This window comes from Bombina bombina, chromosome 3 (assembly GCF_027579735.1).
Source record: "Bombina bombina isolate aBomBom1 chromosome 3, aBomBom1.pri, whole genome shotgun sequence".
NCBI classification, from domain to species: Eukaryota; Metazoa; Chordata; class Amphibia; order Anura; family Bombinatoridae; genus Bombina; species Bombina bombina.
The window spans coordinates 939,678,647-939,750,735 of NC_069501.1; positions in this window are offsets into that span (position 1 = coordinate 939,678,647).

The following is a 72,089-nucleotide window of genomic DNA, read 5'->3' on the forward strand; positions in this document are numbered from 1 at the left end:
TTCCTGACTCCACTTTGTCTGCTTTCAAGCTTCCTTGTACCCAAACCTTGAAACCTGTGAGTAAACCTTTACTTACTATTGTTGGTGTACTATATTTCCTCAGAAGCTGTCATGGGGTCAGGTCCTGGTTTATACTCAGTGTGCTAGTGTGTTATTTAAATTCATTCTAGCATTTGGGTCTGATTCTGGACTTAGCCTAACCTGACAGTTTATTTTAGCATATTTCGTTGTGGGGGCTTTCGGTTTAGGGGTTATTAGTTTATTTAAGTATATTTTGTTGTGTGGGGCTTGCGGTTTAAGGGTTAATAGATTTATTATAGCGGCAGATTAGGGGTTAATAATATTTCAATAATGTTTGCGATGCAGGAGGGCGGCGGTTTAGGGGTTAATAGGTTTTTTTGTTGTTGTTTTTTTTTACTTTTAAAGTAACATATAAAGCATGTTCTGTCAGACATATAAACCATGTACAAAATATTGGCTGCCATAAAGTATATCAGAAACTACCATACATCGTTAATTATCGAAGGGAATGTATCAAGAACATAGTTAGTACAGTCACAGACGTTAGTATAGAAGTAATTGCATTCAAGTGATCAATAATATAGTACTAACTTTCGTTGATTATATACGTTACTTATGCAGGTGCCCTGGTATTGTATGAAAGAACCTATAGAATTAATACCTCATGTTGATTTAAAGATTAGGGAAGGGTTTATCAATAACTACTATAGGTAAGCACACATATATAGATTTTAGGGATGTAACAAGGGACCTGTGTCCCGTAGCTTAACAGATAAACTATATTGGGAGGAAAACGGAGCCTGTGATACTAAATAAGACCTACTCCTCCCAAGGAGTTCCATGTCTTCCTGGGTATAAAAACTTTCTAGGTCCAAGATAATATCAAACTTGGAGGTAATTAAACGTCCGTATCGGTCACACACTAATAAAAATATAACTTGTAGTTAGGAAACAGTCTAGCCTCATTACAATTTTAATTGACAAAGGCTTAGTCCTGATCTGGGAAATATACTTATAAAATAGGTATACAGCTTAAAAGGGAAGGCCGGTAATATATAAAAAAAACATTTTCCAGTGTCAGTTAGTAAAGTGGCATAACTAATAAATAATTTTCAATGTGTGGCATACTTCTAGACAAGCAAAGAAGCTACAAAACAAGGAAGTGTTATCATATTATATATAGTAAATATATGAGCATCATAACCAGAATATATACACTTTAGTATTACTACACATGACTCCAAGAAACCCAAAGCTCCCCCTACCAGTGACAAAAATAGCCTCTAACCACTCAGGTCATGTAGTAAGGTGCTATAAGTGGCTATGATGGTCCTGGTGTAGCTAGAAATATTGAGCCTAACATAGTCCATATAGGTATATGAAAGTAGGTGCATGCAACTATGGATTTGTCTAATAATAGCAAATATATAAAATTTCCAAGGGCCACAATAGGAGGGACCTACTGTATATCAAGCCAGCCCATACCAATGTGATTGTTAATATTGGCGTATCTTTGCTGACATCTAGTAATGGAAGGTTTGCAATATTCTGAGCATAGCTATAGATTAATATTCTCTTTACATTTTTAGAGTATAGTGGCCTCTAATACATCAGTCATAGTTGCTCTCATATTCTGTTGCAGGATGTAAATAAGGAAAAGCATTAAACCACACAACAAAAATAAAGAGGTAAAAGGGTCAGTAAAAGAATATAGTCATGTGCATAAAAATCAGGCAATATTGGTATACACTCCTAAATATAGTATAAGGCTGCTTCATCTGTTTCAGATATCTTAAGTATATGGGGTGACATTATTTCAATAGGTTGGGTGCTTGAAACCTTAGTTATTTATATCTAGTTTGACTTCCTCGGCCGCAGGTAGTCCATTAATGCGCTTATAAGGTTACTAATATACCCTTGTGTAGAAGCTATGCATCTATACATAGATATCTGACTGACATGTAATCCCAGTCTTATGATTATATTTAGCTATATATCTGAAGGGTACTGGATTTGGGCTAATATGTCTAGAAGTGAACATAGCTCCGTATTGAGTTTTATATAGTTGCATATCAACCTATTACATATAGCTAAAAATTATATCTAGCCAAGCATAAATTGAATGTTCTAATGTTGCAAATAGAAGCAGCCCATCAAGGTAATATAAACATAAATATAGGATAAAGTCAGGTTTAAATAATGTACTCACAACAGCCTTAAAGGGCCACTGTAAGTAAATATTTTCTATGCCTGTTACTAACTAACTACCCCAATTACGCTTTTTATCAATAGCATTTCATTAACATATCTCTACCGTATATCAGAAATCTTGTCTGCAAATTTAATTGTTTTTCACACCCACTCCGTGGGTATCCTTTGCTCTGTACCAATCCGTTTACAATACCTAGGTTTCAAAATGGCGCTTTAAACACAAAGTTATTGGTTTAAGTATTTTGAGCATGCAGTGCTGAAAATAGTGGGCAGGATAACGTGACATCATCGGCGAATAAAAGATATAACTTTTAGAACGTTATGAAACTTCGTTTTGGAGAAAATATAGGTCAGTAGGTTTTAATTAATGTTTATTAACTTTAATATGTTAGTTGTTTAGCTTAACAATTATAACAGAAAGTAATCCTTTAACATTTTTTAGTTATAACAAATCTAAGAAGGCTTTCACAAATAATGAATATGTAGCCAGAATAGAGAAAAATATCAACTTTCCCTTAATCTGTCTTACTCATGTCTCATATGAGGATAACAGACATATAATTATATAGAGTTCCACGGAACAGCAGCCAAAATATGTCCAATGGAACTTTTAAAACATGCATGTCTTAACTCACTCCACATCTCTGAGGCTTATATAGATTTACAGACGTTCCTTCAGGGGAGCTGACCAGGCTATAATGTTGCGGTTTATGTGGCAATGGCAATAGTTTTCTGAGTTCTCTACAGATCGCATGAGCCAGTCCCAGGCTACACCAAGCTGGTCTTACTAACCATAACTTAACTTCTGCAAAATCATAGTATGTGGTCAGCCATAGGATATCTCTCCTGTGAGTGTTCCGAAGCTCATATAGGGCATCATCTAGGGTGCATGGACAATGCTGTTGCATGTCACTCCTCAGGTTAAGGTCCAATGTCACCTCAGAGCCGCTGCTCAGGTTTAGTGGACAAGTGTTCCTGGGAGCAGGAGACAAATAGGGTGTCTGCAGATCTGTTGTCTGTCAACTCTCCTCATCTGTCTGCCGATACCCCTTTGCGGTATGAGGTGATGTTTCCGCTCTAGCGGTGTGGGTATTAGTAGCTGTGTCCGATCTAGCTTCTGTCTTGCCATGTACCTCTTGACTTTGTATGGCTTGAGTGCTTGAGATATGGCTAGGTGTTATCCCCGCTAAGTCGCCGATCAGTTGTGACTCTAAGAGCCGAAAGGAGGTTTCGATTAGGCTAAGAGTTGTTTTATCCCAGACTTCCACGGCCGCCATTTTCCTTTTTAGGGTAATCTAAGCCACAACTGGTATAGTGTACAGAGCTGTTACGGTAGCTTAATTTGGTGGTTTGGGTGCAGGTAATAGGCAGCCGCTTAGGTATTATGAGCTTTAGTCATGCTTTAGCTGTCGCTGGTCTGCTAGTGACTACCATTACAATCTGTACCCTTGTGGCTGCGTCATAGGGCTTAAATCAGGGTTAAATTCAATATTTAAGTTACCAATTTTAATTAGCAGCATAACTTGTGTTGAAGTCTTGTGGGGATCTTCAATGAGGCTTTTAAATTATATAGTAAATTATGTTTTTATACCTAATAACAAGATTAAGAGCCGGAGCTCTTGTAATATGCATCCGATCGCTTTGATAGTTGGCTCCGCCCCCGCGTTAATAGGTTTATTATAGTGGCGACGATGTCAGGGAGTGGCAGAATAGGGTTTAATAAATTTATTATAGTGTTTGCGATGCGGGAGGGCCTCGGTTTAGGGGTTAAAAGGTAGAGTTAGTGTACTTTTTAACACTTTAGTTATGAGTTTTATGCTACAGCTTTGTAATGTAAAACTCATAACTACTGACTTTAGATGACGGTACGGATCTTGTCAGTATAGGGTGTACCGCTCACTTTTTGGCCTCCCAGGCAAACTCGTAATATGGGCCCTATGGGAGTCCCATTGAAAAAGGACTTTTTTAAAAGTGCGGTACTCACGTTCCATAACAAGCTAAAAGGTGTGTGGTACACCTATACCGACAAGACTTGTAATAGCAGCGTTAGGGAAAAAGCAGCATTATGGACCATAACGCTGCATTTTCACTCATAACGCCAAACTCGTAATCTAGCGGATTATTAGGTAAGTAGCCTTTATTTCATTTATCTAAGCTAGTCTCTACATTTTTAAGCATCATTAATCGTTGCGCCACTGCACATCTTTAGTGTTGTTTGTAAGGCTCCTACACACTCATTATCAATGGTGTTGCTAATTGAAATATTAATGATTACCATCAATTATAATTAGATTTAGTACAGAGAGGCATGCTACTGTTTTTCAACTCAGTTCCACTTTGTTCATTAAAAACAGTGGACAAAAAAAAATATCTATAATTATGTATATATAGTTAAAGGAGAAAGCTACAGATTAAACCCCTGAACCCAAATATGAAAATGAAAGAAAACAAAACTGAAAAAAAGTATTGCTTGCTTCAGATTGCCCTGCTATTCCTGCATTTTGTTTAACAGTCACTGTCCTTAAAGGGACATAAAACCCACATTTTTTCTCTTGGTTCAGATAAGCATACATTTTTAAAAAACTTTCCACTTTACTTTTATTATCAATTTAGCTTTATTCTCTTGGTAACCTCTGTTGAAGGAGCAGCAATTCAATACTGGAAGCTAGCTAAACACGTAAGTCAATCAAAAGAGGAAAATAAGTGCAGCCACCAATGAGCAGCTAGCTCCCAGCACCTGCGCCTACCTAGATATACTTTTCAGCAAAGGATACCAAGGGAACAAAGCAAAATTAGATAAAAGAAGTAAATTGGAAAGCTGCTTAAAATTGTATGCTCTATTTGAATCATGAAAGAAAAATTTGGGGTTTTATGTCCCTTTAACTGTATTAATTCAAACCTCAAGATCAGAGGAGAACTGTTAGGTCAATAAATGGTATTGCTAGTTGCTGTTGTGGACTAATCATCTGAATTCTTGTGCTCCTATCAACACACATGCCCAAAAAAATTACATAACCATTCAATGTTAAATGAAGATAAGCATTCTTCGGATATATGGTTTTTGTCAACTGACAGTTTAAGAGCAAGTATAATACAATGTTTATTTTATAGGTTCAATGTCAAACTATATTTTTAAAGTGCTTGTATCTTTGGATCGGATAAACAAATATATTTGAATTTGAACAGTTTTGGATGCACCCTTATTGACTAGAAATACTAAAAGGTTGAAGCAATTTAGTTTATGGGGTTATTTACTTTTTTAAGTAAAAAGATTGGGAAATGATTAGCATAATCTACAGCAAAAAAACACTATAACGATATTTATGAAATTTGGCATCCATATAGACTTTATATTCTAGTATGTTACTTCCCATCAGGCCCAGACTGACCATTGGGCACACTGGGCAAATTCCTAGTGGGCCGATCTGTTATCTTAGCCCATCCCACAAGCATTACAATGCAATCTTTTATTATTTTAAATTGCAGCAAAGTTCATTCTGCTACTTACAGAGCCCTGAAAATGAGAAGGTGAAGCACAATGCTGCTAAAGAGCGCAGGAATGGGAACTGTAGTTGGTGTTGGAAGCCAGTCACTGCATGGGAAATGGATTCACCTGTATGTGAACGATAACTGAGTAGCAAACTCTTGTTTGTAGAGGAGGTAGGTAAGGACAGGGCCTGATTATCCTGAGTGCCTTTAAAATTTGACTGGGCTCTTAAGTTTTCTCAACCACTTGTTTGAATTTGTAGTGGCCATCTGCTGTATTTACAACTCCCCACATACTTGTATGAAGGAAGGGAGAGAGTGCACATACTTATTACTCACATATTTGTCTTGCTGTGCAAGGTATATTTACCAAGTCCTGCAGTGTTTGTCTGCCTGGGGACCCTGTAGGTTGCTGCCTTACTGCGTGCTGGGAATTTTCCAGGACCTGCAACGTTACTCTGCATTTGGACCCAGTAGTGTGCTGCAATGCTATGTGAGTCTATATAAGTAACTTGGAGGATTTACCTCTTGAATACTATGGAAAGCTAATAGCATCTCACACCGCTCACTATCTTTACACATTTGTTTAAATGGTGTGTGCAATATCTGATCGGTAAATGCGATTGAGTTTGCACAATCTAATTTACTTTCAACGTGTAATGCGAGCGCATATTATTGCTCAATGTTGCCCATAGATAATACGGGGATCGTAAATTTTGCTGTAATTTTAGCAGCTCACACTTGTAATATGGAATTGAGCATAAAGAACACTGATCTTGCGATCGCGTTTACGCTCCTCGTGCTAATAGAGCTACACTTGTAAGCTGGCCCATACTTTATAATTAAATATTACCTTTACTTTTAAGTTACAGCTAGTAAGGATATTATACCAGGTTTGTCCACCTGGAATTTTCATTTTACAAGTGTACCTGGTTTTATTGGTTTTATTATTATATTGGTCGGCATATATTCTTTTAAAGATTTTTTTTTTTTGTTACTTAAAAAATATAATCTTCAAAACTGCCAATCAAGTTTATGGACAGCCACACGCACTGACCTTGCTAAATCAATCCTGTTACATAGATACCCAGACTTCCTGTCCCAGATTTAGGTTTCCAATTGTTAGCAGGTAAAAGCCAGATGTAAATGAGCTCCTCCAATGTTCTAAACAATCAAGGTATAGCATGTAGCAGGGTCAAGCAAAGTGCAGGATATTTAAGGAGACATTGTATTCAAAATGCTTCTATTTTCCACATAAGTGATCTAAAAAAATGTGAGGTAAAAGCTATTTTAAATTAAACTAAAGCAGAATTATCCTTTTTTTATTTTATTTTTTACTAATATTCATTGATTTGTAGGTACAAATTAGCCAATGAACATTAACAGGAAGTAACTATAAGCCAATAAGTATTACTAAGAAAAACGTATCAGTATTAGTAGAAAGTAAACAACTAAAACTGTTGTAAACAAGTAAAAGCTGTTAATATTTAATCTGAAACTAATACATTTTTCACAAGCAAACTAAAAAAAAGAAGAAAAAAATCTTTCTGTATATTCTGTCGGCATTTAACATTGCACAAGCGTTTCTGGTGAAATGCTTGTTCAATGCCGCCCCCTGCACATTCACAGCCAGTCGACTGCTAGGGGGTGTCAATCATCCCAATCGTATCTGATCGGGTTGATCGCAGTCTGGCACCTCAGAGGTGGTGGAGAAGATAAAGGACCAGTAAACACAGTAGATTTGATAGTCAACAAATGCAAGATAACAAGACAATGCAATAGCACCTTGGCCCCTATTTACGAAAGTCTGGCTGACCTGATCCGAAAGTGCGGATCAGGTCCGCCAGACCTTGCTGAATACGGCGAGCAATACGCTCGCCGTATTCAGCATTGCACCAGCAGCTCACAAGAGCTGCTGGTGCAACACCGCCCCCTGCAGACTCGCCAGCAGGGGGTGTCAATCAACCCAATCGTACTCAATCGGGTTGATTTCTGGCGATGTCTGTCCGCCTGCTCAGAGCAGGTTATGGAGCAGCGGTCTTTGTGACCGCTGCTTCATAACTGCTGTTTCTGGCGAGCCTGCAGGCTCGCCAGAAACACGGGGCATCAAGATCCATTCGGAGCTTGATAGATAGGCCCCTTAGTCTGAACTTCAAATGAGTAGTAGATTTTTTTCTAACAATTTTAAAAGTTATGTCTATTTCCACTCCCCCTGTACCATGTGACAGCCATCAGCCAATCACAAATGCATACACGTACCAAGTGACAGCCATCAGCCAATCACAAATGCATACACAGCTATTCTTGCACATGCTCCGTAGGAGCTGGTGAGTCAAAAAGTTTAGATATAAAAACACTGTGCACTTTTTTTAATGGAAGTAAATTGGAAAGTTGTTTAAAATTGCATGCTCTATCTGAATAATGAAAGTTAATTTTGACTTGAGTGTCCCTTTAAGGAGCAGCTTAATAAATCTACCCCTTAGAATGTTCAATGCCTCTTTAAGTAAGCAGTATGCACACCAGGCTATCTGGTGAATGGGCAAAGCCCAATTTCTTTCATGTAATTGGCAAGAGTCCATGAGCTAGTGACGTATGGGATATACAATCCTACCAAGAGGGGCAAAGTTTCCCAAACCTTAAAATGCCTATAAATACACCCCTCACCACACCCACAATTCAGTTTTACAAACTTTGCCTCCTATGGAGGTGGTGAAGGAAGTATATGCTAAGATTTCTATGTTGACATGCGCTTCTCAGCATTTTGAAGCCCGATTCCTCTCAGAGTACAGCGAATGTCAGAGGGATGTGAAGGGAGTATCACCTATTGAATGCAATGGTTTTCCTCACAAGAGATCTATTTCATAGGTTCTCTGTTATCGGTCGTAAAGATTCATCTCCTACCTTCCTTTTCAGATCGACGATATACTCTCATATTCCATTACCTCTACTGATAACTGTTTCAGTACTGGTTTGGCTATCTGCTATATGTGGATGGGTGTCTTTTTGGTAAGTATGTTTTTTATTACTTAAGACACCCCAGCTATGGTTTGGCACTTTATGCATTTATATAAAGTTCTAAATATATATATTGTACTTATATTTGCCATGAGTCAGGTTCATGTATTTCCTTGTGCAGACTGTCAGTTTCATATTTGGGAAAATAAACATATTAAGAAATATCCTTACACAGTCCTTACAATAGTCCTTACACAGGGTTGCGTTGTTAGTGACGCGAGTGTGTCATTCCGGATGTTGTTGGCGCCAAAAAATTTCAGTTACGTTGTGCTTCATTTTCATTTATTTAATACCCCATTGCTATTTGCCTCTTGCCTTTTTCTATGTCAGAGGGCTATGCTATTTGTATTTTTTTTTTCCATTCCTGAAATTGTCATATAAGGAAATTGATCATTTTGCTTTATATGTTGTTTTTTCTTTTACATTTTGCAAGATGTCTCAATCTGATCCTGTCTCAGAAGTATCTGTTGGAACTTTGCTGCCTGACATTGGTTCTACCAAAACTAAGTGCATTTGTTGTAAAATTGTGGAGATTATATCCCTGAATGCCATTTGTAATAATTGTCATGATAAACTTTAACATGCAGATAATGTGTCCATCAGTAATAGTACATTGCCGGTTGCAGTTCCTTCAACTTCTAATGTACATGATATACCTATGAATTTTAAAGAATTTGTTACTGATTCTATTCAGAAGGCTTTGTCTGCATTTCCGCCTTCTAATAAACGTAAAAGGTCTTTTAAAACGTCTCATAAGGTTGATGAAATTTCAAATGACTGACAACATAATGAATTATCCTCCTCTGATGAGTCTCTATCTGATTCAGAAGATCCTTCCTCAGATATTGACACTGACAAATCTACTTATTTATTTAAAATGGAGTATATTCGTTCTTTGTTAAAAGAAGTGTTAATTACTTTGGATATTGAGGAAGCTAGTCCTCTTGACATTAAAACTAGTAAACGTTTAAATTCTGTGTTTAAACCTCTTGTGGTTACACCAGAGGTTTTTCCTATTCCTGATGCTATTTCTGATATGATTTCTAAGGAATGGAATAAGCCGGGTACTTCTTTTATTCCTTCTTCAAGGTTTAAAAAATTGTATCCTTTACCAGCAATTTCAATAGAGTTTTGGGAAAAGATCCACAAAGTTGATGGGGCTATTTCTACTCTTGCTAAACGTACCACTATCCCTATGGAAGATAGTACTTCTTTTAAAGATCCTTTAGATAGGAAACTTGAATTTTATTTAAGGAAAGCCTATTTATATTCAGGTCATCTTCTCAGGCCTGCAATTTCTTTGGCTGATGTTGCAGCTGCATCAACTTTTTGGTTGGAGAATTTAGCGCAACAAGAATTGGATTCTAACTTATCTAGCATTGTTCGCTTACTACAACATGCTAATCATTTTATTTGTGATGCTATTTTTGATATTATCAAAATTGATGTTAGATCCATGTCTTTAGCTATTTTAGCTAGAAGAGCTTTGTGGCTTAAATCTTGGAATGCTGATATGACATCTAAGTATAGATTACTATATCTTTCTTTCCCAGGTAATTTTTTAATTGGTTCTCAGTTGGATTCTATTATTTAAACTGTTACTGGGGGGAAGGGAGTTTTTTTGCCTCAGGATAAAATCTAAGGCTTCTAATCGTTTTCGTTCCCTTCTTCAAAATAAGGAACAAAAACCAAATCCGAACCCCAAGGAATCTGTTTCCAATTGGAAGCCTTCCTCAAATTGGAATAAATCTAAGCCATTTAAGAAACCAAAGCCAGCCCCTAAGTCCGCATGAAGGTGCGGCCCTCATTCCAGCTCAGCTGGTAGGGGGCAGATTAAGGTTTTTCAAGGATGTTTGGATAGATTCTGTCCAAAATCAATGGATTCAGAGCATTGTCTCTCAGGGGTACTGAATAGGATTCAGAGTAAGACCTGTGAGAAGATTTTTTCTCTCACGCATCCCAGCAAATCCAGTAAAAGCTCAGGCTTTCCTGAAGTGTGTTTCAGACCTGGAGTTTTAAGGGGTAATCATGCCAGTTCCTTTTCAGGAACAAGGTCTGGGGTTTTATTCAAATCTATTCATTGTCCCAAAGAAGGAAAATTCATTCAGACCAGTTCTGGATCTGAAAATTTTGAATCGTTATGAAAGAGTACCAACTTTCAAGATGGTGACTATAAGGAATATTCTGCCTTTTGTTCAGCAAGGACATTATATGTCCACAATAGACTTGCAGGATGCATACCTTCATATTCCGATTAATCCAGAAAATTATCAGTTCCTGAGATTCTCTTTTCTAGACAAGCATTACCAATTTGTTGCTCTTCCATTTGGCCTAGCAACAGCTCCAAGAATCTTTTCAAAGGTTCTCGGTGCCCTACTCTCTGTAATCAGAGAGCAGGGTATTGCGGTGTTTCCTTATTTGGACGATATCTTGGTACTAGCTCAGTCTTTACGTTCTGCAGAATCTCACACAAATCAACTAGTGTTGTTTCTTCAAAAACATGGTTGGAGGATCAATTTACCAAAAAGTTTCTTGATTCCTCAGACAAGGGTCACCTTTTTTGGTTTCCAGATAGATTCAGTGTCCATGACTTTGTCTCTAACAGACAAGAGACGTTTGAAATTGGTTGCATTATGTCGGCACCTTCAGTGTCAGTCATTCCCTTCAGTGGCCATGTGCATGGAAGTTTTAGGCCTCATGACTGCAGCATCGGACGCGATTCCTTTTGCTCTTTTTCACATGAGACCTCTCCAGCTCTGTATGCTGAATCAATGGTGCAGGGATTATACAAAGATATCACAATTAATATCCTTAAATCCCAATGTTCGACACTCTCTGATGTGGTGGTTAAATCACCAGCATTTAGTTCATTGTTCGCCCAACCTGGACTGTGATCACTACAGATGCAAGTCTTTCAGGTTGGGGAGCTGTTTGGGGATCTCTGACAGCACAAGGGGTTGGAAATCTCAAGAGGCGAGATTACCAATCAATATTTTAGAACTCCGTGCAATTCTCAGAGCTCTTCAGTTTTGGCCTCTGTTGAAGAGAGAACCGTTTATTTGTTTTCAGACAAACAATATCACAACAGTGGCATATGTCAATCATCAGGGTGGGACTCACAGTCCCCAAGCTATGAAAGAAGTATCTCGGATACTTGTTTGGGCGGAACCAGCTCCTGTCTAATTTCTACGGTTCATAACCCAGGTGTAGACAATTGGGAAACGGATTATCTCAGCCGTCAGACTTTACATTCGGGGGAGTGGTCTCTCCACCCAGATGTGTTTTCTCAAATTGTTCAGATGTGGGGTCTTCCAGAGATAGAGCTGATGGCCTCTCATCTAAACAAGAAACTTCCCAGATACCTATCCAGGTTCATCATGGAACAATCGTTTGTGTTGCTGGTGGCTCCAGCATGGCCCCACAGGTTTTGGTATGCGGATCTTGTTCGGATGTCTAGTTGCCAACCTTGGCCACTTCCTTTAAGGCCGGACCTATTGTCTCAAGGTCCATTTTTCCATCAGGATCTCAAATCATTAAATTTGAAGGTATGGAAATTGAACGCTTAATGCTAAGTCATAGAGGTTTTTCTGACTCAGTGATTAATACTATGTTACAAGCTCGTAAAGCTGTCTCTATTTATTTATTATTGAGTTTGGAAGACTTACATTTCATGGTGTTCTTCTCATAAATTCTCTTGGCATTCTTTTAGAATTCCTAGAATTTTACAGTTTCTTCAGGATGGTTTGGATAAGGGTTTGTCTGCAAGTTCTTTGAAGGGACAAATCTCTGCTCTTTCTGTTTTATTTCACAGAAAGATTGCTAAACTTTCTGATATTCACTGCTTTGTACAGGCTTTAGTTCGTATTAAACCTGTCATTAAATCAATCTCTCCTCCTTGGAGTCTTAATTTGGTTTTGGGAGCTTTACAGGCTCATCCTTTTGAGCCTCTGCATTCTTTGGACAATAAACTACTTTCTTGGAAAGTGTTGTTCCTTTTGGCCATCTCTTCTGCTAGAAGAGTTTCTGAGCTATCTGCTCTTTCTTGTGAATCTCCTTTTCTGATTTTTCATCAGGATAAGGTGGTTTTGCGGACTTCATTTACATTTTTACCTAAGGTTGTGAATTCTAACAACATTAGTAGAGAAATTGTTGTTCCTTCCTTGTGTCCTAATCCTAAGAATTCTTTGGAAAGATCCTTACATTCTTTGGATGTGGTGAAGGCTTTGAAATATTATGTTGAAGCTACTAAAGATTTCAGGAAGACTTCTAGTCTATTTGTTATGTTTTCTGGTCCTAGGAAAGGTCAGAAGGCCTCTGCTATTTCCTTGGCTTCTTGGTTAAAACTTTTGATTCTTCAAGTTTATTCAGAGTCGGGTCAGGCCCCACCTCAGAGAATTACAGCTCATTCTACTAGATCAGTCTCCACTTCATGGCATTTTAAGAATGAAGCTTCAGTTGATCAGATTTGCAAAACGGCGACTTGGTTCTCTTTGCATACATTTACTAAATTCTACCATTTTGATGTATTTGCTTCTTCAGAAGCAGTCTTTGGTAGAAAAGTTCTTCAGGCAGCTGTTTCAATTTGATTCTTCTGCTGATGTTTTAAGTTTTTCTTTTTACTATGAGAATAACTTATATTTTGGGTTGTGGATTATTTTTTCAGCAGAAAATGGCTGTTGTTTATTTTTATCCCTCCCTCTCTAGTGACTCTTGAGTGGAGTTCCACATCTTGGGTATTGATATCCCATACGTCACTAGCTCATGAAATCTTGCCAATTACATGAAATAAAACATAATTTATGTAAGAATTTACCTGATAAATTCATTTATTTCATATTGGCAAGAGTCCATGAGGCCCACCCTTTTTTTATGGTGGTTATGATTTTTTTGTATAAAGCACAATTATTTCCAAATTCCTTTGTTGATGCTTTTTACTCCTTTTTTTATCACCCCACTACTTGGCTATTTGTTAAACTGAATTGTGGGTGTGGTGAGGGGTGTATTTATAGGCATTTTGAGGTTTGGGAAACTTTGCCTCTCCTGGTAGGATTGTATATCCCATACGTCACTAGCTCATGGACTCTTGCCAATATGAAAGAAATGAATTTATCAGGTAAATTCTTACATAAATTATGTTATTTAGATGTAAATTACAGGAGTAGCATGCAGAATAAATAATGATTTTATAATGTATATTTTTGAAAAATGCTTAAACAATTTAAGTTTGTTGTACTTAAATTAAACCAAATACATATGATCAGTCAATTGGTGTATGAGTATTTTATTAAGGAACTAAAATCATAATTTAAAAATTATCCAAACCTTTCTATATTTAATCTATATTTTACTTCTTAGTGGGGAAGGCTGGCAGTTGAAATGAATTGCTGCTAGTTTTCATGTGACATAATTGATCCATGCAACTCCTTTGCAATATGCTACTTGCCATTTATTTGCATTTATGAATTAAATTAAAATTGATCACAACTTGAACAGGTGGAGATCAGAGTCTATTAGGGACCTAACCATTAGATTAACTTACTTATATTCTAGCTCAGTATTACTGAGCTGCTATACAGTTATATTTATCAAAGCATTCATCTAATTTATTATGTACTGCATATCTTAAATATTTTTTGAGTAATCTACTTCTGTCCTCAAATGCAGATACAGATGTTAAGAAAATTATCTTAAAGAGACATATGAAACATGTCACGCTCTATTTGGTAAGAGTAGGCAATTTTTTGCATTGCAGATCCTAGCTGGCATTAATCACAGTCTTGCACTTGTTTTTGTAAATTATTATTAAGTACCCTGAATCAGTGCTAAATCACCTTAAAGGGATATTAAATATATGTCATGTACCGCCCCCTCTAATTATAGGTGATGCCATTTTAGAACGTAGGTTTCACTGCAGGTATCTGAAGAAGAACTGCTGCACATAAGCAAACACATCAGCCCTGGAATACACCGAAAGCTAGATTTCAACATGGCGGCACACATGACCAGAGGGAGGTGGAGACTTACTTCACTGCTATCCTCATAAAATGTATTCAATTTTCATTTAAGGGTAGAGATGAGGGCAGGGCTACCCCAATCTCTCCTGTTAAATACAACATTTATCAACTGGAGAGAAAGTAAAGGGATGTGGCAAAAAAAGCACAGTAAAGATATTGAAACTGAAAATAATGACCCATAAAATGTGACTGAAGTTGCTTAAGGGTTATACAACTTAAAATTGGGTGAATTCTCTCAAATGATTGTGGTTTGAACATCAATAGAGGCCACTGTAATACAAAGCTGAACGGCTGTTATTTCTCAGCGCTGAAATATCTTTTATATTGTGTGTATTTGTGTTTTTCTTCTCTTTGACATTTTCTTTCCATCAGAAAGAATTTATAGAGGTAATTTGAAATAGTTGACCCTATTCATACATGTAACACACGTTCTTCTAAACGTATATACAAATAAAAATAGGTTTAGTTCCAGACTATTTGTTTCATAACTATACTTATTATTTTTCCATTACATGATGAATTTAATTAATTTCCCTCATTGATTTTCTCTATCAATTTGTTTGAAGGCTAGGGTAAAGCAAATACCCTGCATTACTATCTTTGTATTTAAATGCCAAGCTTTGGTATGTTCTGTAGCATTGAACTGATTAAATCTCAAATGCACATTATTATAGATCTGAACTTCATTATTGGCTAGACAGATTGCATACACTATTTAATTTGTTCCTTACTCTCTGATAATTAGAAATGAATTGCAATCTGTATATTAGACAAAGGCAATGTAGCCACTTCTAATTTGAAAATCATGTACTACGTGATCAATACGAATGAGTGGGGCACATATGACTCCGAGAATACATTTTGGAATTCAAGTGACATCTGGTCTTAATCCCACAGTAGCCCCTTGGCTCTTTTCAAACAATAAGAAATGTCACATATCCAGGATTTCTAATGCCACACTCCACAACTGAAAATGTTCTTCCCTTGAGGAAAACCCTAATTTACATTTTTTGGTTCTCATGGAGAAAGACAGGACGATTAAGGAATAAAAAGTATATGTTCTTGAAATGTGGCAAGGCTCAACATGCTGTGACAAACTGTCAGAATTGTTCAGTAAATGACACTTCATAACCCACTCGAAATAAGTAATTATAGAAATAGGTAAAAATAAAGTAGTTCCAAAGGGAAAATGATCAGAATTTTAGACAAGAATATTTTAAATCTTAAAGAATATATATATTTGGCATTTGCTTAAGAAACATCCTACATATACTATGATAAACACACACCCGGCCTACTTTATTTATATGTTAATTAGGGAGACAGACAAAAATGAATGAATCTGGTGTCTTCTTTTTTCGATTCAAAAGTTGAATTTCTAATTTTGTCTTAAGCTGTGTATTAATGAAAAGGAATTATGACAGATTGTTATTAAACTTTAACTGCTGCAGGAATGTAGATAAAAGTGTATCTAACCTTTAACCACACCATAGATCAAACATTCCAGTGCTTAGATGGAAACTCTTCTAACAAATAATTATATTTTTGTGAAATTCTACTGCTTTTAAACATACAAGCCTGACATATTTTTGTTCTTAGGCAAATGCAATTATCCAGTCTTGGTCACATTCTACGTTTAAATTCATTAGCAAGCTTTACAAACTTTATCTTTCTCGTAATGTGAAAGTGTTACAATAAAAATAAAGCTTGCTTAAGCAACTGCCACATAACTGTAGATTGTAAAATGCGAGTTCAATTAAATCTATGAGGAAATCAAATAATAGAGACAACTAAACAGAGGAAGGTTGGTGCATTCGCATTTGAAATATTCACTGCCAGTATTACAGATTTTTTTTTAAAACAATTGAGATCAAAAACATTTTCAGTAATTTTCTATGTTTATGCATTGCATATCTATGTTTACTGGGGAAACTAGAATGTGTTGATTTTCTCTTCTTATGGCTATTAATTGGATAAACATGGTTGAGTATTTGGTAGTGTTTGAAAACAATTGCCATGACTTGCTAAACAAAATTCAAACATTATTACCAAATCACACAACTCTCCAAACTATCAATTAATTCTACCAGATAATTGTTCTGTATGGCCTATGATTGTGATCCTAATATATAAGTGGGGAGGTAAATGGTTTAACCCCTTAATGACCACAGCACTTTTCCATTTTCTGTCCGTTTGGGACCAAGGCTATTTTTACATTTTTGCTGTGTTTGTGTTTAGCTCTAATTTTCCTCTTACTCATTTACTCTACCCACACATATTATATACCGTTTTTCTCGCCATTAAATAGACTTTCTAAAGATACCATTATTTTCATCATATCTTATAATTTACTATAAAAAAAATGATAAAATATGAGGAAAAAAATGGAAAAAAACCACACCTTTTCTAACTTTGACCTCCAAAATCTGTTACACATCTACAACCACCAAAAAACACCCATGCTAAATAGTTTCTAAATTTTGTCCTGAGTTTAGAAATACCCAATGTTAACATGTTCTTTGCTTTTTTTGCAAGTTATAGGGCCATAAATACAAGTAGCACTTTGCTATTTCCAAACCACTTTTTTTTTCAAAATTAGCGCTAGTTACGTTGGGACACTGATATCTTTCAGGAATCCCTGAATATCCATTGACATGTGTATATTTTTTTTAGAAGACATCCCAAAGTATTGATCTAGGCCCCTTTTAGCATATTTCATGCCACCATTTCACCGCCAAATGCGATCAAATAAAAAATATTGTTCACTTTCTCACAAATTTTTTCACAAACTTAAGGTTTCTCACTGAAATTATTTACAAACAACTTATGCAATTATGAAATAAATGGTTGTAAATGCTTCTCTTGGATCCCCTTTGTTCATAAATAGCAGAGATATATGGCTTTGGCTTTGCTTTTTGGTAATTAGAAGACTGCTAAATGCCACTGCGCACCACACGTGTATTATGCCCAGCAGTGAAGGGGTTAATTAGGGAGCATGTAGGGAGCTTTAAGGGTTAATTTTAGCTTTATTGTAGTGTAGTAGAGAACCCCAAGTATTGATCTAGGCCCATTTTGGTATATTTCATGCCACCATTTCACCGGCAAATGCGATCAAATAAAAAAAAACTTAAATTTTTTCACAATTTTAGGTTTCTCACTGAAATTATTTACAAACAGCTTGTGCAATTATGGCACAAATGGTTGTAAATGCTTCTCTGGGATCCCCTTTGTTCAGAAATAGCAGACATATATGACTTTGGCGTTGCTTTTTGGTAATTAGAAGGCCGCTAAATGCTGCTGCGCATCACACATGTATTATGGCTAGCAGTGAAGGGGTTAATTAGGTAGTTTGTAGGGAGCTTGCAGGGTTAATTTTAGCTTTAGAGTAGAGATCAGCCTCCCACCTGACACATCACACCTCCTGATCCCTCCCAAACAGCTTCCTTCCCTCCCCCACCCCACAATTGTCCCCGCCATCTTAAGTACTGGCAGAAAGTCTGCCAGTACTAAAATAAAAGGTTTTTTTTTTTTCTTTTCTTTTTTTTGGGGGGCATATTTACATATGCTGCTTTGTAGAATCTCCCCATAGCCCCCAACCTCCCTGATCCCCCCCCCCAACAGTTCTCTAACCCTCCCCCTCTGCCTTACTGGGGGCCATCTTGGGTACTGGCAGCTGTCTGCCAGTACCCAGTTTGGAGAAAAAAAATGGTTTTATTTTTTTTTTCACCCGTTTTTTTTCTGTAGTGTAGCTTCCCTCCCTCCACAGAGCACCCATCATTCACTGATGACCTTTTTTTCCCTTTTTTTTACATTTTTACTTATATTGTTTTCTGTAGTGTAGCGGTTCCCTCCCGCTCCCTCCCCGTGCACGTGCCCGCCCCCGCCTCCCCGTGCACATGCGCGCGTCTGTGCGCCTGTCCGGGCATCCCCGCCCACGATCCCGCCCCCCTCCACATCATCTGGGCCATCGATGGCCGCCACCCGCCTCCCACACACGCTCCCACCCACCCACCAACGATGGAAGCCATAGATATAACTAAGGGTTATTGCAGGATGCCTCGATATCGAGGCATCACTGCAATAACCAGAAAGCAGCTGGAAGCAAGCAGGATCGTTTGCAGCTGCTTTCCACACCGAGGACGTGCAGGGTACGTCCTTGGTCGTTAAGGGTATTTTTTTAGAGGACGTACCCTGCACGTCCTCGGTTGTTAAGGGGTTAAGGGCTTGATTTATTAACCAAGGGCGGACAGGGGTGTACATATTCGCCCCGTCTGCCCATGCTCTCCTGTGGCGTCCGCTGCCCGGATTTAACATTGCACATGAGAGCTATTTTGTGCTCGCGTGCAACCCTGTCCACCCACAGCCACTCACGGCAGGAGCTGTCAATGTCCCCATTTGGACAAGACCAGGAATATTGAAATTCTCCACCTACGAGTTGTAGAAGAGTATAGGAAGCAGTAGATCTGATGACCGCTGCTTGATAAATCCTGACTGCAGGTTCTCTTCTGAAGTCAAGTATTTCAGGCTCTGGCCTCTATTTATCAAGCCATCAACCGCAAATACGCTGGAATTCCGCAGTGTATTTGTGGCGAGGCTGATTCGCCATAGTTATCAAGCCCTACAGACCGGCAAAAGTAGAATTTAGTGACGTAACATACGATCCGCCGGACTCAGTCCGACACAGATTGATGCTTACGTCACTCCAGATGTTCCAAACGCAAGTTTGGCACAATCTGAATACTTTTGGTAGTTATCAAATAACTAGCAGGTACGCTCGCCACTATTCCGGCCCAGCGTACCTGGTTCTCAATCCGCCGCCCTGGATGCGGCGGATCCCATAGGAATCAATGGGAGTCTGACAGCAGCAAAAGCTTATGTTCGCTGCTGCCCGATATCCCATTGATTCCTATGGGAAGTGTCTGCACCTAACACCGTAACATGTACCCCGAGTCTAAACACCCCTAATCTGCCCCCCCTACACCGCTGGCACCTACATTATACGTATTAACCCCTAAACCGCCGCTCCCGGACCCCGCCGCCCCCTACATTAAATTTATTAACCCCTATCCTGCCCCCCCTACACCGCTGCCACCTACATTAAAGTTATTAACTCCTATCCTGCCCCCTCTACACCGCCGCCACTATATTAAAGTTATTAACCCCTAAACCTAAGTCTAACCCTAACACCCCCCTAACTTAAATATTATTTAAATTAATCTAAATAAAATTACTATTATTAACTAAATTATTCCTATTTAAAATTAAATACTTACCTGTAAAATAAACCCTAAGATAGCTACAATATAACTAATAATTACATTGTAGCTATTTTAGGGTTTATTTTTATTTTACAGGCAACTTTGTATTTATTTTAACTAGGTACAATAGTTATTAAATAGTTATTAACTATTTAATAGCTACCTAGTTAAAATAAATTCAAATTTACCTGTAAAATAAATACTAACCTAAGTTACAATTACACCTAACACTATACTACAATTAAATAAATTAAATAAATTAAATACAATTACCTACAATTAAATAAAATTAACTAAAATTAACTAAAGTACAAAAAACCCCCACTAAATTACAGAAATTTTTTTTTTACTAGAATTTTAAACTAATTACACCTAATCTAAGCCCCCTAATAAAATAAAAAATCCCCCCAAAATAATAAAATTCCCTACCCTATACTAAATTACAAATAGCCCTTAAAAGGGCCTTTTGCTGGGCATTGCCCCAAAGTAATCAGCTCTTTTACCTGTAAAAAAAGAAATACAACCCCCCGACATTAAAACCCACCACCCAACACACCAAACCCTACTCTAAAACCCACCCTAACCCCCCTTAAAAACAACCTTACACTAACCCCCTGAAGATCACCCTACCTTGAGACGTCTTCACCCAGCCGGGCACAAGTGGACCTCCTCCAGACCGGCAGAAGTCTTCATCCTATCCAGGCAGAAGAGGACATCCAGACCGGCAGAAGTCTATAGAATTCTATCAGCCAATTGGAATTCAAGGGACGCCATCTTGGATGACGTCATTTAAAGGAACCGTCATTCGTCGTTTAGTCTTCGGGATCTATGGATGCTCCGCGTTGGATGTCTTCAAGATGGAGCTGCTCCTCGTCGGATGGAAGATGATAGAAGATGCCGTCTGGATGAAGTCTTCTGCCGGTCTGGATGTCCTCTTCTGCCCGGATAGAATGAAGACTTCTGCTGGTCTGGATGTCCTCTTCTGCCTGGATAGGATGAAGACTTCTGCCGGTCTGGAGGTCCACTTGTGCCCAGCTGGGTGAAGACGTCTCAAGGTAGGGTTATCTTCATGGGGTTAGTGTTAGGTTTTTTCAAGGGCGGTTTGGGTGGGTTTTAGAGTAGGGTTGGGTGTGTGAGTGGTGGGTTTTAATGTTGGGAGGGGGGTTGTATTTCTTTTGTTACAGGTAAAAGAGCTGATTACTTTGGGGTAATGCCCCGCAAAAGGCCCTTTTAAGGGCTATTTGTAATTTAGTACTTTTTAGTTGTAATTTATTACTTTTAGTTAATTGTAATTAGTTTTATTTAATTGTAGTTAATTTATGTAATTCATTTAAGGAGAGTGTAGTTTTAGGTGTAATTGTAACTTAGGTTAGGTTTTATTTTACAGGTAATTTTGTCTTTATTTTAGCTAGGTAGTTATTAAATAGTTAATAACTTTTTAATAACTATTGTACCTAGTTAAAATAAATACAAAGTTGCCTGTAAAATAAAAATAAATACTAAAATAGCTACAATGTAATTATTAATTATATTGTAGCTATCTTAGGGTTTATTTTATAGGTAAGTATTTAGTTTTAAATAGGAATTATTTAGTTAATAATAGGAATATTTATTTAGATTTATTTTAATTATATTTAAGTTAGGGGGTGTTAGGGTTAGACTTAGGTTTAGGGATTAATTACATTATTATAGTGGCGGCTGTGTAGGGGGGGCAGATTAGGGGTTACGGTTTAGGGGTTAATATATTTATTATAGTTGCGTCGGGGTCCAGGAGTGGCGGTTTAGGGGTTAATAACTTTCTTTAGGTGTGGGGGGCTCCAGGAGCGGCGTTATAAGGGTAAAACAGTATAGTATAGTGTGGGTGCTTAATGGCAGGCTAGCAAGAAAGCTGCGAATAAGCCGATGAGCAGCGAGATCAATGACTGTTAGTTAACGACAGTCCGCTGCTCACCGCACCGTACTTGGTGCGCAACCTTTTGACAGCTTTCTTGATAAATTTGGCGAACGTATTCAGGTCTGCGGCGGCGATGTTAGGCGAGTTTAGGCGAGCGTATTGGGGCAGTCGAATGCAGGTAAGTAGACAGCTTGATAAATAGAGGCCTTCGTATCCCCACACTATCATACTAGCATAACATGTTTGACTGTTAGTGAGATGTTAGTAATGCTGTAAATTTGTCTAAGTTCAGGACTCAGGAGAGGGGTGAGGGGTATCAGATTATTAGTTGGCACGTGGAGTTACATTGTTGCTCTCTACTTTCCAAAATGTGTTGATTGTGTAAATCTGAGAACCATTCAAAGGAGGGATTTGAAAGTAGAGTGTAAAGGATTCCTATAGCTGGAATAATTTAATTTTATTATGTAATATGTTTTTATGTTTGGATATTAGTAAAGGCCTCTTTTATAGTATATGAAAGGGATGTGGTATTATGAAAAGTTATAATGATGTTGATTTAATGTAAAATATATGGGCAATAAAACATATCAATCCAGTAGAAGGAATATACAAAGTGCATCAGACAGTGGGGTTATTAGACTCTGTTTAGGGTTGCAATATTTATGTATTAAGTGAGGACACTTATGAAAAATACATAAAGTGTATGTCAGAGTTATATTAAAGTTGTAAAATGGCAAACTGAATCCCTGGTTTACTTTCACACTGACAGCAACATTGACAGCATAAAGTGTGATTCTTTGTTGCAAAAAACAAAAATCTTTCAAAACCCAAAGAAAATCTGTTTATTATAGTTTATCACATAAACCCAGTCCATGTGTCAGCAAACAACAATCAAATAACAAATAGATATGTTCTGAAATAAAACTACCTACTGGTATAAAACTACCATAAAAATAAATATTCTGAAACTGACCTCACTTTAAAGATGGATGAGTGACCCAAGATTTGTGAATCATGAGTACTCTGGGTCTACAGCAACACAATTCTGGAATCATTATTTTTTTATGTTGGTCTGGCTTGCAAACGGTGTTCCAAGGGACATGAAACCCAAATTATTCTTTCATGATTCAGATAAAGCATGCAATTTTAAAGAACTTTTTAATTTACCAAATTAATTATCAAATTTTCTCCATTCTCTTGGTATCTTTTGTTGAAAAGCAAATAAGTAAGCTCAGGAGCGTGTACGTGTCTGGAGCACTATATGGTAGCAGTTTTGCAAGAATGTTATTCATTGGCAAGAGCAGTAGATGGCAGCACTATTTCCTGCCATGTAGTGCTCCAGAAACCTACCTAGGTATCACGTCAACAAAGAATACCACGAGAGCAAAGCAAATGTGATACTAGAAGTAAATTGAAAACATAAAGGGGGTGGGACAGTTGGATGTTCTCCTCTTGGTTCCGTGTTGTGCAATTCAACCATTATTTCAATAGTCACAAAAACAAGGCCTCATTGCTCAGGCAGAAAACGCCCTTTGAGATGCTCTGCACTGCTGTTAATACGACTAGCCACTTGGTTTCGCTCTTATACAAGCTACTGCTGGTGAGAGGTGACAACATTCTACCCTCCTATGTGGATGCGTGGCATAGAGAACTGGGCATCGAGATTGATACCAAAACATGGCTTAAAATCTTCGATAAAGCAAAAAAAACATCAGTCTCGGCACAACTCCAAGAAATGCCCTACAAATTCCTAAGTAGATGGTACCTAACCACTCAGAGATTGAGAAAAATGTACCCGCATACTGGGGGAGAGTGCTGGAGGGGTTGCAAGGAGGAGGGATCACTTCTACATATATGGTGGACTTGTCCTCACATACGACCCTTCTGGGAGAGCATACTACTTGAATGTAGCAGACTTTTGACAATTGTCCTACCGCCTAGCCCAAACTACCTGATATTCCACAACCTACCCAAAATAACAGAGGAAGCTAAACAAAGACTGTTCTCCCTGATGTTAAACTGTGCCAAGGGGCTGGTTCCAAAATATTGGAAATCATTGCAGGTACCTAGTCTGGGGGAGTGGAAGGTCGGGGTCAGAGACCTGCTTAGCCTGGAAAGATACCATTACCTCAAAACTGGGGGAAACTGGCTACACACGAGTACATGACATTACTCTGGGAGGGTAAAACTCTCTAGAAATAGACCAACACTCCTGTGAAAAAGCCTGCCTTACATCTCATGAGTTTCAACGATTACTGAACATCCTCACCCCACCACCCTGGTCTTCCACGCCATTCAATATTTATATCTCATAAAACTGCTTTTGAAATGCTGTGTAAAATTTATCTGCTTAATAACAATGAACAAATAAAGTCTGCAATGTGGAGCAATTAGCATTTATATAGAGTCAGTAGTCCAAGATACAGTTGTTGATATGTATGACTTTATTGCTGTTGTCTCTGCAAAAAATCTAACTATGTAACCATGATCAAGTTCATTCAATAAAGCTTTTCTTTAAAAAAATAAAAATGTAGGGGGTGTTTGGAATGACAAAAAACACACACTGACAGGGTATATGCTGGATAATCTTAGAACAGACAAATGCATGCTGAGATATGCTGTATGTACATAAGATATTCACATATGATGCACAGTCAGTCCCTGATGCCAACATGTACATATGTGCGCAAGCCAATAACAAATGTTAGGGCACTTACTGTATAAAGTTTTGGTAATGTGCTGAAAAGTTGGAATCTGCATTTACTCCTGTGTTGGTTGTGTTGAAATATGTCACTATTTTTATTTCAATTGTTGAAAAACAAAGGTGCCAATATCCTTATTTATTTATTCTGAGTAGTGCTTTCTGAGAAGGACTTATATGTTATGCCATCGCTGTGGTGAATTTCCTACCCATATGGACTGCAACTCTGGATTTCTGTCTGCCTTTACCAACTAACTTATTGGAACTAGGAATTATACCTACTTCACTCCACTGAAGGACCAAGGTTTGAGGACTTCTCAGCATCATTTTTTAACATATTTTAAAAAAAGCATTTTATATATTTTTTCAACATATAAGGATTACAAATACAAGGACACTCTAATAAAAGGAGTGACTCTTTGGGACTTATTTTTTTGTATTTTTTGTATTTATATCTATAAATTTCTCACAACTCATCTTTTGTTTCACATACCCTCGATTATTGGGATTACAAATATAACATTCAAACAGATACTCCAATAAAGGGAACGAAGCCCAGGAGATACACAAGTTTCACTCAATAAGTGCACCACCACCCACTCTTTTTTCATTTTTTATTACTTTTTTTCACTAGTTTGTATATACACTAGTTTGTATTTTTCATTTTAATTTTACAACCACTCACACTTTTGGAGTGATTTTTTCATTTGTGACACAAATCACTTTATGTGGATCACAATAATTGTATTTCATTTTTTTTTTAAAGTTAACTTTCTCTCTTTTTGGGACTTAATTAATACAATTGTTTATTTTTTGTGTTTTCACAAACAACAGTATCCATGACTACTTTGTATATTAGAGTTTAGATTGATAAATACATGAACTATTGTCAAATGTATTATCTTATGTATCACTTTAACTAAATCTTTGTATAATTTTTGTATAATTTTTGTATAACTATTTTTTACGATTATTGTTTATCTTTACTCAAATCTATTTTATCCAACCTATTCTAATCTGTTATTGAGAAATCCGTTACTAGTGGGATCACGCTTAACTTGTAAGTGTGATAGAACCTCTAGCACAACCCTTAACGTGCCGTTTTACACTTCTGATTTTAATGGAATGTTTTAGATAATTTTTAATAACGCCAACATGGATCCATGCATATATGTATAAATAAAATCTGTGAAATTCTGTATAAACCAATTTTTAGTCTCTCAGTGCTACACACTTATTCAGAGACCTATTCACTCAAATTGTGACACTTATATATTCCTGTTCCAGTATCACTTACTGATATACTGTGTGCTACTCTCACATATAATATAGTATTATATATTATATATCCCTGAGACCTTGCCTACCTTTGGCGCTCCTACCCAACCATCCTCTTTCTATCATCAAAATACAGTAAATAACAAAAATTCGAAAAGGATGTACAATGTAACAACAACAGTAACACGTTACAGTTCATCCAGAGAGAAAAAAGAGAACTTGACTTTGTTGCATACAAACAGCTATCAATGCTTACACAGTTCTGTTTGGAACCTAATAATTGTTAGTAAACTGAAGCAAGTAATAAAAACATGTTAGGTTACTCTGCATTTTGCTATAGGAGTCTGAATTATCTCAGCTTCTTATTGTGTACAAAGTACATGGTAAAGAGAGAGAAGAAGGAAAGTTAGAAGCAGAAGGGAAGGGAGTGGGGGGGGGGGGGAAACGGGGAAGGACTTATACCGGACTTCCACCCTTACCTCGTGGGGTTTGACTCAGTATCTGTTTGGATCTGAAATACCTTTAAATCTTTGAGGAATGGACCTATATGTAAAAGGTCTTTCACAAACCCTCTATTCTGGCTTTTGATGTATATATATATATATATATATATATATATATATATATATATATATATATAATCCAGTAGTACCAGACTTTCTGGAAGGTTTCTTGTGTATCTTGTAGTATAGCTGCCTGCGCCGACATATTATAATAGTGTCTAATCTTTAATATAACTTCTCCCCAAGATGGAGCACTCTCCTTCCAGTGGCGTGCAATACACACCCTGGTTGCTGTGCAGGTTATCTTAATGAATTGGTTTATGTATTTATTGAACTCTTTAAGTCTAATATGTAGTAGTGCTTGTTCCATTGAGAGTTTAATGGGGCTTTCCAGAATGGAGCTTAAAAAAAATGTGATAGTCTTTTCCATGTTCTGTGTGAGTACGGGCAATCCCACCACATGTGTTTGTAGGAGTCCTCCTCATCGCAGCCTCTATAACAGAGTTTGGTTCTGTGTCTAACTGTATGTGAGGTAATCAGTGGGGTGAGATACCAACGAAAGCCAGTCTTGATAATGTTTTCTCGCATGTCAGCACTAAGCAACCCCCTACCTGCATTATATAAAATTGCATGCCAGGTTTGTATATCAAAAACCTTGTCAAGGTCTGTTTCCCATTTAACTTGTAAAGGGGTTTTAATATTCCCTGAGGCGCACTGAATTGCCTGATATATTCGTGATATTGTCTTTTTAGGTCTCATTAGCGAACTACATATAGTTTCTAAGGTGGTGAGAGGTTTACACGAGCTTACTGATGTAAGGTGTTATATAGTAGGAGAGATTTGCAAATATAAGAACCAGTGAAGTTTGGTGGGATGGAGTTTTTCTTGTAATTGTGTATAGGTGAGCATTTTACCCCTCTCCAACATATCTGCTATCCTGTACAATCCCCTATTTTCCCATTTTTTAATAATTGGGGTATGTTCCTTTTTAATTATACATCCTAGTGGTGTTTTGACAGAATTATGTGGAAGTAAGCTTAAGAGTTGAAGTGAGTTTGGACCATTGTTTGATCATGAAGTCTGAAATTGGGAAAATGGTGTGATTTTTACCGGTATATCGTTTTGGGTCCCACAGGACCAATGATTGTGGCTCTAAATCTATAATGTCTGACTCTATGTTTGTCCAAATGATATCCTCTTCTAATTCACTGAGGAGGGCTGTTTGTGCAAGCCTGGCCGCCTGATAATAATGTTTAAAATTGGGTGCCCCGATTCCCCCCAGCTTTCTGTGTCTATTAAGGAAATTAGATGAGATTCGGGCTTTTTTATTTCCTCCTATGAAGCTATTAGTGTGTTTTTGAAGATCTTCCAGATCTTGTGTTGGAACATTTATAGGTAGATTTATAGGTAGGGTGCGAAACAAGCATAGAATCCGTGGGAGCACTGTCATCTTGACTGCAGACAACCTACCATACCAAGAGAATCTAAGTTTGCTCCAATTTCTAAGGTCCTGTTTAATAGATTTATATAATGGGGGGAAGTTTGCCTGATATAATTCTGATGAGCTTTTTGTTAGATTGATCCCTAAATAGCGAAGGTGATGTTTAATCCATTTAAATTCGAAGTTTAGTTCTATTAGCTTTTTAGTGTGATCGGGAATAGCTAATGGCATAGCCTCACATTTCTCTAAATTTACCTTATAACCAGAAATTGTGGAGAATGAGTCAATAGTTTTATAGAGATTTGGAAGGGAAATCAAGGGTCTGGTCAGAGATAGGAGGATGTCATCCGCAAATAAAGTGAGCTTATATTCCCTTCGTTTGATGTTTATACCCGAGATGTCTGGAGAATTTCTAATGTGTTGGGCCAGGGGTTTTATACAGAGCGCAAACAACAGGGGGGGGAAAGGGCACCCCTGCCGGGTCCCATTGAGGACATCGAATTTATCGGACTGGTGACCCATAGCCGTGACTCGTGCCGTAGGGTTGGAATATATATTCTTAATTGCTGCCAGAAATGGGCCCCCAATACCCACTCTCTCCAGGACCGCCAGCATAAAGTCCCAATCCACTCTGTCAAACGCCTTCTCTGCATCCAAAGAGAGCAACAGAGAAGGCGTTTTTGTATATTGTGCAAAATCAAGTAGGGCTATAATTCTCCTAATATTGTCCGGGGCCTCTCTATTTTTAATGAAACCCACATGGTCGGGATGAATTAACTTGGGCAAAATGTGTTTGAGGCAGTTAGCTAGGAATTTTGTGAATATTTTTAGGTCCTGGCTTATTAGGGAAATTGGTCTGTAGTTATGGTAAGACGTTTTATCTTTGCCTGGGTTGGGAATCACTACAATCTTGGCATTAAAAAGCTCAGGGGGGATAGTGTGACCCTGTAAAATATGATTACAAAATTTGACTAGGTGAGATATAAGAGATGTTTTGAATAATTTAGAATAATCACCTGGGAAGCCATCTGGACCAGCAGCCTTCCCTGGTTTTAAGTCCTGTAAGACTATAAGCACCTCCTGACTCGTGATATCTGCATTAAGGATGTCAGTATTGTGTTGGTCAATCTAAGGTAAGTTTGCCTCCTCCAAAAATTTGTCTAATAAATGTTGGGTTTGTGGTGTTTTGTTGACTTTTTGCACGTCATATAAAGACCCGTAGTATGCCGCAAAGGTATTAACTATATCTATTGGATTTGAGGTCAACTCCCCACCCAGTTTATGGAGTGAGGGAATGGTTATATCTCTGGTTTTATTTCTGATTTTGTTAGCTAGGAACCTGTCTGGCTTGTTCGTGTAGACAAAATATTTAGATTGCAGTCTTAACCCTGCTCTAATCAATTGATCAGTAAGTATTTTATCTAAGGCTAGTCTCTGACGGCTAGATTTAGAGTTTTGTCGGTAAGGACCCGCGTAGCTAACGCCGGCTTTTTTCTGGCCGCACCATAAAAATAACTCTGGTATTGAGAGTCCACATAAAGGCTGCGTTAGGCTCCAAAAAAGGAGCGTAGAGCATATTTAACGCAGCTTCAACTCTCGATACCAGAGTTGCTTACGCAAGCGGCCAGCCTCAAAAACGTGCTCGTGCACGATTCCCCCATAGGAAACAATGGGGCTGTTTGAGCTGAAAAAAAAACTAATACCTGCAAAAAAGCCACGTTCAGCTCCTAACGCAGCCCCATTGTTTGCTATGCGTAAACACTTCCTACGTCTGCACCTAACACTCTAACATGTACCCCGAGTCTAAACACCCCTAAGCTTACACTTATTAACCCCTATTCTGCTGCCCCCGCTATCGCTGACCCCTGCATATTATTATTAACCCCTAATCTGCCGCTCCGGACACCGTCACTACTTACATTATCCCTATGTACCCCTAATCTGCTGCCCTAACATCGCCGACCCCTATATTATATTTATTAACCTCTAATCTGCCCCCCACAACGTCGCCTCCACCTGCCTACACTTATTAACCCCTAATCTGCCGAGCGGACCTGAGCGATACTATAATAAAGTTATTAACCCCTAATCCGCCTCACTAACCCTATAATAAATAGTATTAACCCCTAATCTGCCCTCCCTAACATCGCCGACACCTAACTTCAATTATTAACCCCTAATCTGCCGACCGGAGCTCACCGCTATTCTAATAAATGTATTAACCCCTAAAGCTAAGTCTAACCCTAACACTAACACCCCCCTAAGTTAAATATAATTTACATCTAACGAAATTAATTAACTCTTATTAAATAAATTATTCCTATTTAAAGCTAAATACTTACCTGTAAAATAAATCCTAATATAGCTACAATATAAATTATATTTATATTATAGCTATTTTAGGATTAATATTTATTTTACAGGCAACTTTGTAATTATTTTAACCAGGTACAATAGCTATTAAATAGTTAAGAACTATTTAATAGTTACCTAGTTAAAATAATTACAAAATTACCTGTCAAATAAATCCTAACCTAAGTTACAATTAAAACTAACACTATACTATCATTAAATTAATTAAATAAAATACCTACAATTACCTACAATTAAACCTAACACTACACTATCAATACATTAATTAAATACAATACCTACAAATAACTACAATGAAATAAACTAACTAAAGTACAAAAAATAAAAAAGAACTAAGTTACAAAAAATAAAAAAATATCTACAAAGATAAGAAAAATATTACAACAATTTTAAACTAATTACACCTACTCTAAGCCCCCTAATAAAACAACAAAGCCCCCCAAAATAAAAACTGCCCTACCCTATTCTAAATTACTAAAGTTAAAAGCTCTTTTACCTTACCAGCCCTGAACAGGGCCCTTTGCGGGGCATGCCCCAAGAAGTTCAGCTCTTTTGCCTGTAAAAAAAACATACAATACCCCCCCCCACATTACAACCCACCACCCACATACCCCTAATCTAACCCAAACCCCCCTTAAATAAACCTAACACTAAGCCCCTGAAGATCTTCCTACCTTGTCTTCACCATAAGAGGTTCACCGATCGGTCCTGAAGAGCTCCTCCGATGTCCTGATCCAAGCCCAAGCGGGGGGCTGAAGATGTCCATGATCCGGTAGAAGTCTTCATCCAAGCGGGGCAGAAGAGGTCTTCCATCTGATTGAAGTCTTCATCCAAGCGGGGCAGAAGAGGTCTTCCATCCGATTGAAGTCTTCATCCAGGCGGCATCTTCTATCGACATCCATCTGGAACGGAGCGGCAGCATCCTGAAGACCTCCAACGCGGAACATCCATCCTGGCCGGCGACTGAACAACGAATGACGGTTCCTTTAAATGACGGCATCCAAGATGGCGTCCCTCGAATTCCGATTGGCTGATAGGATTCTATCAGCCAATCGGAATTAAGGTAGGAATATTCTGATTGGCTGATGGAATCAGCCAATCAGAATCAAGTTCAATCCGATTGGCTGATCCAATCAGCCAATCAAATTGAGCTCGCATTCTATTGGCTGTTTCGATCAGCCAATAGAATGCAAGCTAAATCTGATTGGCTGATTCCATCAGCCAATCAGAATATTCCTACCTTAATTCCGATTGGCTGATAGAATCCTATCAGCCAATCGGAATTCGAGGGACGCCATCTTGGATGACGTCATTTAAAGGAACCGTCATTCGTCGTTCAGTCGTCGGCCAGGATGGATGTTCCGCGTCGGAGGTCTTCAGGATGCTGCCGCTCCGTTCCAGATGGATGTCGATAGAAGATGCCGCCTGGATGAAGACTTCAATCGGATGGAAGACCTCTTCTGCCCCGCTTGGATGAAGACTTCAATCGGATGGAAGACCTCTTCTGCCCCGCTTGGATGAAGACTTCTACCGGATCATGGACATCTTCAGCCCCCCGCTTGGGATTGGATCAGGACATCGGAGAAGCTCTTCAGGACCGATCGGTGAACCTGGTATGGTGAAGACAAGGTAGGAAGATCTTCAGGGGCTTAGTGTTAGGTTTATTTAAGGGGGGTTTGGGTTAGATTAGGGGTATGTGGGTGGTGGGTTGTAATGTTGGGGGGGGGGGTATTGTATGTTTTTTTTACAGGCAAAAGAGCTGAACTTCTTGGGGCATGCCCCGCAAAGGGCCCTGTTCAGGGCTGGTAAGGTAAAAGAGCTTTTAACTTTAGTAATTTAGAATAGGGCAGGGCATTTTTTATTTTGGGGAGCTTTGTTATTTTATTAGGGGGCTTAGAGTAGGTGTAATTAGTTTAAAATTGTTGTAATATTTTTCTTATGTTTGTAGATATTTTTTTATTTTTTTAACTTAGTTCTTTTTTATTTTTTGTACTTTAGTTAGTTTATTTCATTGTAGTTATTTGTAGGTATTGTATTTAATTAATGTATTGATAGTGTAGTGTTAGGTTTAATTGTAGGTAATTGTAGGTATTTTATTTAATTAATTTAATGATAGTATAGTGTTAGGTTTAATTGTAACTTAGGTTAGGATTTATTTGACAGGTAATTTTGTAATTATTTTAACTAGGTAACTATTAAATAGTTCTTAACTATTTAATAGGTATTGTACCTGGTTAAAATAATTACAAAGTTTCCTGTAAAATAAATATTAATCCTAAAATATCTACAATGTAATTATAATTTATATTGTAGCTATATTAGGATTTATTTTACAGGTAAGTATTTAGCTTTAAATAGGAATAATTTATTTAATAAGAGTTAATTAATTTCGTTAGATGTATATTATATTTAACTTAGGGGGGTGTTAGTGTTAGGGTTAGACTTAGCTTTAGGGGTTAATACATTTATTAGAATAGCGGTGAGCTCCGGTCGGCAGATTAGGGGTTAATAATTGAAGTTAGGTTTCGGCGATGTTAGGGAGGGCAGATTAGGGGTTAATACTATTTATTATAGGGTTAGTGAGGCGGATTAGGGGTTAATAACTTTATTATAGTAGCGCTCAGGTCCGCTTGGCAGATTAGGGGTTAATAAGTGTAGGCAGGTGGAGGCGACGTTGTGGGGGGCAGATTAGGGGTTAATAAATATAATATAGGGGTCGGCGGTGTTAGGGGCAGCAGATTAGGGGTACATAAGGATAACGTAGGTGGCGGCGCTTTGCGGTCGGCAGATTAGGGGTTAATAAGTGTAAGTAGCTGGCGGCGACGTTGTGGGGGGCAGGTTAGGGGTTACTAAATATAATATAGGGGTCGGCGGTGTTAGGGGCAGCAGATTAGGGGTACATAAGGATAACGTAGTTGGCGGTCGGTAGATTAGGGGTTAAAAAAATTTAATAGAGTTGCGGCGATGTGGGGGGACCTCGGTTTAGGGGTACATAGGTAGTTTATGGGTGTTAGTGTACTTTAGAGTACAGTAGTTAAGAGCTTTATGAACCGGCGTTAGCCCAGAAAGCTCTTAACTACTGACTTTTTTCCTGCGGCTGGAGTTTTGTCGTTAGATTTCTAACGCTCACTTCAGCCACGACTCTAAATACCGGAGTTAGAAAAATCCCATTGAAAAGATAGGATACGCAATTTACGTAAGGGGATCTGCGGTATGGAAAAGTCGCGGCTGAAAAGTGAGCGTTAGACCCTTTTTTGACTGACTCCAAATACCAGAGTTAGCCTAAAACCAGCGTTAGGAGCCTCTAACGCTGGTTTTCACGGCTAACGCCAAACTCCAAATCTAGGCCTTATCTTGTAGAATTTTATAAGTGTGATTAGATCCAGTTAATTTATGTCTCCTCTCAAGGGCTGCTATTTCCGACTGGAGTGTGGTCATTAATGCTTTTGCTCTACGTTTGTGTTGTGATTTAATCTGAATTAAGAGTCCCCTTAGAACCGTTTTATGCGCTGCCCACACCTGAATGGGATTGTCAACAGTATTAATATTAATATTCCAATATTCTGTCATGTGCCAAATTATGGTCTCTTTCTGTATCGGGTCTCTCATAATTGTGGGGTCGTAAGTCCAGCTCTTCATAGAGCTGGGTGGTAGAAGTCCTTCCACCTTTATTGACACCATAGCGTGGTCCGACCACACACATGGAGAAATAGAGGAGGATACAAGATTTGTTAAGAGCACTTGGCTCAAGAAAATGTAATCCAACCTAAAATATTTGCGATGTGCCGAGGAGTAAAAAGTGTGGTCTGAGATGTCACCATATAGGGCCTTCCAGGAGTCTATTAGGTTATGTCCCTCCAGAGTATTTAGAATTAATTTAGCTTTACCTACATTTCTATTGTGTCTGTGGGACTGCTGGGGTTGTGGGTAATAATCTTGTTTATAAAGGGATACATTAAAATCTCCAGCCAGAAATATTCTAGTTGCATTCCAAATGGAAAGAAGGAACAACAATCCCGCAAAAAATTGTTCCTGTTGTTCATTTGGGGCGTAGACATTACAAAAAGCTATTTCCACCTCGTTTAGTATGCCTCTTACGATTATGTATCTACCCTCCTTGTCTATAATGGTGTTAGTGGGATTCAAATTTAAAGAGGAATGTATCAGGATAGACACCCCTCGTTTTTTCTTATCTGTGGTGGAATGGAAATGTAAGGGGAACTGTCTCTCCCAGTATTTTGGGACATGGCCGGACAGGAAGTGGGTCTCCTGTAAAAATATTACATTAGCTCCTATATGCTTATACTGGGCTAGTGCCTTTCTCCTTTTGACTGAGTTAAGGCCTCTCACATTGTGGGAGACTAATGTAATGTTAGGGGTGATCATGTGCGTATTTGGTGTTCATACTATGTCTCTCCTTGGCCTGTGAACCTTTAAACCCTAGGTGCAAGACATAAATCTTACCCCGCTCTGTGATTCTATAGATCCTGGTAGTGGATTCTGACCTTCGCCCTTGTGGTGAAGAGTCCTGTAGTCCTTGTAGGGGATGGGAAGACGGGAGAGGAAGAAAGGTAAGGAAAGAAAAGTTCTGAAATAGAGAAAAAATCAGGTTAATTAAAAAGAACATAATGTGAATAAACCATATAAGTAAACCTGAGGTAAAAAACAGATCTTTAACATTATCATCCTGAACAAACATATTGAATTCTAGGGGGGGGGGGGGGGGGTCAGGGACTAAGGAGGAACCAACTATCACTCCTTGTAACATTTCTTGGGGGGGTATAGGTTACTTAATAGCTTTAGTGGTTTAAAATAAATATGTAACTTCTCTAAAACCTCTAACAACTGAATAATTACATTCATAACTAACTCGCTGAACATAAGTGAAATAGTATCTGCATAAAGGGTGAGCTAAACTTCTAATTACATGTTACCGAAGACTGAAAACATACAGTAACACGGCAGTAGGGATCATATTTCTGTGACACTCTACTATAATTGACATCTGTCTTCCGTAGCCTATAATATGATACAGAAAAAGAAAAAATACAACCCAGACATCTCAGATATAGTCCACCATCTATTTTTCTGTCTCTTTTGAGGCGTTCTTAACCAATGTGGTTTTTGTGATTTCACAACTAACACCCCTAATAACATCTCCTGGAGAGAGGTATAAGTTACTTAACCCCTTAATGACCACAGCACTTTTCCATTTTCTGTCCATTTGGGACCAAGGCTATTTTTACATTTTTGCGGTGTTTGTGTTTAGCTGTAATTTTCCTCTTACTCATTTACTGTACCCACATATATTATATACCGTTTTTCTCGCCATTAAATGGACTTTCCAAAGATACCATTATTTTCATCATATCTTATAATTTACTTTAAAAAAAATTATAAAATATGAGAAAAAAATGGAAAAAAACACACTTTTTCTAACTTTGACCCCCAAAATCTGTTATACATCTGCAACCACCAAAAAACACCCATGCTAAATAGTTTCTAAATTTTGTCCTGAGTTTAGAAATACCCAATGTTTACATGTTCTTTGCTTTTTTTGTAAGTTATAGGGCCATAAATACAAGTAGCACTTTGCTATTTCCAAACCATTTTTTTTTCAAGATTAGCGCTAGTTACATTAGAACACTAATATCTTTCAGGAATCCCTGAATATCTATTGACATGTATATATTTTTTTTTAGTAAACATCCCAACGTATTGATCTAGGCCAATTTTGGTATATTTCATGCCACCATTTCACCGCCAAATGCGATCAAATACAAAAAATCGTTCACTTTTTCACAAATTTTTTCACAAACTTTTGGTTTCTCACTGAAATTATTTACAAACAGCTTGTGCAATTATGGCATAAATGATTGTAAATTTTTCTTTGGGATCCCCTTTGTTCAGAAATAGCAGACATATATGGCTTTGGTGTTGCTTTTTGGTAATTAGAAGGATGCTAAATGCCACTGTGCACCACACGTGTATTATGCCCAGCAGTAAAGGGGTTAATTAGGGAGCATGTAGGGAGCTTTTTGGGGTAATTTTAGCTTTAGTGTAGTGTAGTAGACAACCCCAAGTAATGATCTAGGCCCATTTTGGTATATTTCATGCCACCATTTCACCGCCAATTGCGATCAAATTAAAAAAAAAGTTAAATTTTTCACAATTTTAGGTTTCTCACTGAAATCATTTACAAACAGCTTGTGCAATTATGGCACAAATTGTTGTAAATGCTTCTCTGGGATCCCCTTTGTTCAGAAATAGCAGACATATATGGCTTTGGCGTTGCTTTTTGGTACTTAGAAGGCCGCTAAATGCCGCTGCGCATCACACGTGTATTATAGCTAGCAGTGAAGGGGTTAATTAGGAAGTTTGTAGGGAGCTTGCAGGGTTAATTTTAGCTTTAGTGTAGAGATCAGCCTCCCACCTGACACATCAGACCCCCTGATCCCTCCCAAACAGCTCCCTTCCCTCCCCCACCCCACAATTGTCCCCGCCATCTTAAGTACTGGCAGCAACTCTGCCAGTACTAAAATAAAATATATATTTAGGCTTTTTGGGTTTTTTTTAAGCATATTTACATATGCTGCTGTGTAGGAGCCCCCCTTAGCCCCCAACCTGGCTGATCCCCCACCAAACAGCTGTCTAACCCTCCCCCTCTGCCTTAATGGCTGCCATCTTGGGTACTGGCAGCTGTCTGCCAGTACCCAGTTTATAAAAAAAACAGTTGCTTTTTTTATTTTTTCCCCATTTTCTGTAGTGTAGCTCCCCTACCCACCAAAGAACAAACCCCCACCCCCTCCTAGATACCTTTGACTGTTTTTTTTAAAAAAAATAAAAAGCTTTACACAAACTTTTAGAACAGTCTTTTCTGTAGTGTAGCGGTTCCCACCCGCTCCCGCCCCGTGCACGCGCCCGCCCGCCGCCCGACGTGCACACGCGCGCGCCTGTGCGTGCCCCCATCGCCCCCGCCCCCGATCCCGCCCCCCTCTACATTACCCGGCCCATCGATGGCCGCCCACCCGCCTCCCAAGTCAGCTCCCACCCACCAACGTTACCGGCCACCGATGTCCGGTGCAGAGAGGGCCACAGAGTGGCTCTCTCTGCACCGGATGGCCATTTAAGGTTATTGCAGGATGCCTCCATATCGAGGCATCACTGCAATAACCGGAAAGCAGCTGGAAGCGAGCAGGATCGCTTCCAGCTGCTTTCCACACCGAGGACGTGCAGGGTACGTTCTCAGGCATTAACTGCCTTTTTTCTGAGGACGTACCCTGCACGTCCTCGGTCGTTAAGGGGTTAAAGGGACACTCAGGTTAAATTAAATTTTCATGATTCAGATACAGCATGTAATTTTAAACAACTTTCCAATTTACTTCCATTAAAAAAAATGTGCATAGTCTTTTATATTTACAATTTTTTAGTCACCAGATCCTACTGAGCATGTGCAAGAATTCACAGACTATACGTATATGCATTTGTGATTGGCTGATTGCTATCACATGGTACAAGGGGAGTGGAAATATACATAACTTTGAAATTTGTTATAGAAAAATCTACTACTCATTTGAAGTTCAGACTAAGTGATATTGCATTGTCTTGTTATCTTGCATGTGTTGATTATGCAAATCTAATGTGTTGACTGGTCCTTTAAGAACGTTAGTGGTTTAGAATATATATGTAGCGTCTCCAAGACCTCTAAGAGGTGAATAATTACACTCTTAATTATCTTGCGGAACATAGATGAGATAGTATCTGCAAAAAAACTGAGCTAAATTCTTGGTGACATGATACTGAAAACCAAAAACACACAAAAACACGGCCTTAGGAATCATATTTCCGTGTCACTGTCCTGCGTTTTCCATCTGTCCTCTGCAACCTGCGAGAATGTATAGGAAAGAAAAAATATACTGTTTAATTTTAATTGATAATTTTGAAAAAGTAGTTAACATATTTATTATGGACTAATTAGCCTCAAAATCCATTATTTTATGGGTGACTTGTGATGTCTCTTAAGTCTGTATAAGTGTTAGGGCTGTTATTGTACTCTAATGTGAACCAATAAGCACATTAAAAATCTCATAATAGTCTGAATGTATTAACCCTGAGCCAAAAAAATAGCTTATCAGTCAACAACAACAGCTATGATAAGCCTATTAGCTGGATTGAAGACTGCCAGATTTCTATGCAATTGAAAGTCCATATTAAATTAATCAGAACATAGTTTCTATGTAAATACAGTTGATCTTTCTTTAAACAAATATACCAAGTAATGGGTTGTACAGGGAGTGCAGAATTATTAGGCAAGTTGTATTTTTGAGGATTAATTTTATTATTGAACAACAACCATGTTCTCAATGAACCCAAAAAACTAATTAATATCAAAGCTGAATAGTTTTGGAAGTAGTTTTTAGTTTGTTTTTAGTTATAGCTATTTTAGGGGGATATCTGTGTGTGCAGGTGACTATTACTGTGCATAATTATTAGGCAACTTAACAAAAACAAATATATACCCATTTCAATTATTTATTTTTACCAGTGAAACCAATATAACATCTCAACATTCACAAATATACATTTCTGACATTCAAAAACAAAACAAAAACAAATCAGTGACCAATATAGCTACCTTTCTTTGCAAGGACACTCAAAAGCCTGCCATCCATGAATTCTGTCAGTTATTTTGATCTGTTCACCATCAAAATTGCGTGCAGCAGCAACCACAGCCTCCCAGACACTGTTCAGAGAGGTGTACTGTTTTCCCTCCTTGTAAATCTCACATTTGATGATGGGCCACAGGTTCTCAATGGGGTTCAGATCAGGTGAACAAGGAGGCCATGTCATTAGATTTTCTTCTTTTATACCCTTTCTTGCCAGCCATGCTGTGGAGTACTTGGACGCGTGTGATGGAGCATTGTCCTGCATGAAAATAATGTTTTTCTTGAAGGATGCAGACTTCTTCCTGTACCACTGCTTGAAGAAGGTGTCTTCCAGAAACTGGCAGTAGGACTGGGAGTTAAGCTTGACTCCATCCTCAACCCGAAAAGGCCCCACAAGCTCATCTTTGATGATACCAGCCCAAACCAGTACTCCACCTCCACCTTGCTGGCGTCTGAGTCGGACTGGAGCTCTCTGCCCTTTAACAATCCAGCCACGGGCCCATCCATCTGGCCCATCAAGACTCACTCTCATTTCATCAGTCCATAAAACCTTAGAAAAATCAGTCTTGAGATATTTCTTGGCCCAGTCTTGATGTTTCAGCTTGTGTGTCTTGTTCAGTGGTGGTCGTCTTTCAGCCTTTCTTACCTTGGCCATGTCTCTGAGTATTGCACACCTTGTGCTTTTGGGCACTCCAGTGATGTTGCAGCTCTGAAATATGGCCAAACTGGTGGCAAGTGGCATCTTGGCAGCTGCACGCTTGACTTTTCTCAGTTCATGGGCAGTTATTTTGCGCCTTGGTTTTTCCACACGCTTCTTGCGACCCTGTTGACTATTTTGAATGAAACGCTTGATTGTTCGATGATTACGCTTCAGAAGCTTTGCAATTTTAAGAGTGCTGCATCCCTCTGCAAGATATCTCACTATTTTTTACTTTTCTGAGCCTGTCAAGTCCTTCTTTTGACCCATTTTGCCAAAGGAAAGGAAGTTGCCTAATAATTATGCACACCTGATACAGGGTGTTGATGTCATTAGACCACACCCCTTCTCATTACAGAGATGCACATCACCTAATATGCTTAATTGGTAGTAGGCTTTCGAGCCTATACAGCTTGGAGTAAGACAACATGCATAAAGAGGATGATGTGGTCAAAATACTAATTTGCCTAATAATTCTGCACTCCCTGTATACAGCGCCTAAATAGGCAGAGGTAGTAAAGGATATAATAATGGTTTAGATTGAGGATGTTCTCCTAGGTGGTATGATAATAAATAAATCTAATTTATTACATGAGAATAGGTAAAATACAAATACAATAATGATAATAGAAAATTAAAAATAATGCAGATAAAATCTTGGACGATGTATACAGTCGACAGTATATATAATATCAGACCATTAGATGAAAGATGAATGGTAAATAAACAAAAGTTGTAGAGAAACCAATTAAAGATTCAGATTGGGGAATAGTGTCCCATATATATAATGTTATAAAGTCCAGCACAGGTGAATAAAGTGTCAATAGTGTCAATAATTCCTCAATAAATAATGTGATATTCAAGTGAATTATCCAAATGGTGAATAGGAGTGTTGAAAAATAAAAATAAAAAATGCCAGATAAAAATTAAAAAATTAAGTGACTTGGTGAAAAAAAGAAAAATGTGTGCACAAAAAATAAAATATAAAAATATGTATATAAAAAAGTTATACATATAAAAGACAAAAAACAATGTGGTGATAATTCCTCCTGTGGTGCTCTGGGTTCTTTCTGAACAATTAAAAAAGGTTAAAAAATCCTAGGAAAAAAACAGATAAAAACATAGTGTAGATGTACAAAAATCATAGAATCCAATAGAAGTATGCTTACCAAATGTCGACGCGTTTCGGCCTGTATAAGGCCTTTTTCAAGACAGTAATGGTTGTAACATTAAGTGGCCTTTTATATGGTAAGCTATGCTGTGTTTGGGCGCCAAAATCACTCTATTTGGGGCCACCCACTTCCTGATGCAATGTATCATGGGTAAAAATGTTTTAAAACCAGTTGAAATAAATTAAAAATGATGAGTTACATAAATATCTACATGGTGATTTGGTATAACAGACAGTATTGCAAAATTTACATAAAGATAATATCAAAAATAATGTTTTAACAACTTCTAAATGTAATATAATGTCTAATAGACAGTACACAGGTAGCACTTCCGGTTCCGGTTTGGTATTACTTCCGGTTTCGGCAATTATGAAGAGATACATATAATTATATGGGAAAGCAGTGTGTCCACAATTTAGTTCCATAGATTAGTTTGTATCATAGATTAAATGTCCCTTACAGGAGGGTGTAATCATAGAATTGCTGAAAATCGCAAAAATCACGAAACCGGAAGTGGACATTGCGTATCGGTTATATACCGCTTTCAGTTTCGACAATTGTGGAGATATACAGAATGGTTATATGATAGATGGTGTCTCCACAATTTAGTCGTGTAGGTATGACTTAATTTTATGGGTTAAGGGTCCTTACAAGGGGATTTACATTAGAGTACCCAATATCATGAAACCTGAATTGGACGTGACGTCACTTCCGGTGTCAACATCTATCAAAATAACATTGAGAGTGATACTGCAAGGAGGCATTAATGTTACAACCATTACTGTCTTGAAAAAGGCCTTATACAGGCCGAAACGCGTAGACATTTGGTAAGCATACTTCTATTGGATTCTATGATTTTTGTACATCTACACTATGTTTTTATCTTTTTTTTTCCTAGGATTTTTTTTAACCTTTTTTAATTGTTTTCAAAAGAACCCAGAGCACCACAGGACCCTATTGGAGGAATTATCACCACATAGTTTTTTGTCTTTTATATGTGTAACTTTTTTATATACATATTTTTATATTTTATTTTTTGTGCACACATTTTTCTTTTTTTCACCAAGTCACTTAATTTTTTAATTTTTATCTGGCATTTTTTTATTTTTCAACACTACTATTCACCATTTGGATAATTCACTTGAATATCACATTATTTATTGAGGATTTATTGACACTATTGACACTTTATTCACCTGTGCTGGACTTTATAAAATTATATATATGGGACACTATTCCCCAATCTGAATCCTTGATTGGTTTCTCTACAACTTTTATTTATTTACCATTCATCTTTCATCTAATGGTCTGATATTATATATACTGTCGACTGTATACATCGTCCAAGATTTTAGCTGCATTATTTTTAATTTTCTATTATCATTATTGTATTTGTATTTTTACCTATTCACATGTAATAAATTAGATTTATTTATTATCATACCACCTAGGAGAACATCCTCAATCTAAACCATTATTATATCCTTTACTACCTCTGCCTATTTAGGCGCTGTATACAACCCATTACTTGATTAATTTTTATCTAGAAGAGCTAGGAGGTCTCTGTATACTAGCTCAAGGTACATCCTTGGTGCTCGGTCTGAATCACTTTTATTATTTTAAACAAATATACAGCAAATTAAGAAAATGGTTGCTGTGCTCAGTATTATATCAGACATTCATCCATATTCCAATCCATTTAAATTTGCAAAGTGAAGCTTTGTTGTCAACAAGTTTTTTTGTTTAGCTTGCATCCATATGTCATTCCAATTCATTGGAATGCCTATTAAACATATGTTGTAACTGGCCAAAGCAAAAGTAATATATGACAAGGCAGATTTTTTTCATTTTCTTTTTCATTTAACCAATAATGGGCCAGATTACAAATGGCATGCTAATTAATACTCTGGGGCCTATTTATCATGATGTGAGTGGACATGATCCGATATTGCGGATCATGTCCGCTGCACATCAATAAATGGCGACAGCATACAGTCTCAGGATTTATCATTGCACCAGCAGTTCTGGTGAACTGCTGGTGCAATACCGCCCCTTGCAGATTGACCGCTAGCAGGGGGTGTCAATAAACCGGATCATATTCGATCCGGTTGATTTCCAGCGATGTCTATCCGCCGCCTCAGAGCAGGCGGACAGGTTATGGAGCAGCGGTCTAAAGAACTTCATAACCTGAAGGCTCGCCAGAAACACGGGGCATCACAGGGTTTCAAACTAATCCTCAAGGCACTAATGTCAACATGGCACATTATTGTAAATTAATACAAATTTTAATCATGGTTTAGCTCTATGTAAGATCAATGTATACATCTTCATTTTTATGTCTGCTGATTAGCCTAATTTTTTTATATATTTTTATATATTTACATGCATATGAAACATGCATAATAAGCTGTGATGTCATTAAAAACATTATAAGCCATTCAATGTCATATAAAATAATACTGATTTCTTGTGATTGATAAAATGTAATGGTGAACTGGTGAAATGTGATGATGGACTGCCCAAAATCCACCACCGAACTGTCTGGCCATGCCCACGAACCCCATGACCGCTCAAGTAAATACTTTTGCTGTACCAATTTTACCGCAATGCCATTCAGTTTTTCTTTTAAACTGTCCTCCTCTTCCCTGAACCACCCTTATTATTTCTGTTCCAGGGGTTAATTAACATAATCATCTAGATTACAATTTATATCAATACCAATAAAAAGAAAAGTGAAGACTTCACCTGTGTGCAGTTAAAAAGTCCATTATTGATTGTAATCAAAGTATACAAATCATTTTCAAATCCATGTCATACCAACAAATGATTGGACACATTTCCTGTGCCACCAGGCACACTTCCTCAGAGATCACAAATAACATTAAAAGCCGACTTATAATGGAAAGAGATTACATACACAATCAACCAATGATAGTCCTTTGGCTAAATAGCATGTAAGATTCAACTGTTTGTTTAACTCTTAAAGTGAATTACAATTTTCTCTCATTTGAACGTATGTCTTCATTGCTTGTTAGTATATAAATTAAACCACCACTTTATTTTGTTTATATTTATATTACCAATTTTCCTCCATTTAAAGTACCAGCTCCTCCCACCCGCAACTTCCTGATTTCATTCAATCTTACATATACAGCGGTCCCACCCGCTGTTTACGTAGAGGCAATGCACGCTCCCGGCTATGAGAACCACCACGCATGCGTTACTTGCCGATGCAGATGACTAGCAACAAAGTAATTTGTAGAATAAATGACTAAATCCAACAAATGTTAAATAGCGCATGCGCAAAATGTGAATGTGCTACAGAGATTATTGCTATAACAGCTTTCTAATGCAAGCGCATTACGGACGTGTGACGTTGACAAAAGGAGTTTGGTCCCCCCCGGGGGGATTAAATTATTGGTTGACAAGATCGAGCCTACAATGTCAATCATTAATCCAAGATGGCGGGCGGAGGATGAAAATTACGATCGCATTGAAATAGAGTAAAAATAAACATTAATAACAAAATTTTTTTTAAAAATGATGAATTAAAGTGCAGGTATTTTAACTTAAATTTTAATGTTGTGTTTACCATGCAGACTGACTTTACAATCACTTTAAGGGATAATCATTACAGTGATGTCACTGATTAATCTCTCACACAATACATATTAAGAACATTTAAATAAGAGTAGAGCAACTTTATATACAATTAATTTTAAATACTAATATTCATCACAAGATGTTTGGGTGCATATGTATATATGTCATGTAATTCATGTTGGTTAATATAAGATAGTGGACTAAAAACTGATCAGATGGGGAGGAGAGGGTGGAAGAAAAAAAAAAAAAGATAATTTGACCCCTAATATATATTATAGTCCCCACTTAGGGCTAGATCACAAGTGGATCCCAAAAGATCAGTTTTGCGAAAGCGATATTTGCAATCCACAAATGTGCGCTGGTATTACAATCTAGATGCAATGCAAACATGAGCACGGAACCTTTGCACTTACGAGAGCGCGCTTCCATAGGCTCTAATGGGAGACTTGTTCTCATGCCGACAGACATGGCATGAGAAACTAGCACAGGGAAGGGGGGAAGACATTCAGCGATGGGCAGCAGATTGAAATATTTATGAATATACTTATATACATTTATATTTATGTGTTTATATGCGTGCATATAAGCATATACATATATATTTACAGAGAACACACAGTTCCCTATAGACCGCAATGTAAAGGCACTTTTCAGTGCTGTTTAACATCTGCCAAATTTAACCCCTAAAAACTGCTTCATGCAGTTTAAAAAAATAAATAAAGATGCTAATATTTTTTAGTTTTGAAAATGCACTACATGCTTTATTTGGGGGGCAAATGGGGCACATTTAGAAAATTAATTAAATAATACATTTTTGGAGCCCTAATTCCTACTGCAATTAGTAATGGCTGGTTATTTATCATGTAAAACCTTATTATGGGTGTGCAATAAATTAGCGCTACACTTGTAATCTAGCCCTTTCTGTTAAATGTGTAGATGCTTAAATACTTTCTTAATAACATATTTAGGGACAGAAGACAGAGAAAAAAGAAAAGAAAAAAAAATGCCACAAACCAATCTGACTCAGCCCCTGACCACTCAAGTACATACCTATACTGTACCAACTTTACCCCCATGCCATTCTGTTTTTCTTTCAGACTGTCCTCCTCTTGCCTGAACCACCCTTATTTTTTCTGTTCCAGGAGTTTATTAACATAATAATCTAGATTACATTCTATATCTACACATTCAGGGCCGCCACTAGAAATTTTGGGGCCCCTGACTCAACCATTGATCAGCCCCCACCCCTCCTTTGACATGTGCAATTTTTGACCAAGTGACTAAAACGTATATGCACTTTATTCTTAATTGTCTATTTAAACTTGGAAATGTTGTAAAGGTAGTAACATACACACACACACAGACACACTCATACACTGAAACACACAAACACACTCACACATAAGGATTCACATATAGACACTCTAGCAGACACGCAAAGAAACACACTCAGACACAGAAACCCAAACAGACACTTAGCACTTGTTTACATTGACCTGACAAGTAATGAGGTAAACTACAGTTTTGTAGAAAAAAGGAGATTTAGAAAACAAAATATTGAGTTCTGATTATCTTTTTGTAAAGGAAGATGACAACTAAATTATGACAACAGCATGCAGTGGCTGAAAGGAAGGGCCCTGAACTGCCTAAACAATAATTTAAAGGTTAAATGGTGGAGTGGTTACTTCCGGAAAGGTCTTGTTAGTCTCAAAGTCTGTAGAAAGATGTGAATAATTAGTAGTAAGATCAAAATGTCCTAAAAAGGAACAGACAATGGACACACACACACAAACTCAAACTTGCACATACACCCACAGAGACAGCCTCAGAAAACACACAAAGACATATACACACATACACACACACACACACACACACACACACACACACACACACACAGAGACACCCATAGAAAACACACAAAGACATACACACACACACAGAGACAACCACATGAAAAACACAGAAAGACATACATACACACACCCTCACTGAGACATCCACAGAAAACACACAAAGACATACACACACCCTCACAGAGACACCCACAGAAAACACAGACATAGATACATACATACACACAAACACCCTCACAGAAACACCCATAGAAAAAGCTCAAAGACATATGCACACACCCTCACAGACATCCACAGAAAATGCACAAAGACATACACACGGTAACACCCACCCTCACAGAGAGACCCACAGATAAAAAATACATACACAGAGACACAAACCAAAGCACAAAGACATAAACACATACACCCACAGAAACACTCACAGGAGGAAACATTTATGCACCTTGCATCCCCTAAATCAACAGTGTGTGACATGCATGATAAAAAAAATGCAGAAATTAAGAGATCACTTTTTAAAGAATCATATTTGTAAATGTGCAAACAAAAATAATTCTGTGAATTCAAAATTGTACATTAATGAGCTGGGTAGATGGCTAGATGAAGAAAAGTACCTTTAAAAGGTTGACATATGTTTGTTTGTTTTTTTCCCATTTTCCCCAACCAAGAGCACCACTTCAAATATAGTGTACAAATGTTCCCATCTGTCAGCTGTACTTATGGATTTTGAAAATGCTGTACTCTATATGGTCTTGGTGGGACCATAAGCTGTGGTACTCATACCATTAGATTTGGTTAAATGCAGGATTTAGGCTTGTTGGTATGTATTTCAAAACTAAGTCAGCTGTAGTGTAAACTGAACAGTTTTAAGTTAAAGGGACAGTACACTGTAACATTGTTTTTCCATAAATGTATTTTAAATTACTTGTTATACCAACTGCAGAGTATAAAATATTTGAGAAATTGCATTTTCGGGTTTATTTGTGTATCTGAAGTAGCTGGTTTTGTGCTTTGAAACCACAGCCTATTACAATGGGTTGAGCTTCAGGTAATATCAGATCTCATTATGTTATCACTTTTATCTACACAGACTTGCTTCCTTATCTTATATTTGTCTGGAATACCAAAGCTCAATACATAGAGAGAACAATGGAAAATTATCATTTTATTACTTAAGTATCATGCCCCCCACTGACAGTGTAATCTCTTCTGCTGAATGTGTTTACTTAGGCTTGTCAATAGCATATACGCCAGTATCAAAACTTTCAGTATAGGTTGGGAAACCACAAGCTAAATCAGCTATTTCAAATACTGAAATATGAGTAAAGGAGCTACTTGCAACCAATTTAATACACTCTAGCAGGTAAAAAGGATCATTGGGAATAATTTAAAGGGGAGAATGTTTTTGGGTGAACTGTCCCTTTAACCTGTCTCATTTCAAACACTGAGCAATCTTAGTCTGAGAGTATAAAATTGTATGCAGATGTAAAAATCGTAGATAAAATGCCTCCTTGCATCTGGAAAGTCCTTGCATAAAGGGGCAGTAAACTGGAATGTAATATATATATATATATATATATATATATATATATATATATATATATATATATAATGCATATCTGCCAAAAGGGCATCTACCATTTGTGTATTGAGGAGGAAACATTTCTTCATGGTTTTAAATATAGAATTTCTACAGCATTGTCAAAGCATAGTGGTTTAGTGCACACTAAGAAATCATCTCAAATGCTAATACTTTACTCCTTATAATAACATTTCCCATGCTCAATTAGCACTCTGCTTTTTTTAGTTCTTGCCTCATGGGGCCCCCCTGGCTCATTGGGCCCCTGACAGGAGTCACCCCTGTCACCCCCTGATGGCGGCCCTGTACACATTTACAGTCATGCAAGTATTTTCATGCTTATTAAAAGATAAATTCAATGTAACACAGGAGCTGTAGCTCACATGAATGGAGGTTTGGAGTGCTACACATGAATACCAAGCAAAATATTTTACATTTACTTGGAAACCATATAAATAGTTGTTTCTCTGCTTGTAAACCCCACAAATGTTTAAATGTCTTTAAATTGTCATTGAATCAGATGTTAAATGAAATTGCTCCCTTTTATGATTCAGTTATTTATTTATAAAATATTTTAACAGGAAGGATACATTGAGATGTCTCTTGTTTTCAAGTATGTCCTGGGACCACAAAACATTGCATTGATACAATAGGGTACAATAAAATTCAAAAACAATAATAATACACAATATATGCAAACATTTAACATAGAACTGGTAGGACCTATTTAATCAACCATGACAGGCACATTCTGTTTTGAGATATGTAGAGAGGGATTTCTTAAAGGATATTAGGCTTGGGGAAGTTTTTAAAGTGTGAGGGAGGTCATTCCATAATTGTGGTGCTCTGTAGGAAAAGGAGGATCGAGCTGCTTTCTTTTTGTATTGAGGCAAGCGAAATAATGTGCTGAAACTGGATCGGAGGTTATAGGAGGTGGGAATAGCCGGGGAGAGCATTCTGCTCAGGTAGGGTGGGAGATTCCCAGAAAGGCTCTTAAACACAAGGCAGGAAAGATGGAAGGTGCGTCTGGATTCCAGCGTCAGCCAGTTTAGTTCTTTTAGCATGTCACAATAGTGGGTCCTGTAGTTACATTGTAGCACAAAGCGGCAGAACGAGTTATACAACGTATTAAGTTTATTAAGATAAGTTTGCGGTGCAGGTGCATATACTACGTCCCCATAATCCATGATAGGCATCAACATTTGCTGTACAATATTTTCCTTAACTGTAGGGCTGAGGCAGGATTTGTTTCTGTACAGGGCACCTAGTTTTGGATAAAGTTTAGATGCAAGTTTTTCTATGTGGAGGCCAAAAGATAGATTGGGGTCTAATAACATACCCAAGTATTTAAAAGAGTGGACTGCAGTCAGCGTGCAATTGGATTTTGTTTTGATGCGAAGATGGGAATTTTGTAATTTGTGTAATTTAGATCCCGTTCCAAAGATCATTGTGACAGTTTTGTCAGTGTTTAAGAAGAGTTTGTTTTTTGAGATCCACTTTTCTACCTCTGTGAACTGGTCTTGGAGCACTGCTTCAAGCTGCGACAGATCGGAATTGTTTGCATAGATTACCGTGTCATCTGCGTACATGTGTACAGTTGAGGATTTGCAGACATTAGCTATATCATTTATAAATAATGTGAATAGTAGGGGGCCGAGAATGGAACCTTGGGGTACACCACACGTGACTGGGAGAGGGAGGGAGTCGCTGTCAGAAATGAAGACATATTGCGATCGATCCGATACATATGATCGAAACCAGGTTAACGGACGATCAGCAATACCAGAGTTTTTTAGTTTGAGCAGTAGTATGTCATGGTCCACTGTGTCAAAGGCCTTTGCAAAATCAAGGAAAATAGCTCCAGTTAGGTCTCCTTGTTCCATGCCAGTTTGGATGTCGTTGCAAACTTTTAGGAGGACAGTTGTAGTGGAGTGATTCGGGCAAAAACCGGATTGATCAGGGGTCAGATAGTTAGATTGTTGGTAATACTCACATAATTGCGTATGGATGCATTTTTCTAAGATTTTTGACAATACTGGGAGCAAAGATATAGGGCGATAATTAGAAACCAAGGTTAACTCCCCACTTTTATGGATAGGCATTACTCTTGCAGTTTTCCAAAGTTTGGGTATGTATCCAGACACCAAGGATTCATTAATTAGGGTTGTGACCGGTTTAGCAATTGCCGGCGCACTGAGCTTCAACAGCATTGCTTGGATTTGATCAGGTCCAGACTGGTTTTTCATCTTTAGATTATTAAGGTGTTTCTTAACGACATTGATGGGTGTAATTGTGTAATTGTTGTTGCAGGGGGCTGAGATAAAGAATTTGGGGCCCATTTATCAAGCTCCAAACGGAGCTTGTGGGCCCGTGTTTCTGGCGAGTCTTCTAAAGACCGCTGCTCCATAACCCACAGGAATCGCCGGAAATCAATCCGATCGAGCATGATCGGGTTGATTGACATCCTGCTGCTGGTGGCCAATTGGCCGCGAGTCTGCAGGGGGCGGCATTGCACCAGCAGCTCTTGTGAGCTGCTGGTACAATGTTAAATGCGGAAAGCGTATTGCTCTCCGCATGCTGCAAGGTTTTGCGGACCTGATCCACACTGTCGGATCAGGTCCGCAAGATCTTTGATAAATAGGCCCCATAGTGTGTACTGCTGCCTCTTTGTGCCACATTGCTTAGAAAGAACTTTACAGGGAACCAGAAGACGTTTGAGTAGGCAGGAATTTGTGTAGGCAAGATGAGTCCCCTATTTTTTTTGTATTTTGTTTTTGTGTTTTTGTTTTTAAATTAGCAAATTTTAAACAATTGCCCAGGTTTATTAAAACTAATATGTGAACCTAAATTTCTTGTGAAAAACATTGCAATTTGAAAATTATGAAAATCAATAAAATATGTATCTGCATCTTATGACATCCCTGAGTTGTACTGGAGTCTACATCATAATCAATAATAATTATTAGGTAGGTGCATTCTGATCCATTGTGAGGATCCGAAAGCTGAAGCAATATTTTTGTAGCCGGATTGATTTCCGCAAAAGATCCCCACCCTAAGATCTGTGCAAATCCATCTTTACAGGAATCAATCCAGCTTTGAAAATATCCGAAGGGATAGAGCGGATCAGAATACACAATTATACATGTATTACGAAAATATCTTCAAAACCCTACAGAATAGAAACAAGAAGAAAAAAAACAGGGTTCTTGCATACAATGTCTCTATGGCACCTTCTGGTCTATCCAACAAGACTAATTTCACAACCCAGTCATGCAAATGTTTCACAATTACCAACATTTATATAAACCAGTTTTCAAATGTGTTTCTAAAGTTGTTTTTTGGTTTGCAAGAGGTCCTTGTTCCATGTGTGATTTCATGTATTGGGCAAGCCTATGAAAAATACACATGAAGCAATGTTCAATTCATTTCAAACATGACCTCACCTTCAGAGCAATGCCCCTTGCCAACCTCATGAGTGTCTTTAAATCTATGTCAATATGACATATTTAAATCGGATTTCAAAAACATTTGCCAATACTCATGATTTAAAATAGAGTTGAATGTTGGGTGGTATGGATTCTATTAAAGACCGGTATATTTATAGTTGATAATAATCCTTCTGTTAATAAACTTAAGACTGACCTTAAAAAAACAATAAAAAAAACCTCACACACTGTATATAAATGTTATCAATTTTTATGACTTTCAGGGGAAATCTCAGGGGCAGAACTACAGGTGGTGCAGAGGTCGCAACTGCGACTGGGCCCCTGAGAGTTGGGGCCCAGCTTCAAAAGAAAAAAAAAATTCCAATAAAAAATGTTGACCTGCCACTGCCTGCAATGATATCATGTGAGTGGGACATAATGCTTCACTAGTGTCTCTGACTACAGGAGTTAGTGTTTCTGTTTTACCCATTGGTGTTTATGTGTGTGTGTGTGTGTGTATGTGTGTAGGTATGTATGTGGCTGTGTGTGTATTTATGCATGTATGTGTGTGTGTAGGGGGCGGGGGGTAAACAGTGTCACTATACAGTACCACTATATACAGTACGGGGGGTTGGACCATGTCACAGACTACTGTGGTCACCTTATAAAGTAGGGCGGGTAGGGTCAGGCCAGCAATCTCACCAGCAAATTACAGGCTGTGTCACTAACTAACTATATACAGTACTGGTGGGTTAAACAGTGTCATTATATACAGTAATAGGGGGTCAGACCATCTCACAGACTGTGGGCACAGGATACCTCCTTTTGCAGACATGTAATCTGAATCATGTGTTTTTTCTGTGTTAAATATTAAAAAAAAAATATATATATATCAAATTCACTTTTTTTTGGGGGGGGGGGGGGGTGGCGGGCCCTTGTGGTTTCTAGTTACACCTCTGGGAAATGTTTTATTTTTCTGCCAATGAGAAAATAATGAATAATGTTTTGTTCACTAAATAGTTTTAGCACAAAATCCTTGTTATAAGAATACTTCAGTGAATGAAATGCATTTTCTACTTTTATTTTCTGCACACAAACAAAGCCTCATACTGAATTAGTTGTGTTTATTTCACAAAATCATATTAAAATTTAAAGTGGAATAAAAGGACAAACAAACCACTCAGTTCTGTTAAGTTCCCCAAAGTAGAACTTTGTGCAATGCCTAATTCTAGAAATGGTATTTGCTGTGCACTTATTTTCTAACTAATGAACTGAACGAAGAAATATGAGTACGACATACAGTAGCGGTAAAGTGCTTTATGTGACCCAATGCATGAAAAGAAAAGCAGTGAAAATTGCTCCTATTTTCCATGAATGCATCAGTGAACTGAACACAAGCCCAGGAGCTATTAAAATTGTAGGGTAAATATATCTATAGCATTAATGTTTAATTTGTAGAGAATAAATCATTCTTCAAGAAGTATATGCTGAATGTTTAACTTTTTTTTAAAGGGACATTATGCTCATATGCTAAATCACTTGAAAGTGATGCAGTATAACTGTAAAAAGCTGATAGGAAAATATCACCTGATAATCTCTATGTAAAAAAGGAAGATATTTTACCTCACAATTTCCTTATCTCACCAAAGTAAGTGCTGTGTAAAAAGTTATCTTTCAGTTACTGCCCAGCTGCAGGTAAAAAAAAAAGAAGGAAGAAATGAACAGCAGCCAATCAGCATCAGCAGTGCTGAGGTCATGAACTATTTTGCTGTGATCACATAAGATTTCATTTAAGTCTCATGAGATTTCATGGTAATTTTCCTTAAACTGAATAGGAAAATAACATGAGTGTTCACGAGGCACACTCCATTGCATATCCCGGGACAGGCATACTGATTTGCTGCTAAAAGTCCATTACAATGGGATTTGTATAGTTAGGACATTTTGAGGTAAAATATATTTCTTATTTACATAGAGCTGTTCAGGTGATATTATCCAGTCAACTTTTTACAGCTATGCTGCATCACTTTCAAGTGTTTCAACATTTGGGTATCATGGCCCTTTAATAATACCACCATTTTTTTATGTCCTTTTACCTAAGTTATATTTTGCAACACATATCTATCCCTTTAAATGTACCAGTCTTCTATTAGAAAAATCTTCCCAGAGCTTTCCAATTTCGACATGCTTCTATAATCGCATATAATGAGCATAGTATGTAATAAAATTGTCTGCATCTAACGCCAAGAAACAAAATAGCAAGTCAGTGATTGGAATAATTTGTGAAAGATGAGGAAATATTAGAAATATCTGGTTCAGTACCACATAAATTTTTGCATACACAATCGTGTATGGAGTTTCAAGCCGCAAATCATTTTTGACTGAAATAATTATATACTCTTGTCTTGCGTGTCTAGCCTATTCATTGCTGAAGGGACAAGACGAAACTAATTGCCATTTTATGTATCTGAGTCCCCTCCAGCAGTTAAAAGGTTAATTATATCACTGAAATGACTGGTGGTTTGAAACCATTGTTTGGTATGTAATGGATTTGAGAAGATCTGAAAGCAAATATTCTAAAGTAGGAAAATACACCTTGGAATACGACTAGAACAAAAAAAAATGGGTTTATTAAATAATTAAGTAATCGCTTCAAGCCATATCTCCCATTAAAATCTAAAGCCATTGTATTCTATATTTCTCCAGTCCTGTTCATTTTAGTTATGCTTCAGCAGGTTTAATAAATAAGTAATACCGAGAATAAAAACATTTATTTCACAGTGTTTTGCTACAACCCTATAGGGCTCTTTTATTCTTTCTCAAAATATATTGAGTCAGGAACAATCATTTCTGTGCAGACAAATGATGTTGCTGTTTAAAAAGAACCTTTAGAAATTCAAGGTGATCAAAGATTTTAAATTCTAAAATGCCCTTATGATCTAAAATTATTGCGGCAGTCATTATAAATAATTCATTAATGAAAACTTGCAATGAATTTGCATACTCCAATGGAAAAAAATAATTAGTCATTAGGATAAATTATCCTTCCGAAACAAGACAAAAAAAAAATATTCTACCTTGTTAGAAGCTTAAAGTAAGGTGCATATACATTACAACCATTTTCTCTGATTATGTTCTTAATGAGTTAATTTATTCATAATTCACTGATCATTGAAGTTCTGTACAGACAGAAAATCAACATGTTAGTAAAGGTGTGTTTTAAAATGTGATTTATGATACACAGTGGCGCAAAAGATAAATTGCTCACTGAGACTCATATTATACTGTTAGTTTATGCTGTTCAAGTTCAAAATTCTGTATACAGTGATGTGATTCTTATAAGTGCCTGATTTTTCAAACCCTATCGGCTTCCATTGTTTAAAGGAATTCTTATAAGTTTTCATCTTTGTGAATCCTGCATGATATGCCGGGAGTTATGGGTGGGACTGGTGACCTAGTACTTGGTTACGAACTGATTTAGGGGTAAATACCCAACTTTATCTTTGCTCTTTGAATAAGCAACCTGTCTGCCATGTTGATGTTACAGACAGTGACACTACAACCTGGCTAAGCACAGTGTACTGACAGGATAGGAATTTACTTTCGGCTAGATTACGAGTTTTGCGTTATGAGTGAAAAAGCAGCGTTAAGGCTCTTTTTCACTACCGCTGGTATTACGAGGTATGAATCTTGAAGTTTTAGGCTGTACCGCTCACTTTTTGGCCTCCCAGGCAAACTCGTAATACCAGCGCTATGGAAGTCCCATTGAAAAAGGACTTTTTGAAAGCTGCGGTAGTTATGTTGCGTTACGGCCAAAAAAGTGTGCGGTGCCCCTAAACCTGCAAGATTCATACCGTAAACTGAATGTCAGTAGTTATGGGTTTTACACTACAAAGCTGTAACATAAAAATCATAACTAAACTGCTAAAAAGTACACTAACACCCATAAACTACCTATTAACCCCTAAACCGAGGCCCTCCCGCATTGCAAACACTAAAATAAAATTATTAACCCCTAATCTGCTGCTCCCAACATCGCCACCACTATAATAAACATATTAACCCCTAAACCGCCGTACTCCCACATAACAAACACTAGTTAAATATTATTAACCCCTAATCTGCTGCCCCTAACCGCCACAACCTACATTACTGTTATTAACCCCTAATCTGCCGCCCCCAATGTCGCTGCCACTATACTAAAGTTATTAACCCCTAAACCTAACCCTAAGTCTAACCCTAACCCTAACACCCACTAACTTTAATGTAATTAAAATACATCTAAATAAAACCTAATATTAATAACTAAATAATTCCTATTTAAAACCAAATACTTACCTATAAAATAAAACCTAAGCTAGCTACAATATAACTAATAGTTACATTGTATCTAGCTTAGGTTTTAATTTTATTTCACAGGCAACTAGGTAGAATAGTTACTAAATAGTTATTAACTATTTACTAACTACCTAGCTAAAATAAAAACAAATTTACCTGTAAAATAAAGCCTAACCTGTCTTACACTAACACCTTACCTTAGGCTACAATTAAATAAATTACCTAAATTAAATACAATTAACTAAATTACAAAAAACCCCCACTAAATTACACAAAATAAAAATAGAAATTATCAGATATTTAAACTAATTACACCTAATCTAATAGCCCTATCAAAATAAAAAAGCCCCCCAAAATAAAAAAAAACCCTAGCCTAAACTAAACTACCAATAGCCCTTAAAAGGGCCTTTTGCGGGGCATTGCCCCAAAGTAATCAGCTTTTTTACCTGTAAAAAAAAAAATACAAACAACTCCCCAACAGTAAAACCCACCATCCACACAACTAACCCCCCAAATAATATCCTAACTAAAAAACCTAATCTCCCCTTTGCCCTGAAAAAAGGCATTTTAATGGGCATTGCCCTTAAAAAGGGCATTTAGCTCTTTTTTCGCCCAAATCCTAATCTAAAAATAAAACCCACCCAATAAACCCTTAAAAAAGCCTAACACTAACCCCCGAAGATCCACTTACAGTTTTTGAAAACCGGACATCCATCCTCAACGAAGCCTACAGAAGTCATCAATGAAGCAGCAGAAGTCGTCATCCAACCGGGCAGAAGTCTTCATCCAGACGGCATCTTCTATCTATATCCATCCGGCGCGGATCGGGTCCATCTTCAAGACATCCGGCATGGAGCATCCTCTTCAATCGACGGCTTCTTGAACAATAAATTCTACTTTATATGACGTCATCCGAGATGGTGTCCCTTGAAATCTGATTGGCTGATAGAATTCTATCAGCCAATCGGAATTAAAGGTGAAAAAATCCTATTGGCACATGCAATCAGCTTTGATTGGAATAGCCAATAGAATGCGAGCTCAATCCTATTGGCTGATTGGATCAGCCAATAGGATTGAAGCTCAATCCTATGAACTGATTGCATCAGTCAATAGGATTGTTTCACATTTAATTCCGATTAGCTGATAGAATTCTATCAGCCAATCGGTATTCAAGGGATGCCATCTTGGATGACGTCATTTAAAGGACAATTCATTGTTCAAGAAGTCAATTGAAGAGGATGCTCCTCGCCGGATGTCTTGCAGATGGACCCGCTCCGCGCCAGATGGATGAAGATAGAAGATGCCGTCTGGATGAAGACTTCTGCCCGTTTGGATGAAGACTTCTGCTGCTTCATTGAGGACTTTTGCTGGCTTCGTTGAGGATGAATGTCGGGTCTTCAAAAACTGTAAGTGGATCTTCGGGGGTTAGTGTTAGGATTTTTTAAGGGTTTATTGGGTGGGTTTTATTTTTAGATTAGGGTTTGGGCGGAAAAAGAGCTAAATGCCCTTTAAAGGGCAATGCCCATCCAAATGCTTTTCAGGGCAATGGGGAGCTTAGGTTTTTTAGTTAGGATTTTATTTGGGGGGTTGTTTGTATGGGTGGTGGGTTTTACTGTTGGGGGGTTGTTTGTATTTTTTTTTTACAGGTAAAAGAGCTGATTTCTTTGGAGCAATACCCCGCAAAAGGCCCTTTTAATGGCTATTGGTAGTTTAGTTGAGGCTAGGGTTTTTTTAATTTTGGGGGGGCTTTTTTATTTTTATAGGGCTATTAGATTAGGTGTAATTAGGTTAAATATCTGATAATTTCTTTTTTTATTTTGTGTAATTTAGTGGGTTTTTTTGTTGTAATTTAGTTAATTGTATTTAATTTATATAATTGATTTAATTGTAGTGTAAGGTTAGGTGTTAGTGTAAGACAGGTTAGGTTTTATTTTACAGGTAAATTTGTATTTATTTTAGCTAGGTAGTTAGTAAATAGTTAATAACTATTTAGTAACTATTCTACCTAGTTAAAATAAATACAAACTTGCCTGTGAAATAAAAACAAATCCTAAACTAGCTACAATGTAACTATTAGTTATATTGTAGCTAGCTTAGGGTTTATTTTACAGGTAAGTATTTAGTTTTAAATCGGAATTATTTAGTTATTAATATAAGGTTTTATTTAGATTTATTTTAATTACATTAAAGTTAGTGGGTGTTAGGGTAAGGGTTAGACTTAGGGTTAGGTTTAGGAGTTAATAAATTTAGTATAGTGGCGGCGACATTGGGGGCGGCAGATTAGGGGTTAATAAGCATAGGTAGGTTGCGGCAACATTGGGGGCAGGATATTAGGGGTTAATAACATTATGTAGGTGTCGGCGATGTTGGGGCAGCAGATTAGGGGTTAATAAGTATAATATAGGTGTCATGATGTCGGGGGCAGCAGATTAGGGGTGTTTAGACTCAGGGTTTATGTTAGGGTGTTAGGTGTAAACATAACTTTTCTTTCCCCATAGGAATCAATAGGGCTGCGTTAAGGAGCTTTACACTCCTTTATTGCAGGTGTTAGGCTTTTTTTCAGCCCGCTCTCCCCATTGATGTCTATGGGGAAAACCTGCACGAGCGCGTAAAACCAGCTTACCGCATCGCTGGTATTGGAGTGCGGTATGGAGCTCAATTTTGTTTTACGTTCACTTTGGCCTGCTAACGCTGCGTTTTTGTAAACCTATAATACCAGTGCTGTAGGTAATTGAGCGTTGACAATAACTCGCAAGTTAGTACCAAGCAGCTCTTACCACAAAACTCGTAATCTAGCCGTATCTTAGCAATGGAAAGTAAGGTGTGTAAATCATTGTTAAAAGTTGGGTAAGCCAGGTAGCGGCGGGGTGAGTGAGCTAGGTGTACAGTTTCAGATGATCATGCTTGCCCTGGATTGGTGGATTTAATATGTTCTATGTCACTAGAAGGAGGGGTTGTGAAAGGGATATAAGCTGATGCACACACACTGATAAGGCAGAAAAATAATGTTGTCTTTTTTGTGCTTCCTTTTTTCATTGCTGTTACAAGTGAATTTCCAAGAGGATGGCCACTAGAAGCAGGAATATACCCAAGAAGTATTTGGACGGCGAGAATATGTGGAGTGGAAGCACAGTACGGGAGGAGAAGAAGGCTAAGAAGAGGAAGACAGATACAGAGAGAGAAGTGAACAAGGTTTCTCAGGAAGTAAACAGTCAAAACACGGTAGGAGATTTACCCCACGCTAAGTGGGGTAAGCCTTTAATCGCTGCACCCTCGCTCCAGCCCCCTCAATTCTTCCCCATGCCTCCCTCTCCTATAGTGCCATCAGTGTTTTTTGTAAGCCCTGGGCCATGATGGCGGTATCTCCCCAGCCCATCCACTGTTACCTTCCCAACTCTCCCCCACCCGCACAGATATAGATCGACTATTAAGGTAGGGGGTAATTTGGGAATCCAGCTGACTGGTGATTGATCCCACCGGAACCCCGGTGCAGCAAGGGTGGTCCCCTGTTATTGACGGGTGTAAGGCAGTTGTCCTCCCTGGTGGGCATAACAGTGGGCGGGCCCCTTCGAATATGGGGAACAGCGGGTATAGGCGGGGAGAAAGGTCCCCGCAGATTAATGGGGAGGGCCGTATATGGAACGGTAACAATAAGGCACATGTTAATCAGTGCATAATGAGAACCTTTTAGGGGCAGTGATAGTAATTTGTAAGTAAAATTGGACGATACCTGTAATGCAAATCAATGTGCAATGAATAACAAGCTATGTTCACAGGTGGCAGGAGAGAGTAGCAGGAGGATGGAAACAGACAGGGGAGATCACGAGCAACCGGAAGCCAGCAAGGACTGCTTGGGAAAGGAACGGCTGAACAAAGGAGGGAGAGCACAAGAAAGGTAAGAAAAGGTTTTATACTGCAATATCATCAGACAGCTCAGACACTAATTCTGATTCTGATTCGGAAGTGGGGGTAAAGGGTCCGAATCAGAAAATACTAAAAATAGTATGTAGAATTTCAGCTAAATTGGGTCAAGGGGGATGTAAAAGAGAGTCAGAGGATGAGGATAGTGAAGGGGAGGAAGGGTCCGATAACAAAGGCAGTGGGACTAAGCTGGTCCCCTTATCAGCGTATTTGAAGGGAAAAATGTTTCAGAAAGAGCCGAAAGGAAAATGTCTTGATTTCTTTAGCATTACTAGGGATACGCTAGCAATCAAATCCAGGGGTGAGGGAGCAAAGAGCAAAAGAAAGACTTCCTTTGCTGAATGGGTTAAAGGTTTAGCTATACACACAGAGTGTTTTTTAGAATCTCATCCCCAGCAGGCAAAAAAGATGATGAGGTATTTGCATTTGATTGCCGATTGTTACATGTCATACGGGGGGGGGGGGGGGTTTCATGGAAAGATTATGACGAGGAGTTCAGGAAAGGTAACATCGCTATGGGAGTAAGGGCAGGAAAAATGTTGGGGTTAAGGTGATTGACACATGGTCTAGGTTGGTGAAGTTGGCGGAAGGCCAAGGGCCCAGAAATCCCCAGTTGATTAGAGCGGGCAGGCAAGAGGCAAGGGAATGCTGGGCATTTAATGACAAGCGCTGTGATCGGGGACTGTTGTGCAAATATAAATACATTTGTAGACATTATGGGGGCAGTAACCCGGGGGTAGAATGCAGGAAGAGAGAGGTGGGTAAGAATAATTCCTTTCAGAATGCAGAAAAGTTCATGGGAAACAGGGCTGGGAATAGCCAAAACACCACTGAACATAAATAGAATAATGGAGTAATTAAGGGTATACACGGACGTTAAGGATAAAGAAAAACTGCAGGAGGGATTGAGATTTGGTTTCAGAATTCCCATTCAAGGGCAAGAAACGGGGGCAAAAAAGGCTAGGAATCTGAAGTCAGCATACGACCTATCAGAAATTTTGAAGGAAAAATTGGGGAAGGAGTTAGCTTTGGGAAGGATGGCAGGCCCCGTTAAAGGATTTGATCATATCACCTTTGGGGGTGGTGCCCAAAAAAGAGACTGGTAAATTCCGGATAATCAAGCACTTATCTTACCCCAAGGGGCAGTCAGTAAATGACGCTATCAGCAGGGAGGACGCATCAGTATCCTATCAGTAAACCTGCTTAGGGCGGCAGGTAGGTGTGCAGACTTACCGAAAGTCAATATAGAATCTGCATTCAGATTATTACCTATAAACCCAAAAAGTTTTAATTTGATGGGTTGCAAGTTTCAGGGCAAGTTTTATATCTACAAATGTTTAACTATGTGATGTGCTATATCTTGCACGTATTTTGAAATGCTCAGCAATTTTTTGCATTGGCTGGTAGAAAGAAGGACAAGTGAGAGTGATATTGGGCATTACCTTGATGACTTCATGGTAGTAGGTAGGGAAGGGACAGGTGAATGTGAGAGAGTTCTTGGTGTACTGCAGAAAACATTTGCTGAGATGGGGGTTCCGGTAGCAAATGAAAAATAAGAGGGTCCCTGTTCTAAGTTATCCTTTCTGGGCATAGAGATTGATTCAGTGAATCAACAGTGCAGATTACCCCAGGAAAAAGTTGGGAGAATGAGGGAGGCCATTAGGCAAGTGATTGATAAAAGGAAGGTATATGCAGAAACTACTGGGACTGTTGAGTTTTGCATGTAGGGTGATCCCAGTGGGGAGAATCTTTAAAAGGAGGTTGGAAGTGAGTACCAGAGGGGTGGTAAAGCCTAATCACAGGATTCGTCTGAATAGTCAATTGAAAGAGGATTCAAAAGTATGGGATCATTTCCTGCATAATTTCAATGGCATCAGGATTTAGAAGCAGAAGGTAATAGCTAATGAAATACAGTTATATACAGATGCTGCAGGAAGTGCAGGGTTTGGAGCTTTTTTGGATGGCAGATGGTGCACGGGTGAGTGGCCACAGGCTTGTAGGAAAGAGGATGGACTAGGAATTTGGTGTTACTTGAATTGATCCCAATTGTGGCAGCAGTAGAGCTGTAGGGAAAAGAGCTGGCTAACAAAAGCATTCTATTCTGGTCTGACAATAGAGAAGTGGTAGACGTGTTGAGTAACCTATCAGCATCATCCCCTTAGGTCAGAGCTTTCCAAACTTTTCATGTTGGTGACACACTTTTTAGACCTACATCATTTTGCGACACAGTAGTTCAGTTGTACCAGCAAACAGGAGGTTAAACTAACTTTTTTTAAAAGATACGGACACATACATAAATTATATAATTACGAAATGTATTTACAAGTAACAGTATGTATGTGCAAGAATTAAAAAAAAGTTTAATAACACCAATAGCTACTTACTATTTTAATGGGTTGTATGAGGTTGATGGGATGAACACAGTTTCGGAATATTTGGTGGAATATTAGATAAAGACACTCCCATCTCATCATCAAGCATTTTTAAGCTTCCACTTCCTATCCATATATCAAGAGCAGGAGCAGCAATGCACTACTGGGAGCTAGTTGCAGAAAAAAAAAACACTGACTTCTGACTTCAGCTCAGCGTTTAAGCTGCCGCCCTCAGAGCTCTGTGAGTCCAACTGACTACTGCCCATGTTGCAAACACACTGCTGTCCCACTCGCTGACTACACATGCAGTCACGAGCCAATTAAGAAGACTACACGTGCAGTCAGGAGCCAATGTGCCGCCAATGGGAATAGTTTCAGTTCCCACTGAGCTGCGGCAATTAGTTAAGATGATCTGTGACCCACTAGGTATCAATCACGTGTCAACCATGTGATATGCGTAGCAGGCAGGCGGAAAGTCAGAAACCCCAAAAAAAATATATAAAAAAATTTAAATTTAAAAAAATTTGTTCTGAAGCTGGGACACACCTACACACTGCTGCCGACACACTAGTGTGTCCCGACACACAGTTTGGAAAGCACTGCCTTAGGTCATAGCATTTGTGCAGCATCTAGTTTTGAAATGTTAACAGCATAATATAAATTTTAGGGCTAAGCACATACCAGGAATTAAGAATGTTATAGCTGATGCTTTGTCAAGGTTTAAATGAGAAGCCTTTAGGAAATTAGCACCTAACGCAGCGCAGAAAGGTGAGGTTTGCACCGTTTATCTTTGGCTAATTGGGAGCAATTAGAGGTCATCAGCGATCTGGTCAATCAGTGGCACCGTGGACATAGACTGCATATAATAAGCACTGGAGGAATTGGAAGGAATTTGCAAGGGGTAAAAAGGGAAAAATAGAACAAGTATTTTTGGACTATTTTGTTGAACTTAGGCGAGCAGGTATCAAGAAAGGGAGCTTAGGCACAGTGATAGCAAGGATTTCCTTTTTTGCGCAGCTGATGGAGGAGGTAGATGTGACAAAAAGATTCTTGGTTAAGAAAGTGATAAGAGGATGGGCAGCAGGGGTAGAAAAAGTTAGGGATAAGAGGGAACCTTTTATAGCTGGGAGATTGGAAATCTTGGTAAATTCTTTAAGCAAGGTCTTTGCTAATGGTTTTGAGGCTACATTGTTTGCAGCGGCATTTTTACTGGCTTTTGCAGCAGCATTTAGGATAGGTGAATTGGTGGCACCTAGTAAAGGATCAGATGAGATGGGCTTAAAATTGGAGGATGTAAGAATTTCGTTTGACTCAGTGCTAATATTCATACAGAGGTAAAAGACAGATAGGGAAGGAAAAGGGGCGTGGATAGCTGCAAAAGCAATAGGGGGTAAAATATGTCCCATGTCACATGTGTACTTAGGTCTGGCCCCGGCTGAGGGCATAATGTTCTTTAGGCACAAGGATGGTAGTAGTTTAACCAGGTTTCAATTTAAGAGGGTTTTTTCATTAGCAGTAGAGAAGCTGGGGTGGAAAAGCAGTTATTTGGCTCCTCATTCCTTTAGAATAGGAGCAGCTACAAGTGTGGCATTTGTCAGGGGCCCGGTAGAGCAAATAAAAAAGATGGGGAGGTGGAAATCAAACGCATATAAAAATACATCAGGCCCGTAGAATAAAAAAAATAAATTAATCTTCAGACAGTTGGGTTCCGAGTTTTCAGGTTCTGTTAAAAAGGTTAATGTGTGATTTTGGTTTGTGCATTTCAGGTAGAGCCATGAGAATATGGATAATCGGGCACTCCTACGTGCATTGAGAAGATTTACATGCAGCTGCAACTGAGCAGGGAGTAAACTTAGGTTTTAGTTTTAAACAAGTAGGGATTAGGTGGATAGGGAAGAGAGGGATGAAATGGAGCCAGATACTGGAGACGGCGCAGACCTCTAGAAAAAAATGGGGGCTACCGTATGTCTAAATTATACACCTGGGTGGGAACAAAATAGGCTCGGTTCCTTCTATCGAATTGCAGGAGGAAGTCAGAGATGTATTCAGATGGTTCAAGTTAAAATGGGTGGGAACCAAGTTAGTTTGGTCTAGTATTATTTCTAGATTCTTTTGGAGGGATTGTGTCACAAAGAAAGGAGGATACAAGAGTAGAAAGAAAGTAAATCAGGCTGGTAGAAAAGTGATGGAAGAAATAGGGGGGGGGGGAAGTGATAGAACACCCTTTAATAACAGTCAGGGATCAGAGGCTGTACAGAAGCGACGTAGTACACTTATCGAAAGATGGTAACGAGATTTTCATTGACGACATCAAAAGGGTGATACAGAGTTATGTAGAGGTAAGAAAAGGTCACAAGGGTTGTTGAGGTGTGGCAGTAAGAAGGTCCTCTTTGTTGGCCGGAAATATTGCGTCCTGGCACGTGGGTACTGCGATAATAGGGGAGGTCTGTAGTCTGTAGATTACGAGGACATTGAGAGGTGGTCTGTCGGTTAAACTCTCGGCCTGCTATTTGCCAGTAATTTCACCCCCGAGTGGCGCGCGGTCATGCTCTTTGGTTACGTGGGCCGCATATTTATTTTCAATGATGGTGCATTTAATTTTGATTTGGTTGATTTGTATGAATGACTTGGATTTGATTTATTATGATTGACAGTTTGAGGATTGCTCATAATATTGCAAAAAACAAAATTCATTAAGACATATAGCACTCAGTATGGGGAAATATGTAATATCATAAGAGAGAGTATGCCAATTTTGGGTGCTAATCCTATAATGAAGAAAATTATGCAGGATGGTTGTGAGTTTATTTCAAGAAAAGGAAAAACAATAGGCAATCTAGTTTCCCTCTCAGATCTCCCAAGAGAAATTAAGACTTGCTGGCTAAATCAACAAAATGTTTTTTTCAAATGTAGAAGAAACATCTGTAAGACATGTGATCATGTAATGGAAGGAAAAAGTTGTAGATCTACACACACATGAACGCACACATGAGATAAAATTTCATATCAATTGTAACACAACTCATGTAATATACCTCCTAACATGTGAGGGGTGCTTAAAACAATATATAGGTAGAACCAAGAGGTCACTAAAGGATAGGGTGTTACAGCACCTCAGATCAATAGAGGACAAGGATTCAACTACACCGATAGCCAAACATTTTAGGGAATTTCATAATTCCAACGCTAACCTTCTTAGAGTTCAGGGAATTCATCATGTGTATTTGGAGAAGAGGGGGTAACAGGGAGAATAAATTGAATCTTAGATAGTTTTTTTTGGATATTTACTCTCAATACCTCAATCCCAGATGATCTTAACTTTAGAAGGGATATTGACACCTATATGTATAGGGGAGTGTATGTCTACATAACTATGAGATTACCTTTATGGTACTGATATAAAATGTATAGAAGGTTAATGCAAATGAAATTAGGATTTAAGACAGACCTTAACAATTTATTTATTTATTTATTTATTTATTTATTTATTTAAGGGTGAAAAAAGACTGTTATAGTAATACTAGGTAAAATGAATTCATAAGTATTGTTTAAAACTTATGCTTAAAATTTATGTTTTTGCCCAGTCTCTATTTTGAATATCTTGATATTAATTTTGCAGCCTTGATTTATGTATATATGGCAATAAGGAGGGTTTATAGTATTAACATGTACTGTATCTTTAAGAAATTATGTGCATAAATGGCTGGAAATAGCTGTTGCTCCCTTATGCAGTGAACAAGTGCAGTGTGCACAAAACATGTCTGCTGTGGAGCACGGCTATACACTATTACTATACACTATTATGGAATATGTTCTTAAAGGGACATTAAACACTTTGAGATGGTAATATAAAGTTATAAATTGTATATAATAAAACAACTCTGCAATATACTTTCATTATTTATTTTGTCCTCTTTGCCTGTAATTCCCCTAAACCGAGGTCCCCCCCCATCGCCGCCACTCTATTAAAAAATTTTAACCCCTAATCTGCCGACCGCACACCGCCGCCACCTACGTTATCCCTATGTACCCCTAATCTGCTGCCCCTAACACCGCCGACCCCTATATTATGTTTATTAACCGCTAATCTGCCGCCCCAAACGTCGCCTCCACCTGCCTACACTTATTAACCCCTAATCTGCCGACCGGACCTCACCGCTACTCTAATAAATGTATTAACCCCTAATCCGCCTCACTCCCGCCTCAATAACCCTATAATAAATAGTATTAACACCTAATCTTCCCTCCCTAACATCGCCGCCACCTAACTTCAAGCATTAACCCCTAATCTGCCGACCGGACCTTACCGCTACTCTAATAAATTTTTTAACCCCTAAAGCTAATTCTAACCCTAACCCTAACACCCCCTAAGTTAAATATAATTTAAATCTAACAAAATAAATTAACTCTTATTAAATAAATTATTCCTATTTAAAGCTAAATACTTACCTGTAAAATAAACCCTAATATAGCTACAATATAAATTGTAATTATATTGTAGCTATTTTAGGATTAATATTTATTTTACAGGCAACTTTGTATTTATTTTAACCAGGTACAATAGCTATTAAATAGTTAATAACTATTTAATAGCTACCTAGTTAAAATAATTACAAAATTACCTGTAAAATAAATCCTAACCTAAGTTACAATTAAACCTAACACTACACTATCAATAAATTAATTAAATACAATACCTACAAATAAATACAATGAAATAAACTAACTAAAGTACAAAAAATAAAAAGGAACTAAGTTACAAAAAATAAAAAAAATATTTACAAACATTAGAAAAATATTACAACAATTTTAAACTAATTACACCTACTCTAAGCCCCCTAATAAAATAACAAAGACCCCCAAAATAAAAAAATGTCCTACCCTATTCTAAAATTAAAATAGAAAAGCTCTTTTACCTTACCAGCCCTGAAAAGGGCCCTTTGCGGGGCATGCCCCAAAGAATTCAGCTCTTTTGCCTGTAAAAAAAAAATATACAATACCCCCCCCCAACATTACAACCCACCACCCACATACCCCTAATCTAACCCAAACCCCACTTAAATAAACCTAACACTAAGCCCCTAAAGATCTCCCTACCTTGTCTTCACCACGCCGGGTTCACTGATCGATCCAGAAGAGCCCCCGATGTCTTGATCCAAGCCCAAGCGGGGGGCTGAAGATGTCCATGATCCGGCTGAAGTCTTCATCCAAGTGGGAGCTGAAGAGGTCCATGATCCGACTGAAGTCTTCTATCAAGCGGCATCTTCAATCTTCTTTCTTCCGGATCCATGTTCATCCCACCGACGCGGAACATCCATCTTCACCGACGACTTCCCGACGAATGACGGTTCCTTTAAGAGACGTCATCCAAGATGGCGTCCCTCGAATTCCGATTGTCTGATAGGATTCTATCAGCCAATTGGAATTAAGGTAGGAAAATTCTGATTGGCTGATGGAATCAGCCAATCAGATTCAAGTTCAATCCGATTGGCTGATCCAATCAGCCAATCAGATTGAGCTCGCATTCTATTGGCTGTTCCGATCAGTCTTCTTGTATTTTAGTATAATTGCAAGTCTTGTAATTTCTACATGTAAAAAGTCCTTCATATTGATCAAAGTAAGAGGTCTTCTTCTTTTTTCATGCCCCTAATGAGAGATGGAGCCAATTGATTTTTTTTAAAGTATTGGCCTTTCTAAGAGTGACCTGAAGTATTTTTGGAAGAAAATAACCCACAATTTAATGTTGTTGTAATAGATACCAATTGTCGTACTAAATGGCATTGATCTTTCTAAATGAATAATTAAATCTGCAGTATATTTAAGCATATTAGGAATTTTTTAAATGTCACTTAGAACAAAATAATATTTAAAAAAAAATCAGATGGCTCCAAGTCTCGATAGAGAGAGACATACTACTATAAATATGGACATTTCTCACATGTGATACATGTGAAAAGTGCATTTAAAAGAAAAGCTTTAGAATTTTGTTCTAGTGAAACTGGTAAAAAATGAAAATACATTATTCTTCTAAAAGTAACACTGTATAGTTTATGCACATTTTAAGACAATGGAGCAGATTTATTAAAGTGCGAGTGGACATGATACGATGTAGCGTATCATGTCCCCCGCACCTTGATGAATGCCGACAGCATACGCTGTCATCATTTATCATTGCACAAGAAGTTCTTGTGAACTGCTTTTGCAATGCTGCCCCCTGCAGATTTGCGCTAGCAGGGGGTGCCAATCAGCCCGATCGTATAGGAAGTTATGGAGCAGCGGTCTTTAGATAATTCGGCCCTAATATCACATAAAATAACAATTTGTGTATTGCACAAACAACTTAAAGGGACAGTCTACACCAGAATTTTTATTGTTTTAAAAGATAGATAATCCCTTTATTACCCATTCCCCAGTTTTGCATAACAAACACAGTTAAAATAATATACTTTTAACCTCTGTGATTATCTTGTATCTAAGCCTCTGCAAACTGCCCCTTTTTTCAGTTCTTTAGACAGACTTGCAGTCTAGCCAATCAGTGCCTGCTCCCAGATAACTTCACGTGCACGATCACAGTGTTATCTATATGAAATACGTGAACTAAAACCCTCTAGTGGTGAAAAACTGTTGAAATGCAATCTGAAAAGAGGTGGGCTTCAAGGTCTAAGAAATTAGCATATGAACCTCCTAGGTTAAGCTTTCAACTAAGAATACCAAGAGAACAAAGCAAAATTGGTGATAAAAGTAAATTGGAAAATTGTTTAAAATTACATGCTCTATCTCAATCATGAAAGTTTATTTTGGCCTAGACTGTCCCTTTAAAGATATGAAAATATTAATATAATTTCCAAATGATGGTTATTACAGTCACCACAATTTTGAGATGATCCCTTTCTCAATGATAAATATTAAAATGTATTTAAAGGGACATTGTACTAAATTTCTCTCCACTTTAATATGTTCCCAATTATCCACTTGGATTATCAATTACCCATTGGAGAGTATCAAATTGTTTACAAATAGTTCCTTGATCTTTATTTTTTCACTATAATGGCAATTTTTGCTAGTTGAAGCCACCACCTATACTGAAAATATGAAATACTTTGGTATTATACTATTCTCTAAAAAAAGGTATTCAAATAGCAATCAGCAATCAAGTTCCCAGTGGGGAGTGGAAGAGATAGGTAAATTGATCTTTCTAAGTATTGGCCATTGTATAAAGATGAAGAGATAAGATTATGAGACCTTTAAATATAGAGAGATAGATAAGATAAGGGAATTATTTCTGCACACTCAGCCTCCTAGGACAGTACTTATCACTCGTATTACGCTAGATTGATTACTGTGACTTCAGAGCTCTAGTTAACTGTTTCATGAAACATAAAAGTCTCATAAAACACATTAAAAATACTGTACAAAGTATAGTTACACTCAAAATAACACAATCTAATAAAAATTATAACAAAAAAATTGCACACAAAAGTTATAAAACTTAATGATATGAGGTCTCAGGTGATAGCAAAAAAAAAGGCATGCAAAGGGTTTAACATAGAGATACATACATACATACATACATACATGTCTAAATATCTATCTGTGCGTGTGCAAATATTTACATATATATATTTATGTATTTAAATGTGTATATATGTATTTACAGACATATATACACAAATAAATACATATGTATACATATATATAAGTGCATTATAGCCCTTTGCCGTTAAGTAGATAAAAACATGTAAAAGCATATTTATGCAATATTCATATTTAATAAAGGTTTTAACTTTGTATTTACTGTATTTGACATTACAATAGCAGAATATGTTCTATTTATTTCTAAATAGATATTACTAAATATATATATATATATATATATATATATATATATATATATATATATATATATATATATGTATATATATGAATGTATATATCTATACCTATATATAATCATGCATATATACAGTATACAGTATACAATGGAATGTGAAATATTCATATTTTCATTGGGGTTTTGTGCAAATGAGAATATGCAATCAGGTCTGCATGAGAGTGGGATGCTAGGTTTTTTTCCACTTTTTTTCTCCATTGACTTTTATGGGGGAATACATGAATACGCACGCAATATACTAATTTGGGATTTTTGTGCTTGTTGTGTTAGCGCAAGAACGAAAACAGTTTACTTTAAACTCGTAATATGATCACAACTCAATGATAGCAAATCTTACTTCTAGCGCAATTAATGCTCAAGTTGGCCCTTAAATGGGCATGTTCTTGAGAAAAATTGAGGCTTCAATTAACAAAAACAGCTATTTCATATACAAATATGTACACAAAGAAGCAATTCCCATATATTTATACCATGCAGCTGGTAAAACAAGTAATTGCAAACACATTTATTGGGGAACCAATTTAGGGCTAGATTACAAGTGGAGCGTTATTTTGCATTTTCGCTATAGCGAAAACTTTGCTAGAGTTAAGATTTTTGCGCTAGTCGGATTGCGTTGGTATTACAAGTTGAAAATAAACTTTTTTTTCTCTAGCGGTAACACAAATAGTGCAAAAATCTAAACTTAGAATACTCTTGTGCAAATACAATCACATATTATCATTAGCCCTAACCCGACATGAAAATATCAATATTTCATATTCCAATGTTCTTTTCGTAAAGGAATATGTTCTATTTATTCATAAATAAATATTTCTACATACATCTGATGTTTTTTAAAGCAAATATATATGTATACCTATATATACCTATATATATATATATATATATAGATTATTTAAATTTAGGTATTAGATATATAAAGAAATATATAGGAATGTCTATTTAGAAATACTGCTATGTACAGAACATTGGAATGTAAAATATGTACAGTAAATACATAGTTAAAATTTAAATTAATATGAATATTTCAAGAATATGTTTTACGTTTTCATCTTCTTAATGGCAAAAGGTTTGAATGCACTTTTATATATATATATATATTTAAAATGTTGTTGTAATGATGAAGAAAAACTAATTTAAATAATATGGATCAAAAATAGTATAAGGAATGTAATCTTCAAAGACTTGATCCTTCAAAAGCAGATATGAGGATGCACAGGGATGGTTGATAATAGATCCTTGACTGCTAGCTATAGAATGCCTTGGCAACCATAGTTGCTGCTAGATGGTGTCATCAGAGGTTCATGCTATTTTTTTGATACAAACGTAATGCATTAAAAAGACTTTAAATACTTGTTTTGCATAAAATGTAGCTTTGTTCAATGATCCCTAAAAAGACCAAAAAGAAAAGTCTGTAACCTAGATGCTGCCTAAACCAGTTATTTGACTTGCAGCATTTGCAAGTCACAACATTTCTTTATTGGCATCTCTAGGGAGAGTGAGACAAGCACAAGTCTTACAAGAGCCAGAGATGTTTATGTCCTTTTAAGGTCAACAACTACATTTATAATTAGTCTAGAAACATTTATCAAGATAACCTTTTGCATTTTCTAAATAAATATTAAAGTATCTTAAATAAATGAAAACTTCCATTGATTATTTATGATAAACAGTTATGAATGGTTTTATAAGCTTGTTATATGTTCTGATGTGTTTTTAACTTCATATAAGAAATGAAAGTTGTTTTGAATACCATATTATTGCACTATAAAATAGGTAATGAGAATAATTATTTGTATATATATATATATATCTTTAAAGTACATTACACTCACAAATTTACTACCATGCATATAAAATAAAATGATAAAAATATATACAAGCACATATCTACAAAATTCAAACTAGACCTATGCTTAGGGCAACAACACATAGTACATATATTAATAAAGTGGAAATATAATTATAATAAAAAATAGTATTTGCTTATAGTTAAAAAAAAATATGTATTATAAATAAGTATATCTTTGTTTTTGTCTCTCTTTAGAAGTGATCACAGGTAAGGAGCTCAGACGTTAAACATACATTTTATAGTGTAAGGTCGGGTTACCATAGCAATGAATTTTTTTTCAAGAAATCCGACGTCGGATGTAAGCGCTAACACAACGTTAACTTACACCTACACGAAAAGAGTGACTGCACGCAATGCACCAAATACCTGGTACTAAAGCAAGCTCTATGTTATTGCCAAAAAGGTATTTGTGGAATCATGGCTAAATGACTGATAATAAAATCTGGATAGTGAAACCCCCCCTACAAGAAGAGCAAAAAATGGCTATTTTCCACACTGGAACTTTTTTTTTTTTTTTTAAAA